At 30.3% G+C, this 72089-nt stretch overlaps 5 protein-coding genes, 1 long non-coding RNA gene and 1 other non-coding gene across 9 annotated transcripts; 3 read left to right on the forward strand and 4 right to left on the reverse strand.

Moving 5' to 3' along the window:
* Positions 1 to 483: 483 nt before the first annotated feature.
* On the forward strand, positions 484 to 1513 carry LOC114391101 (chlorophyll a-b binding protein of LHCII type 1-like). The gene has a single exon (XM_028352087.1). The coding sequence runs from the start codon at positions 617 to 619 to the stop codon at positions 1409 to 1411; it is 795 nt and encodes a 264-aa protein (XP_028207888.1). The 5' UTR covers positions 484 to 616; the 3' UTR covers positions 1412 to 1513.
* A 1477-nt stretch (positions 1514 to 2990) lies between these two features.
* LOC114388958 (cellulose synthase A catalytic subunit 2 [UDP-forming]-like) lies at positions 2991 to 11797 on the reverse strand. Its single transcript, XM_028349513.1, has 14 exons — positions 11278 to 11797; positions 10303 to 10495; positions 9756 to 9949; positions 9552 to 9654; positions 9107 to 9278; positions 7080 to 7346; positions 6653 to 6998; positions 6081 to 6218; positions 5844 to 5969; positions 5530 to 5742; positions 5156 to 5429; positions 4753 to 4949; positions 4323 to 4673; positions 2991 to 4005 (listed from the first exon to the last, which is right to left on the reverse strand). Exons 1-14 carry the CDS (start codon positions 11356 to 11358, stop codon positions 3424 to 3426), a joined length of 3237 nt encoding a protein of 1078 aa, XP_028205314.1. The 5' UTR covers positions 11359 to 11797; the 3' UTR covers positions 2991 to 3423.
* A 13628-nt stretch (positions 11798 to 25425) lies between these two features.
* On the reverse strand, positions 25426 to 25497 carry TRNAH-GUG. Its single transcript has one exon. It is a non-coding gene; the product is annotated as a tRNA-His (tRNA).
* A 3844-nt stretch (positions 25498 to 29341) lies between these two features.
* Positions 29342 to 31973, reverse strand: LOC114390287. Its single transcript, XM_028350992.1, has 4 exons — positions 31646 to 31973; positions 31400 to 31515; positions 30549 to 30932; positions 29342 to 29900 (listed from the first exon to the last, which is right to left on the reverse strand). Exons 1-4 carry the CDS (start codon positions 31776 to 31778, stop codon positions 29838 to 29840), a joined length of 696 nt encoding a protein of 231 aa, XP_028206793.1. The 5' UTR covers positions 31779 to 31973; the 3' UTR covers positions 29342 to 29837.
* A 9646-nt stretch (positions 31974 to 41619) lies between these two features.
* LOC114389978 lies at positions 41620 to 43402 on the reverse strand. Its single transcript, XM_028350670.1, has 2 exons — positions 43274 to 43402; positions 41620 to 43068 (listed from the first exon to the last, which is right to left on the reverse strand). The coding sequence occupies exons 1-2, from the start codon at positions 43400 to 43402 to the stop codon at positions 41620 to 41622; spliced, it is 1578 nt and encodes a 525-aa protein (XP_028206471.1).
* A 2543-nt stretch (positions 43403 to 45945) lies between these two features.
* On the forward strand, positions 45946 to 48325 carry LOC114389979 (UPF0496 protein At1g20180-like). Its single transcript, XM_028350671.1, has 2 exons — positions 45946 to 45982; positions 47271 to 48325. The coding sequence occupies exons 1-2, from the start codon at positions 45946 to 45948 to the stop codon at positions 48323 to 48325; spliced, it is 1092 nt and encodes a 363-aa protein (XP_028206472.1).
* A 15767-nt stretch (positions 48326 to 64092) lies between these two features.
* On the forward strand, positions 64093 to 68855 carry LOC114389258. 3 transcript variants are annotated; one of them, XR_003661731.1, is made up of 4 exons: positions 64093 to 64259; positions 64412 to 64566; positions 64963 to 65018; positions 68616 to 68855. It is a non-coding gene; the product is annotated as an uncharacterized LOC114389258 (long non-coding RNA). The 3 variants fall into 3 exon arrangements; XR_003661733.1 differs by having other exon boundaries at positions 64513 to 64566; XR_003661732.1 differs by lacking the exon at positions 64412 to 64566 and having other exon boundaries at positions 64106 to 64259.
* Positions 68856 to 72089: the final 3234 nt, after the last annotated feature.

Consider the following 72089-nt stretch of genomic DNA (forward strand, 5'->3'; position numbering starts at 1 on the left):
ATCACAACATAATTGCATTTTGCATGGATATTTTTTTAAGTGATCATTTATCTATTTGTAATTACTAAAAACATATTTAACTTATTTATTCCGTACGTCTGACCACATGCCAAATCAATTTGTTTCCCACAGACACCCACCACCACAATTCATGTGGATATGATGTGAAAGCGTGACATTATTATTTTCAATTATGATTACCTATTTAAATCAACTAGCCAAGTGATCAATAATATTGCACTATGGTCCCTCCTCTTGGGTAAGACCTGGTAATCTTACGGAAGTGTCTCACTTCATACATCTATTTATTACACATAGCCTATCCTAAATCATACGTGGCAAGTTCTTACTGGACAGAATAGGTACTTAATGATATTTTTTGAGATATTCGATCTATGTTGGTAAGGGAAGGAAAACAAACAACTCATAAGCGAAATAAAATGGACAAAATGGATGCCCCAAGCCAATAGAAATTCAGATATAGATCTCGTAAAGATAAGTACCCCTCTCTTCTTTAAGCTATATATTGTGCTAAAAAAAAATATATAGGCATCACCAGTAGCCATTCTCTTCAGTTTAAAGTTACATAGTTTTTCATTGTTTTACTTAATCTACAATGGCTGCTTCAACAATGGCTCTCTCTTCATCATCATTGGCTGGCCAAGCTATCAAGCTTGCCCCCTCCACCCCTGAGCTTGGTGTTGGAAGGGTTAGCATGAGGAAAACAGCCTCCAAAACTGTTTCCTCAGGAAGCCCATGGTACGGCCCAGACCGTGTCAAGTACTTGGGCCCATTCTCAGGTGAGCCCCCATCCTATCTCACTGGTGAATTCCCAGGTGACTATGGTTGGGACACTGCTGGGCTTTCTGCTGACCCAGAGACTTTTGCCAAAAACCGTGAACTGGAAGTCATCCACTCCAGATGGGCCATGTTGGGAGCCTTGGGCTGTGTTTTCCCTGAACTCTTGTCCCGCAACGGAGTCAAGTTTGGCGAGGCCGTGTGGTTCAAGGCCGGGTCTCAGATATTCAGTGAGGGTGGGCTTGACTACTTGGGCAACCCAAGCCTGATCCATGCACAAAGCATTCTTGCCATCTGGGCCACCCAAGTTATCTTGATGGGTGCCGTTGAGGGTTACCGTATTGCTGGTGGGCCTCTTGGTGAGGTGACTGACCCAATCTATCCAGGTGGCAGCTTTGACCCATTGGGCCTTGCTGATGACCCAGAGGCTTTTGCTGAGTTGAAGGTGAAAGAGCTCAAGAATGGTAGGTTGGCCATGTTCTCCATGTTTGGTTTCTTTGTTCAGGCAATTGTGACAGGAAAGGGACCCTTGGAAAACCTTGCTGATCACCTTGCTGACCCAGTCAACAACAATGCTTGGGCTTATGCCACAAACTTTGTTCCCGGAAAGTGAAATGACTTGTGAATTTTATGTTATTTAGTTAAATATGTATTGGATCTATCAAGTGAGAATGTGAATTATATTATTATATTTTATATATCTCTTTTTAGTTCATTTGGATGTATCTCCAAGGTTCTAAGTTTATATATATATGCACTTTATTAACCAAACTAATTAAAGCTCAAATGACAAGTCTTAAACATTAGAAGCGAGTTAGGTTCTAAAATTTAAAGCAGTGGGATGAAGAAGGAGAAGTAGAAATCACCAAGACATAAATACAAGTGCTTTAAATTTTGCATTTGATTCTCCTCATGTGGACCACAAATAATTTTCATCATAAGCTTGAGTCGGTTTACTCTTTTTAGGTTGACTTTCAAGACTCTGGACTTTATTCTTCAAACTATATTAGTCAGTAAAATCAATTAAGCTTTACAAACTGCCAACTGATAACTGTAAATTATTATTGTTCTAGTGAAACCAAAATGAAATATTTTATTTTACTCTGTTTCCTTTTTAATTACACTCTTTCAGTAAAAATAAAATATGCCATGTTTTAAACCTTGTATCCTTATTTTAATTTTTATTTATAAAATACGCCAGATATAAAACAGGACGTACATTCTGTCATATTTTAACACCTTCGGGCATATATGAGAAGAGGATTCTGTGTTTTGACTTACACAAGTACAACAAAGGCCATGTTGTTCAGTGACAGTACTGCCTTATTCAGTTATTTACCTTTTCAAAATAAAAAAGTTATTTACTTGGAGAGTTTCCAAACAGTGATCTATTTAATATTCAGCTTTCACGAGATGGGAGATGTACGCTTCTAAAATCAGTTCCCATGATATACTTTGCAGGTGCTTTTCACAGAAGTAAATAAAGTGAAACATTTAATTAGTTAATTTAGCAGGTACAAAAAGTCTTAGAAGTTAGAACTTAGAAGTCTGAATGAGTGAATGGTGATAGTTTCTAAGCTTGTCCCATCAGCACAAACTATGATGTTGACAGTTTAACTACCTAATCAATTTCCTAGTTACCAATTTAGCAATTTGTTTGAGTTGTCATCTTATATATGTTTTTTTTAATGAGTTTTAGTCTTTAATATGAACTAGGATAAACACTCATGCAATACCGTTCTATTTGGTTGCGAGGATATAGATAGAATGAATGAAAATAAGAGATAATCATAAAAAAGAAATATAGTGAAAATAAAATTTAATGTTAGGTTGCTTCATTTAAGAGAAATGAATGATAAATAAAGTGGAAAAAAAAAGTTGTTTGATTTGAATAAAATGAAAGGAGAAAATTAAATAAAACATATAACAATACTATTTCTCTTATTACAATAGGACGAGTCTCATTCATAACAAACCCAACAACATTATAATGGTAAAAACGCCCCTCACTTTTCTCACATGAACATGAACCACAAACAAACAAGGCATGGATTTTTTTTCTTGTGGTACCCACCTTCACACAAATTAATTCCCTCATGAATCAGCTCCACCAAACCACCAACATTATACTTTACGTTATTGCCCAAGTCAATGCACAAATCTTTACTTAGCTTTGCATAATTTCAAGATGCTAAAGGGATTTGAAGATACTATACATTGTAGAAATTTTATTCACTTGGTACAATAGTATCAAAACGAACAATAAATCCCAACTCCTTATAGGGGATTTCAAAAAACACATGGGCACACTTATGATTACAAATATGAGATGCCTTATTCAGACAGAAGTTATAAATAACATCTCACCTGTGATTTCAGGATAATTTAGATAATGCACATGTATAAAAAGAATAATAAAACCTCTCAAAACATATGTTGTATCTACAAACACCCGCCACAAGTAACATTTTTTTTTTTTTTTTGCAGTGGCAGCTAGCTCTCACCAACAGATACTACTCTGCATTCAGGGATCTGTCATGTGCCTCTGACCAAAAATTTATGCATGTTGCAGACCTTATCTGTGTAAAACATCAAAGCATGCCCTTCTTCCATTTTTTGTTACCTTTAGTCACAATTCAATCCACAAATTTCCAGCACCACATCATTTTTGGCCAAGAATGGGTTGATTCTCACCCAAAGTAGTGTCAATATGGAAGCCAGAAGAATAGCCCAAACCAAAATGATGGTAGGAACACCTTCTTGTTTTCCCATGACACCCTTGAGGAAAGGGTAAAGGTGGACAATGACCCAAAGGGCAAAAAATAGCCTCCCAAACAAAGGACCCCATGAATCATAGCCATTGTTTATGGCATCTGAGACACCAACAATGACTCCAATGATGTTTAAGATTAGTAGGGTCAAGGGAGGGATCAACAAGGATGTCCACTTGAAGATGTAGAGTTCAGCAAACTCTCCATCATCTGCTGCTTTGGATGTGACTGTGAAGTTTGTGTTGACTCCTGCCAGAACTTTGAGCAAACCCTGAAAGAGAGCAAAGAGATGTGAGGAGGCACCACCAATGACCCAGAACTGCTCATTCCTCCACCAGTCGTGTATACCGACACCTCCCCACTGCATTTCCAGGATGCCAGTTGCAGCTATAGAGATGAAGAGGGCCATGAAAATGATACTGGCATAGTTACTTATCTGTGAAGGAAAGAAAAAAGCATTAGTTAAAAGCACCATAAAGTGCATCACATTCTGTTTATTGTTTAGAGCAATTCTTGAATTTTGTCTGAGCACAGTACCTACAGCCTACAGGTACTACTAATCGGAAGTTAGAAATAATATAACATTATAACTATAGCTATATTATGATTTTAATGCATCTTTAGCTTTTTGAGTGGTGGTGCCTAGAGGCGCTGTACTTGTGCAAGAATTGCTCCTGTGTTTATGTATTCCTAAGATGTAACTTGTACTCAGTTTGAGGATTGTAATTAAAAGTAAAGAAAAATTAATCCTACCTCGGGGACAATGAACTTCCCAGTGAGCAGACAGACCGCTGGCAATGCGCAGTAGGCGATTAAGGGAATTGAAGTCAGAGGATAAACTACTGAGTTTATGTAAGAGAATCGTTCCAGCGATTTCAAGCCACCACCATAACCATACCATATGGGACAATGCCTACTGAAAAAGATCTCAACAGATCCAAGTGCCCACCGAAGAACTTGATGCAGACGATCTGAGAGATTTATAGGAGCTGAACCCTTAAAAGCAGGCCTTTTTGGCATGCAGTACACAGATCTCCAACCATGACAATGCATCTTGAAACCTGTTAAAATATCTTCTGTAACTGAGCCATATATCCACCCAACCTGAAAGACAAATGTAGCAGAGGTCTAAGTACATGCAGACCAGAGCTTCAAGGCTTTAAATCTGAAAAAAATAGCATACCTCTTTCCCCCATTCTGTCTTATCTTCATAACCACAACTAATTACATGGATGGCCTCTTTCAAGAGTGTTGCGGAACTTGCTGCTTTTGGAACACCCCCATCTTCCAAGAGTGTTGAAGCTATGAAAACAGATGATTGCCCAAACTTCTTCTCAAACTTCGATTGAGACATTAATGATGATTTCTCATTGTCAATTCCTGTGATCGAGGTTTCAAGAGGAATACAAAATGACATTAAAAAACTAAGTTTTGTAAGCATGCAAAGACTGTAAAAGTATGCACTAAGTACATTATAATAGTGGATCAAAGTTCAACCAAATGCATCTCAAAGTACTATCTAGGGTCTTTGAATACATCTGAATGTTTCCAAATGACACACATGACCAATTTGAGGCATTTCGTACCTTCAATTCCCTCTTCAATATTTTCTAGTGCATGCATTTGCTTTAAATCATCCTTATTCTTTATCTTCTTTTTCACACTGGACTTTGCTTTAATCTTTTTCTTCCTAGATCCACAACACAGACAGCAGCACCATTTAGGCCAACAGTTACATGTCTTCCTTGGTGCTTTCTTCGAAGTAGGGGCATCACATCCATAAAATGCCTGCCTCCTGAAGACACACCCAGTTCCCACATATATTGGTCCTTGGATGCCATCTAAACCTTTCATATTGATCTATACATATTGAAACAAATATTAGTTTTTTCCTTCAAAGCAAACTGCAAGGTATATGTATGTATACATGCACAAACAACAATAGCAAGTTCTTACTTACATCAAAGAATACAACATTGCGATTCGAGTATCTATCATGACGATCAATCCCATCAAATCTTTGAGGAAACTGTACATAGCATATTTTTTTCCCTGATGTAGGATCCATCATGAAGCACATGGCTTCACGAAGGGCCTTACTGTTATTTATGTAGTGATCACAATCAACATTCAGTACATAGGGAGCATTGGTGATTATTGCTGAGACTCTCACCTTCACAATCAATCAACAATGCATTAGAAAAATGGTAAGGAAAATGGAGACAGAAGAAAACTGAGAAAATTTTCAATTTTATTGTGAGAAGGACACTCTACCAAAGCATTCATAGCCCCAGCTTTTTTGTGGTGATCATATCCAGGTCTTTTCTCACGAGACACATAGACAAGACGAGGTAATTCATTTCCTTCAATGTCACGAACACCATTCTGACCAAGGAAAACCTGTAGAATAGCATCACAGTTGAACACTTAAACTCGTACAAACATGCCATGTTGACAAAGCATTTTCAATCTACACAGAAGACCAAGATTGCATCATAACATAGTACTCACTTGTATCATTCCGGGATGATCTCTGACATTGTTCCCGGGCCATGGAGTACCATCCTGCATTGTCCAACCATCCTCAGGAACCTTTTGTGCCAAAGCCACCAATGCATTAATCCTCACTTTGAACTCTTCATACTCCCTCTGTCAACACAATTGAGAAACACCAAATGAAACCTCGTATTGGTTGAAACCAAATAAAAAAAATGAAAAATGATAGATACCAGTAAAGGACAGAACTTAGATATAATTCTTTAGGTGTTTTTAATGTTGTTCTTCAATCAGAATTGAAATTTCACCTTAGTATTGATCTTTAATGCAAAACTTTGTTATGTGAATTACAGAGGTGAAACCCTAGTTTTGATTGGAGAACACCACCAAAAACACCCAAGCAACTACATCTAAGTTTCATCCTAAAATAAAACTCGATCATAATTAAAGGGAAGCTGCTGCAATAACTCGACTTTCCTTTGGTATAAACTATGTTTCTCAGTTAGTCATATTTCATGCAAATTCTAAGTTTGAAGTTTATGGCTTTTCCATTTGGTCTGAATGACATGATAGGGACAATTTCAAACCTTAATGGCACGACGTTCTCTTATAAATGTGGCATCCACCTTATCCTTCAAGTAGTCAACCTTCTGAGCAAAATACCATTCAGGAGCTCGTGGTTCAATGCAGAACTTCTTACAGAATGGAACCCATTTCCTTGCAAACTCAGAAGTCTCGGAGAGTGCTTCAAATGTAAGCATGGCAGCACCATCATCTGAAACATAGCATGCAACCTTGTCCACCGGATAATCCACAGCAAGGATAGACAGAACTGTGTTTGCAGTAATGAGTGGAGGTTCCTTCATAGGGTCCACTGTACTAACGAACACGTCTATATCAGATAACTGAGATGGCTTTCCTTCTTTCTCATACCTGTGAAATTGTAAAGTATTAATGAATAATGTTTTATGTCCCACACACACATATAAGGATACGCAGAGAAAGATCAAATACCGAAGAGATAAACGATCAAGGTATGTTTCTCGCAGAATTGGGCTCCATTTTGGAAACTGATCAAAAATCCATGACACAGCAAACCAGATTTCACATATTACTGATGTGAGCCACAATGCATATGCATCATTGACTGGATGGAGGATTCTATAATGAAAAAAGAGGCAAAGAATGGCAATCCGAAGTACTATTATGATTCTGTATGGATTTATCCTGCTTGAACTAATAGGCAACTTTCTCCAAAGTGGCTGTCTGCCTTCATCCATTCTGTTAAGAGGAATTCAGATTACATAATCATAAATTAAACAAAAAAGGAAACAGTAAATAAATATAGATTATAGAAAAATGCCAGATAATGGAGGAATTAAAATTTTGTTGTTATCCACGAAACAGATAAATAAAATTAGTTACTCAGAGTCAGTGGATTAAATAATTATTACATATTTTTACATGGTGGAATGGAAGTTCAAGTTGTGCTCATTTTTTTCACTCTTTCAAGACAATTGACCTAGACACTCATTGTCTCATTTGCAACATAAAATTTTCTCGTTATACTTTTTTAGTCACTTAGAAAAAATTCCTAAACTTATTGCTTACTAAAACCATCTTTTCTCCTTTTTCACCACTTGACAAGCTCAACAAAAGGAGGAATTTGGAACTTCTCTCTCTTGTGAGCAAGACAAGATACATATAAAGGTAGGGAGAGGAGAATTTCAAGCTAAGGACTGTAAACAAAATTTTTTGTGTAAATTTTAATATGAAGATGTTATGCTTGTAAAATCTTATTTGTTTATCATAGATTGATGATTGTTCAGCTGATTATTGGTATGAAAAAGTTACAATTGATGGCTTATTGATGAGTAAAAGAAAGATCACGATTATGGTAAATTTTCGTGCCAAATTCAAGTAGAAAAATTTAAGATATAACCTTACATAGCTCATAGCCAAACCTAGATAGGAGAGAAAAAATTACAACAAAAATATACAAATGCTGGTGGTGAAATGCTTAGTAAGTATATATAAATTTTAAAATAAGTATAAGAAGGAAATTTCATAAAAAAAATGTTATCTGAGGTTTTTAGGGAATACTTATCCCAGAAAATTTGAAAGTAATTTCAATAACAATAAACTATAGATAAAAATTAAGTTTACATAAGAAAGAAAATAATGATGATTCACGGATAAGCTTAAGGTAGAGACTAATCTGTAAATAGTAAAAAATAATATTTAAAAGTAAAAATTGTTAAATGATCTTTAGTAAAAGAAAGATTAACTTAGAGATTAAATTAACCTTTATTAGTTGCAAAATTAATAAAGAAATCTTAATTTAAACCTATTAAACTTAATTGTAACTTTTTGAGAAATTGCAAATATAGGTCTACACACAGGAAGATGATAGAGTAAAATTATATAACAGTCCCTACCTAATTGCTAATAGGCTCCTGGAAAAATCTGAAAAATTGCTCATTAGTTCTTAGTAAATTGCAAACTGATCATTTGTGCGTTGCTAATAAATTCCTGATATAATTATTAACATCACAAATAAACCCTTTTTGTTACATAATACAAACTACAAAGAAAGCCAAAATATTGATAAAATATTATTTTTACAAAATAAAAAATTAAATTTTCATCTTATATAACTAGATTGTCTGAATTTTTGTTGAGAGAATTTGAGTAAGGAATATTGATTTTGTAATATTAATTAAATCACATTTTCTTAATTATATTTATATAAATTTTATTATTAAATTTAGAAAATTAATCAAATGCAAATATTATAAATAATTCTATTTTTCTAATTAGTTTAAAACTATAGTTTTAATGAGTAATCTTGCTATCGTTTTCTGTTTAACATTTAGTTGTTTGTAAGAACCAAAATAAGTTAGACATGCTCTCAGATTGAAGCTGCCAATTTTGGCTTTAAATAAGTTAAAGTTGACAAATGAGAACCAAAAATAAAATCCAGCAAGTTATATGACTAACTTTCAATGAAAAAATGATAAGAATTAGACAATATCACCTACTTTGGCAAGTCAGGATCATCCAGCTCATCACTATCTTTATCCCCTTCATGTCTAACAACCTGAAGTTTTTCACTTTGTTTTTTCTTCCAATCCTCCATCCGTTCCTTCCATGCAACACTTCCATATCCATAAACAGCAATATCCTTTTTAGGATCCATAGGTCTTGGTTGAACTGCATCACCATCATTAATTGTCACATTAAATAAGGACACTGAAACCAGGGCCAACTAGGAGCAGCACAGTCTAAACAATGTGCAAATGCAAACCAAGACAAAAATTGGATAATATCAAGGTGTAGTTAAGTACTTTTTGTGATATTTTCTTAATTAAAATTGGAGTTTCACCTCAGTAACTTGTATAATAAAACTTGACCTTTAAAGTTAGCATTGGATAGAGAGGTGACATTCAAATTTTGATTGAAGAACAGTACAATAAAATTACTTACCAGGTACAGATGAATCAGGAAAAGGCATGGGATAAACCCGTTTCCCTCGAGCCGTGAATGGAGGAAGAATAAGAGCATGTTTATCAGCAGAAATGCCGACATCCTTAATTGACAAAACCATCACCAGTCAAATAGGCCCAAAAATAGCATATTCAAATTCAGAAAAAAGACAAGAACAGACACAAGTGCTGAAAAACAGCTAACCTCTTGACCATATGTTAGGAGAGGGATCTCAGAAGCCACCGAAGCTGCATCAAACTCTGATGGTGCGTGGATCACTGAACCATTCACCTGTGAACCATAGTTAAGGCGAGCAGAGAACACACTCCCAATATCAAACTCACTTTCTAAATCATCAGTATCATCCTCTTCTTCATCACCCTCAACTCTAGGACTACCTGAAATCAGTTGCAGTGTTAGCCAAATCTATCAAGAGATTATGTTAATAGAAAAACAGGAATGCTAACCATTCAATCTCTAATATGCTCTCTACTATTGATTAAAATTTAGTGATAGCTAGACAATCACGAGTGAAACTCATTAAATACGTAGGACCCACAAAATTTTGTGATTTTTAATAATTTTTTGTCAATATTAAAGAGTGATTTAAAAAAATATGTTGTTAGCATTCCTCAATATAACAAAGGGAACTAAGGTGGAAAAGCAACACAAACACACATACGGGTGAAAAAGAAACATAAACACAAACACACAAAGAGATCAAAGTAAAAATTGGTTGAAGCTTCTTCACCTTTGATGCGCTTATATCTGGTTTTACACTGAGGACAAACTTGGTTGCCCTCTCTTCTTTCATACTCATAACAAGGTCTGCACACAGGGAATGCACATTCATTGCAAGCAACAAATGGCTCCCCATTCACAGTAACTTCCAGCTCATCCCCACAGATCTGACAAATTTGACCACTTAATTCTGTGACAGCTACCTGCAAATAACATTGATAATATAAACCTTGATCAGATCATGAAAATTGGATGGTAGTGCACTATGTGAGAAGATGAAAGAAGGTCCACTTCTTTGTGCAAATAAGTGCACATGAGCTTTATTACTTAAAATATGAAGAAACAAAGTTTATAACTTTGATGCAATAAATCCACAAGCTCTGAGATTTATAAATCAGAGCTCTGAATTTTATAAATCAAGGCAAAAAAACAAGAACAAGTAACACACCGAGAACTGCACAAGTACCAAGTTGAATGAACTCAATTTTTCAAAGGTAAATAGGGGGAAAAGTGCTTTTCTTTTCCTGTTATTTCACCAAGAAGCTGGAGAGAAACTGAAAAGAGTTTGGATTCGGAAATTTTCCACAATTAACACAAAAACAAAATAGAGCTCCCCACCCCAAGAGAGAGAAAGAGAACTAGCTCAATTATTTCAGCTTGAAACTCTCATTGTGCTATAAAAAAGGTATTTTCAAAAACCATGAAAAGAAATACACATATAAGGATCTAAGTGCCCTTATGAAAGAAATGAAGTACTCAAAATTCAAGCAAGAGAACCCAATTGGGTCAGTAATTCAGCATGCAAAATCCAAGAAAAAAAAAGACCCCAATGGGGGTATTTTCTTCTTCAAACTCTTGACGTGGCTTGGTGAGATGAGTTGAAGAATAAGGACAAGGTCAGAAAAGAGACACTATTTTTTTGAAAGATACAGAGGTTCAAAATGTTCAGAGGAACTGAGAAATCAGAGAGATAGAGACCACTCACTCTTGCAGTTTCATCAGCATTGATAAGAACAAACTCATTCCTGTTATGAGACCCTGCAACTAGTCTCCCTTTGGTGTCCATTGAAACCTTAACTCACTCTTCAAATACCAAACACCACCCCACTTCACAAGCCCCCCTTATGTGCCTCTTCCATGCACATAGTGAAAGAAAGAAGGAAAAATAGAAAGGTTTTTAAACTAAGAGTGAAATCAAAAAAAGCTGTTTCCTTTGGAGGGTATAGTGAAGGAAATGATTCTTTTCTTGAGCAACCAAGTTTTCACACAGATGGGGTGCCAGGTAGCTGCTACTACCACTCTTTTCTCATTTGTGAAAGACACAAGCTTGCAGCATTATCAGAAAACACATTAATAAAAGGGTAAAGAAATGTGAGTGTGGAAGAAGAAAGAGAATATCTAGGCAAAGCACGGGTTGGAAATTCGACGAAAAAGAGAAGAGAGATGAAACAGAGACAGAGTCAGAGAGAGACAATGTGGGAGAGTGTTGCTATGTACGTGTATGTATATGTGTTTGTGCAATGTGTTGTGTAGTAGAAGTAGTTGTTGGATCCATAATTGTTTTCCCTAATAATACACTCGGGCACTATAGTTTATTAAAAGAATTAATGTTTTTGTTTTACCTTTGAATTATTAAGTAATGTTAGCTGTATCTTGTATGCAATGTGCAAGTCTGCATTTGGTTTTATAATTTAATGAAATAATTTTGATATCGAAGTTGTCTTTTAAATTACTGAACCTAAATAAGATATATGTCTAAATTAATTTAAATTATATATTTATATTAAAATGTGCTTTTTTTGTTAAAAAAAACTCAAAAAAGTTGAGCTTTTAACTTGAAAATATGAGTTTAATATCATCATCATCATCAAAAGTTGAGTAAGATATATTTTAAGTCGTTCATGCTTTTTTTTTAAGTCTTAATTCTTATACTTTAAAAATAAACTTTAATTCTCGTATAATTTATAATTGGTAAAATTCATATCTCACCTTAATGTCTTAAATTTTGTAGAGAGATAAAATTATTCAATTTAAAAAAAATGATAATCAAAATCATCTTTTTTTAAACTATAAGAATAAGAACTAAGACTATTTTTAACTGAAAATTAAATAAACTAAAATACATTTCATCCTAAAAAATTGTAATTAATTAAAAATAAATATAATTTATAAAGTAATTATTATAAAATAAAATAAAATAGATATATAATAAATTAATAATTTATGAGTAAGTTTCCTGATAATAATAACATAAAAATTTAAATTGTAAATATATTCTAACTAATGTTTTAAAACAAAAGAAAATTATGTGACATTCAAATAAGAAACTACAATGAATGACGTAAAAAATAAAAGCCATGCCACTGACTTTTCTTGCAAGCCAAAGCGGAAGAAGAGCGGGGAGTAAAGTCACGTGAGGCAATAGACGAAAAGAAAAGAGTCACGTGAGGTTCGTGCGAGTGGGTATGAGATGTACAAAATCTCGCGATACATTGAATTAAACTATCATACGAATTTTGAAACAGTAGCAGCGTATCATCATCATCGTATAATAATAAGAGTAAATTCTCGTGACTGTTGAAAAAGACAAAGTAATGAAATGTGAAAATAATATCTTTCCTCGAGTTTATTTTTGAAATTTTAAATTTACTTTTGTACTTGTTATTTTATTCATCTTCTTTTGAAGATGCACTGAAAATGGCAAAGCAGAACCTAGTCATGACTCACGAGGGTGCATGAATAACCATGATGATGATTACTCATTATAGTACTTGTTGAGTTACCAAATATTTCAAAACAGCCAAAAAAAGACCATAATATTAGAAAAGTAAATTGTTTTAGAATCTACACGTAATTACTTAATTGCACTAATGACAATGAGTTTCGAAAATCTATAGATTTTGAAAAACAAAACCTGACTATGTCAAAAATAGAATCGAAGACTTTATAATGCCAAAAACCGATCATTATTTTCTTAATACATTATAAATTCCACTTTATCTTCATGGATCATTGTACATATTGAAGTAGAAAGTTGCATTAGAAGTTGAAGTTTTCTTCCTGAAATATAATTAAATTAGCTAGTATTTTTCTGATATGTTGGCAATTCCATCACATCATAGCTAAAGGCATTAGACATTTAGACTAGTAGGAAAACTACCTGATAAAGAGATCCATTAAGTCTTTTCTATTTTGTTCTTTGTTCCTCTCCTGTTAGCCTAAGAAATCCATTTTACCTCAATTATGAAGGAGTTTCATTATTGAGAAAAGAATATAAACCGTATTATTAATTGGTGCTATGTAGGGAAATTTGGAGAAAATAAAATAATTATGTTATAAATTAAATGTAATGATTTTAATCATATATCTTAAGAATAGTTAATAATATAATATACGAAATTATAATCATTTAATAATACTGTTTAAATATTATTTATTTTTTTCTCAATTAATTTCCTTTTATGGTATTATAGTATCTTTTTCTCCTTCCTATTAAAACTAAATTATAATTTTAATCTATTATAAATTTTAAATTCATAATTTTATTTTTCTATTTTTAAATCAAGACATTCACTTTTTTTAAATAAATCATTTTGATCCTTTTATCAGTTTATTATCCAAAGTCAAATAACAACGAGATAATAAATCATTAAAATAATTTTTTATTTATTTAATTTTATAAATACTATTTTATATGTATGATTAAGCTAAGAATTATTAAAAAAAAATTTAGCTACAAAAATTATAAATTAAAAATAATATTTAATATTTTAACTGCCCTTTACATCATTTATATATATATATTTTAAATAACTTACATATTAATTTTTTATTTTACCAATTTACAATTAAATTTCATATATTAATATATAAATTATTTACATAAATTAATTTTAAAATACAAATTATTTTTACTCTAATTATATAAATCTATATAATTACATCAATTAATATATGTAAATTATACAAATCACTTAAATTTATTTCAATATGTAAATCTTTTTTATTCTAATTATATAAATTGAAAAAATTTCAATATTTAATTTTTATGAAACTTACATGTTAATATTTTCGTCCTAATTGTAAAAAATTATTTAGTAAATAAGTTTTTAATACCCATTATGTAAATCAAGAAAATTACATAAATGAATATGTAAATTATTTATAAAATTTATGAAATTTTATTTTTATATATAAATAATAAAAATTTTATTTTAATTACAAAAATTGATAATTTTTATTTTTAGATTATTAAATATTATTTTAAATTTACACAATTTTTATAAATAACATAAAATAATGTTTTTAAATAATATATCTTTTAGTTTATGTATTTTTTTAAAATAATAATAAAAAACAACCAATTTTTATATAAAATAATTTATTAATTTATATTAAAATAAAAATTATATAATAAAAATAAATACATATAAAATTAAATATTAAATATTTTAATTTAATTTATAAATTTTATAATTAAAAAAATTAATAACTCTTAAATAATTATCCATGTAAAATAGTATTTATAATATTAACTTAATTTTTTTCGTAAAATATCTGTAAGAAACATTAAGTTTTTAATAAAAGAAATTATGAGAATAAATAGAAAGGGTTAATTTATGTATGAGAGTTTATCTGTAAGTTTTTCTAATAAAATATTAAGTTTTTAAACAATATTTTATTTATTATTATTTTTTTCTCTTTCTCTTTCCTTCACACTTTGTTCAGTTTAATATAATGTCTCAATAATAGAGAACAGAAATATTCAACTCCTCTCGTATTACGTTGGGAAGTAATCTATAACAACTGCGGAAATTGAACATGAATTTCCCAACCCAAAGATGCCACAAGTACAATTAAGCTAGAATAAATTTGGTACAAAGATTCCATAATAATTCACAGCATTGCTTTTGATTCGGGAATTGCATTCATAAATCGTCACCATAAAAAAGAGAAACTACGGAAAAATAAGGCTTAAAACTTAAAAGACAAACAACTTGTATAATTTCATATAAAAATATAGTAAAACTTAAAAGACAAACAACTTGCATTATAGATCAATGAACTCGCTGTTTATCATTGTTCAATGAGTATTTCTATCCAATTTTTAAGGATTGGATCGTTATAGATATAGCCTATGAAAATGTTTCATGGTATCTCCAAGATTTCAATATATAACTGTGTGCATGATATTTTAAGATGCAATTTATGATGACTGAGTTGTGCCTAATGTAATAAGATACTGATGGTAGACAATCATTAACCTCAAACAAAAAGAACAAAAGGTGCTTGAAGGCTAAGTGTGTAGAAATCAAAATACGATTTAATTCAACCATATACAATATATTCCATAGTTTCAAGCATAAAATACTTAAAGATTGAGTGTGTAGTAATTAGAATACAAATAAATCCAGAAAATTATACAATTCCCTAACCTAAAAAACAAAATGTGTAGAAACTAAGAATGTATGAATCAAAATACAATCCGATCCTAGTTGTTGTGCCCTTTAAATAAATTAATAAAGTCAAGCGCTACCGTATAAAAATATTGTCCACTATTTTGATGCACCTACTGCTGCCGACAGTTTCTTGGGGTCCACATTCACATCTTTAAGCTGTTAGAACAACATTATCTGCAATATTTTGCATTCATTTAAGACTCGTTCCAATAAGATTAGAAAATTAAGCAGGGTTATAATATCCATATTGATCACAAAAATATCTGATTCGTTTAATTCTTTATTTCATGCTAACCCTTTTAAATATAATCTGTACTATTTTGGACAGATTTTCATATTTTTATGACTAGGACATTTATTCAGACCAACTTTAGGATTAATTGCTGTGAATATTCTAATTAATTTATTTTATTGAGTGGGTTGTAAAATTTCAAGGACTGAGAAAATATGTTGTTCGAGGCTGTAAAAAAAAAGAAAAAAAAAAGATGATATATGTAGCATATGCTCATGATATGCATAACTGAATATTATTCAATACTCATCAAGCCGGTTGGTGTAATATAAGGAATTTGGTTGGTTTGAATTTTATGAATTAAAAAAGAATAAGCGTTGACAAAATTTAACTCTTTTAAGTATGTGTTTGCCTGACTTTAAAAAAAAATGTTTACCTGGTAATCTTTTAAAATAAAAGCGTTATCAATATACTTTGATTTCTAATATATTTTTTAGTACAAAATCAGGAGTAAAATTCATTAAATAAATTGCAAGACCTATAAAATTTTACAATTTTTTTTTAAAAAAACTAGTTAATATTAAAAGAATGTGTTAGAATAAATGTATTAGATAGTGTGTTATCAACATTTTTCTCTTTTAAGAAAAAAAAAATCTTCATATCTTCATATTAATTTAAACTTGTTCAGGGCATGTGAAAGGCATTGAGCAACGGATACAAACAACAATATCAATTTTCTATTATCTTTTTTTTTTTATGAAATTGACAAAGTATTCTTTAAAAGTATTTGGTATACGTCTTATTATGGATCCAACTTGTTGGACTCAAAAGGGATCAGCAATGAACCAATTCTAATGATATGCCACTATAACAACAACACCAAAATCAGTTTCGTTATACTAAATAATATACCTTTTTCATTGAAGACATTTAATAACTTCACACCCTCTGCCTATAGACTATAGTACTCACCTCACACTCACACACAAAGATAAGCACTAGTTTACATAGAAGCAGAGAAGGGAACCATTTGCAAAGGGAAGAAGAAGAATCTCAAAGGGGGAACTTCACAGATATTAATTTTCAGGTACATTTGTACCTTAATGCATCACATATTCACATGTTTATGCTTCTTCCTTTGGAGGGTTATTCTCACTTCTAGAAAAGAAAGAGTGGGCCAATTTAGATTCCTCTTTTATGCCTCAGCAAACTGTTACCATCCATTAATTTATTGAATACAAACGAATCAGACATGGTCACAGATATCCTAACAAGAAAAAAAAAAGATTATATAAATCTTTTACACTAATCAAGTCTCATTTGAGCCCTACATTGTTTTCAATAAATTTTATTTTTGATGGTTAGGATGTTAGTTGTTGTATTTATTGTTGCTTATAGTGGACCTTCTACCAGCTAAAATTTGGATTGTATTTAACTACTAATTAACGTGTTTAAAATAATAATATGGGGTTTATTTAGCATTCCATATAAAAAGAATCGTGTTGTCTATTTTCTGCTATTTTATAATTTTGATTAAATTAATCTTATAACCTTTTTCACAACTTTGAAAGTTTTTAATCAATTAAGTATTTTTTTCATGATTATAATAACTTTTTTTCCAATAGCCTGACATAACTTTATTTTTTCTTTTTTGTAATGTAATTGAGCTACACGTTTTAGATTGTGAGGTGAAAATGTTGAAAGGGAAAACATAGGTCAGTAGAAAGAAAGAAAAAAAAAACACAAAACAATGAAAACATAGAGACAGAGAAAAAATTATAGTGTCAGAGGGGGAAACCGGAAAAGTTGAATAAAATGACAATTGTCTTGAAATTACCATTACACGCGACAACAAGCCCTTTCAGGCAGGGGTTTACTATTTCATTGAATAAAATATATAATGATAATGATATATAATAAATTTGTTTTATTTTCAACAATAAAAAAATAATGTATACCAATAGATAAAAAAGATCCTCAATTGGATAACTATTTTTTGTTTTCTATTTTTATTAGACCATTTGACCATTCAAAACTTAAATTCAAAAATAATTTTAATTTTAAAAATAACCCAATAAGTGCAAAAGTATCTTAAACCTGTTTTGTATCTTTGATTCTCCAACTTCACTTAGCTTCTCTCTCTTTCTCTCAAAACACATCAAACCATTCATTCATCCATAGTTTCATTCAACCAATCATATAATATGAAACAAAGAAATGTTACTAACAATCCTTCCATGATTGTTCTTGAGCCACTACACCCACACTGTGTCCCCGCACCAGTGTTGCTCCGCCATGGTGCAAAACAAATTAAAACCCACACCTCATGACTACTTAACCAGTTCTTCAAAAAGTTAGTAATGATAGAACTGCAAACACAAAAATTAGTATTAATAGTTTCAGATCACTCAAACCCTGTGGATAAAAACATCTTTTTTTTAAAAAAATCATTTTGAAAATCGGGGAAATAAAAAAGAGAAACACAAATAAGAATGAATAACAGAATAAGGGTTTTCAAATAACAGTAATTTTTTACGTGGAAGTTATGAGAAGAAGTGGTTAGTAGAAGGTGGGTTCTGTGTGTTTGTAGCACTCTCCTTCCCAGTTAAATAATATATTTTTATGACTATTCCCAGTTAAATAATGCTTTTTTTATGACTATTCCCAGTTAAAAATTAAATAAATTAGTGGGTACATGTTTTCGTGACCACTCCCCCTAAAGTGCAGGTGTTTGCACTCAGAAAATACTATTTCAGTCTTCTCCTTAAAATTAAAAAATGGGCAGTTTTTAAATAATATTATTTTTGAATTTTTTTTTTAAAAAAAAACAATTTTCAAATAACAGTTATTTATTAAAAATAATAATAAGAAAAGAGTAATAAGCTGATATGAAATTTTAAAATTAAAAAAAATGACAGTTTACAAATTATAGTTGGTTTGAATATCCAATTTTATCTGATATAGTTTTCTCTTTTTAAGAAAATAGTATTTTGAATTTTTTTAAAGAAAATAAAAACAGAAAAAAAGGAATATACTTTTATGCTTCTACAATTTATCATCATCTATTTATAAGTTATAACGCCCAAGTTCACATTCCAATTTAATAATTAATTTTTATTAATTTATTTTATTAAGTAGTTCTACTATTATTTAGTTACAATGTATAATAAGAAAAATTATTACAATATATTAAATTTAACACAACAAAAATGTGATAAGGTAATAGAAATGTATTAAATTAGAAAAAATAATTTAACTCAAACTAATATTCATATCCATTAGAATATAAAATATATTAATTTTAGCATAATAAAAATTATATAAAAACGACTATATATGTTTCTGTTGTAGTAATAATGATGATGGTATGATAATTGAGATGACATGTAATAATTATAATAATAATGGTGATAGTGATTATAATAATAGCATAAAGTATAATTTACAAACCAATTAGTTAATGACAAATTCCATAAATATTTTATAGTTTTGTAACATAAAGTAACAAACCGATTAGTTATATTTTAGGTTTAATTTATTAATTTACCACAGTTTTAATGATAACTTTATTTTTCATTTAACCTATTTTTTTTTTAATTTACCATAATATATATAATGACACAAAAAGATTAGTTATAAAAATGTAAAGTATAATTTATTTTTTAAAGGATTTACACAATGTAAACAACTTAATTGACGAGTTTTTGGCACATATGTTAGAACTAAAACAAAATAAAAGTGGGAACTGGATTAGAAAAATGATATATTTCGATTCCATTAATAGGAACCAACAAAATACAACAAAAAGATTATTTTATTTTATTTCATTTTGATCACACACTAAATAGTCTCTTTAAGTAATTATTATAGACCAAAATCAACGACTTCGGTTGAAAATTGAAATAACTAAGTGAAGGGGACCATTTGATCTTCAATATTGAGATAGGTTATCCTCTCTAATATATATGATTTGCCACTCTCTTAACGTGGTATTTGGAGAATAAGCTTTATTGGGCCACGGTTATTAAGATCATCGAAGTTAGGATAGTATTGTCACTTTCAGAGATATGAAAGGTAAGAATTAACAACGTACTAGACTGGTCACTCCTTTTCCTCTTAATTGTTTTTTTCCCTAGACCCTACAAATTTGGAGGACATTTTGTTGGATACTCGTATTGTACATTTTTTTTGGTCTCATTTCATTGCTCATTTAAGGTGATGAAACATACGTCTTAGAAAAATACTGATTATATCAATTTCCTTAATAAAACAATCTTATCAAACTAAAAATATCTTTATTTATTGTGAGTAGACAGTAAAAAAAAAAACTAATTAATGTATTGCATATTGAAATATCAATAAATAAAGATATTATTAAAAAAATAATATTTTCTTAATATTCTAAATTCATGAGATTGATAAATATTTTTAATGGGACAATTAAAGAGTAATGTCTTGCATGCATAGTAATTTGCAAAACAGCAATTGATGTATGAGTTTGAACTTCCAAGTGTCCATCCTGCAAAACCACTAAGCCCAATGGCCTCAGTCAACTAGTCAATGATCCCTTCTTTAATTCACTCGCCTGTCACAAACAAAAAGAAACCATTTATTTGTAGCAAAAAGTTTTTGTTTTTATCACATGCTACAATGCTACATGCATGTGTACCATTATTTGAAAAGTTAACATATAATGAATTGATAATTAAAGAAGCAAAAGACTCAGAGTGGATTAATAATTGTAAAATATGAAAAATATTAGATCACATAGGTGCCTTCAATGCAACTCATGACTAGTTTAACTTGAGCTTTATGCAAGGAAGTTTTGAGTATTAATTATGATGCTGAGTCAAGCTTCCACTGATAGGTAACTATTCCAATAGCCATTATTAGGTGCATTTCCTTGGTGAGTTAGTTGTAATCCTTTGTAATATACCTAGTCAAATGATAGATAAATCTAGATAATCTTTAAAAAAGAGATGTAACTATTAACCTAATGGATTGTTTTAAGTCCACATTAAAGATTATCCTATGATTGACCACTTAAAAAATAGGAACGAACAATGATGTCGTATGGAACTTCTTTATCAATTGTCATGTTACACCGAGTATAAAAAATATTAATATAATCATTTTCACACTCAAAGTTTGTTCTTTTCATGTATGTATAATGAAAATGATGAGAAAGAAATTCAATGTTCTTTATTCTTCTACTTTTTTTATTATTATAAAAGGATAACTGTAAAAGTAGCATAATAAAATTTAAGAGTAAAAAATAAGCACTCATGATAATAAAGTTTTTATTTTTTTTACATTAATCTTTTATACTCTAGCTTCTCATACTTTATTTTATTTTTCTCCATTTTTATCACACTATATATTTATAATATTTCCTTATTTTTTATGAGTGTAATTGTGTAAACATTCTCTAGGAGTAAATGATGATTTTTCCGACTATAAATACCTAGTATCCTTTTGTCATTAACCAATAAAATGTGTAATATTGTATTGTTTAGATTTATATGTATATATATAAAAGTTCTTTTTGGGTAAGTTATTCTATAAGTACATCTAGTAGGAAAAAAATGAGATAATTTTTTTCATAAACTAAAATAAACTTTTTATTAGATAATCATTAATTAATTTGTAAAAAATCTTTCATATAAATTTTCTAAAAAATGAAAAGACATCTATAAATTAGTTAATAGTTACTCAATAAAGATGTCATTTAAACTTATATAAAAACTCATTTTATTTTATCATTCTAGAAATATTTCTAAATAAACTTATTCAAACCAATCCACATAGTTGCTTCGATGCATTGGATGCTCTATGTTCCTACCTAAAAGGTCAAAGCACATAATTGATTACCCCGTCTCAAGCACAAAGATGAATATTAATCATTCCTACAGGTTATTCCAAAGTAATCAATCTTTCTTTCCACAGGGAAAGAACCAAGAGCTTTCCTTCTAAATTTGGCTGACAAACCTCGAATGATGAATGAACTTAATCTGACTATACCTAAGAAAGTTTCTTATGACACGAGTACCCAATCTATAAGCTCAATGAATAATATCAAATTGGATTCTGTTTGCAGTCCAACTTGTCCAACACAATAAAATGAAATAAGAATACGAAAGCAAAAAAAAAAAGAGAGGCAAAAATCATGGAAAAATTAAAGAGAGACACAAGAGATGGAGAGAGTGGGGAAAATATGCACAGGAAAAAGGATCCACATTCTAATATTTTTTATCTCTTTTTTTAATCAAATTTTTATCAGTTTTTTTATGAATTTAAATCTAATTTAATTTCAAAAATTAGCTATAAACGTGAGAGTTGTTCACTTGTTTATATACATTGTTTTGTTATATGTTGAAGATACACTTCTTATACTTATAAAAAATGAAGTTTATAAAATTGAACCACTTTAAAAATATTTTAACGACTTAATGTACTAATTATTAAAATAAACTCTAATATGATTCATTAGAACTAATATCAAAATCATCTTCTCATATCAAATAAAATAAATAAATTGCATTATATTAGAATTTTGAGTTAAACTCTAACTCAATTCCAAAAATTTAATTGTATTTAAACTTTATAAAATCTATTCAAGGATTTATGTTCTCCAATATGATATTTATTAAGAAATTAGAATAAAAATGACATGCAATGTGCTCCTTAAAAATTTACAAAGTACTCAATATTTTAATGTATTTTTTAGCAAATCATTATTGTTGTGAAACAGCAACATAAAATTCAGGACCCACATTACCCTAGGCAGCCTATGTGGTCCCCACTATATTTTATCTTGAGGACCCACGTTAACCTATCTATGCTTAAACAGTGAATACGTCATGGCCAATATATTAATTACCGTATGATTATTGGCAGTGAAAAATAGTAGGTACTAGTGACTAGTGACTAGTGAGTACTTCCCAGATAATAAAATATAAATGATTAATGATTCGTCAACAACAACAATGAGTCACTTTTCCACGTGTGCTAAAGACAGACACGTAAGCCCATGGGTCCCCCTCTCTTACGAAGTAAACTGAAAAGACTAGACACGTATGCTTGTGGGCCCCATCTTCAATTATGAAGGAAAGCAGAAAGTTTATATAAGCATGGCCCACATTAGTGGGTTACATCTTGGGGAGAGAGACCAGTATTTTCGTCGGTCGAAAGCGAAATATCTCATAAATATGACTAGTGCACGAACAAAATATATTTATAAATTTTCTTTTCAATATATTAATATTAATTAAATAAAACTTATTTGAAATTATTTAACTACTTTTTTAATTTTACACCAAGTTTTAGATTTTTCTCATAGCAACAAATATTACAACATTACCAATAAATTATTAATTTGAGTGATTTAAGATTATAAATAAATAAATAAAATTAAAAAATCTCACGAAAAATAATTTAAGATCTCACATAAAACTTAATCACGAAAAATGCAATGAATACTAAAACACTAATTCCTTATTATAAAAACAAAATGAAAAGATTTCAAATGGTGGTGGTGAAAGAGACACGTGTGAAATTGTTGACACGCGAGGAGCAGTCCCTGTTCGATGTCGTTTTGGGGACAGCAAAAGCGCGACATTCGTTTTATATAGCGTGGTTGAAACTGCGTGTTTTGCATTATCTCGTCCTATGTAGTTTGCATTGTCGGTAGGGGTCGTGTTGTAGTTTCGTACTTCTCGTGTGCCGCGCGAGTTTCTCGTGCGTCATCAATAAAGCGCACGAAGATACGGCGCCAAGTTAAAATTACCGAACAGCGCTCTAAATTTTTAACTCCTGGGCTTGGCTCCCTTTTGCCGCAAGCCTAATTACAAGCCAAGGTACTTTTTTTTATAAAAAAAATTTATATCATATGTCCTTTTATTTTGCTATAAAATTTACAATTTAACTTATGAATTTGGAAAGAGATGAGAATTGTCTGCAATGTTAGGCTACATTTAATTTCTTTCTCACTTTTTTAATTTTATAAATTATTTTTCAGAATAGTTTCATGTATTTAATAATCAATTTTGCATCTAAAATCTAATATTTTTTACTTAAAATTAAAAATATGAATTCTTTTTATTCTATTTTTATTTTTAATAAGTTTTGTATAGTAAAGAGTAAAAAATAATAATAATATGAGGTTCATGGAAAAATTGAAAGTCTGAATTACTGCTGTAATTAAACTAATTAATTGCTTTGAAAATCTATTAAAAGCAAATTTATCCATTTTTGTACAGTATCATATTTAAATTTAAATATTAATGATAGCATAACGAAAAATTATTTAATTATAATCTAATTAATATATATATATATATAAATTGATTCTATGGAATGATCTCACATGATAATTTTATGTGTATTTCCTCCAAAATCATTAAATAGAATTATTTAATTTAATCAATTCATTTTAATGATTCTTATTTCATTAATTGATCATGATAGTGAGACATTTTTTCTATTTAAAAATAATTATAATTTTAATGATGTATGAGATTAAAAAACTAATAACAAAAAATAATTCAAGATTAAATTGATTCTAAAATTTGTATATTATATGACATTCAATTTATTTAATATATTATAATTATGGTAATTTTTTTCATGGGATCCAAGCTAACAGAACCTCATCATGTAATTATTTAATGGATTAAGATGAACTACAAATATCAAAAGCAAAATTTTGAAGATGTCATGTAGTAAAAAAAAAAAAGGTTATAAACTACAAAAATGGATATATTAGAGATATGAAAAATATATTTAAGTTAAAAATAAATTGACATGTACATTTATTCATGAAGGAACTTAACCAAGTTTGTTTCCTAAAACATACAAGATTTGATTTGCTAAACGAGCTATGAAGAACTTCAGGGTATGTGTTGTAGAAATGTTGCTGGATGTTTTCTGAGAGCCATGTTAATTAGCTTGGGAAGACCCCTGCTTATCTGTGTTTGGAAGCTGAAGCGTTAGGACTATTGAAGGCAATCAATTTGGCTTACTCATCAAGGAGTTGCTAAGGTGGTTAATTGAGATTGATGGCAAAATTATTATAGATATGATTCAGTCTGGGAATCAGAATTTTTCAAGCTTTGGCTCCATGATTCGAGAGTGTAATTATAAACTCTCCCACAATTCAAACTATATTGTAAAGTTTATCAAAAAACAAATAAATTTTGTTGTTCATTTTGTAACTAGGGTGGTGTGGTCATGCAAATCTTAGAATTTTTAAGCATATTCCTTTTTGTATTTACAATTGCATTATCAATGATATGAGTTAAGTTTTTTCCTGTAAAAAAAACATTAAAGGATTCCAATGAAGAAAGAATGCCAAAAGATGATATAAAAAAAAAATTAAGAATGCCAAAAGATTTTGGAAAGAAAAAAGGGCCAAAGCCCAAAAGCTAATCAAAACACAATAAAATGTGGCTGCTGGGATTCGAGCCCAGGTCTCCACGGCCACAACGTGGAATTCTTACCACTAAACTACAGCCACTTTGTTGTTTGCATGTTGGCAAAAGATTGTAATGATCTATTAAACTAACGTAGCAATCTTTTTTATTAACTGAAAATGTGAGAGAAAAAATATTGCCACATTATATAAACTGCATGACTGAAAACTGAATTTGGATTAATATTTATTACTACTTAGATGAGAAATTGAAGAACAAGCGTGGTGACGATACTTATGTTTATCATTCACCGGTGGAGTTAGATATTCTATGTCTCTTTTATTTATTTTAACTAAAAATAAAACAAAAAAATAGAAGTTTAAAAAAATTAATAACATAAGAGCAGTGCGTAATTATCTTATTAAGAGAGAAGTAAGAAAAATTTAAAAATTATCAAAGAATAAAATAGTCTAATGAAATATATACACCAAATAAGAGTATTTCTTCTATTATTAGTATAGGTTAATCATGATTCTTCCATATATCTCGTGTTGCAAAAGTATTAAAACTTACAAGAACATTTATAATGGAGCAACTATCCAAAGTTGCATCACCCGCTTCTACATATCACTCAAAAAATTGCAATGTACCCCTATTTATATACAATGGTAAAAAAAATATAATTGCTAAGAATTTTAACGGTTAAATTTCAACGACTATTCTTTCTTTCTCATCCAACCAACGACTATTTCTTAAAAAATAATATTGATTTGTTTTTTTTTTTAATTAGTTGAAACAACTTTGCTTCATCAAGCAACCCATGCTTGCTGAATAAATCCCTAAGTTGCTTGCTTCTCAAGCATATTGCTTCCAAGGTTCCAATTGTTTCACAAGTTAACGATGTGGATGCTTTAAGCCTTTGTATAAAGGAGGTCTATTAGTTTTTTTGGTGAAAATTAATTTTCAACAAAATTGGTGGATATTTCATAATGATAAAAAAAAAACAAAATTGCAGCCTAGAAATCCCTAGGGAAGCAAATAAAAGCAGCACCTACAAAATTGGTGGTCTATTAGTTCCAATTGGTGTTTTTTTTATGAATGACTTTATTATACCACCCTAGAAATCCCTAGGGAAGCAAATAAAAGCAGCATCTGCACAATGAAGGACTTTTATTTCTCTTTTTATGATTAGGACTGTAGGATAAGGAGTCTCAAATGTTTGTAAATCTCTCTTTTGAACTTTGTATTTGAATTTGGGCCGGGTTAAGATTATCCTTATATCCAGGCCTTTTTATTTGCTAATGAATAAAACACTAATCGTTACAATAATTGAGGTGGACAATATGAGATGAATGAATTTTCAATTACTTCATTCAACCTAAGAAATAATGATGCTTCTTTTCATGAGTCTCCTCATGTTCTTTCTTCTCATGATGCTCAGGATCTTTATGGGCCTTGTGCCTCTCATGCTGTAGGCATAGATGATTAAACAAAATTTGCCATGTTATTTAATATTTGTTACTTTAAAAAATGATAACAATTCACCAAACTTAAATGAAAAAAAATCCCTTGTTCATGAAGTTTCTTGAAATTGCACATAATCTCTGGTTTTTTAACGGGTATAATAAGCTTGTAGGGATTTATGATTAATATTTTTCAAATAATTAAGAGATGTTACAATATTTTTAAACGATTAGTATATAAATAAAAATGAAAGTATCCTAAGAAATTTGACGAAAGCCCAAGAAGTGTCATCATAATATACTCAAACAATTAAACAAACTTGATATGGATGGACTAGAGCGTAAAAATGTGGAAATTAATGGAAGCAATACAAAATAGCTTTACAATAAAAAATAGATTCTCCAAAAAACAAAAATAGCTTTACAATAAGTATGAAGGGATATAGGGAATTTTTTATAAAAAAAAGTCACTTATGTCGGGTAATAATTTAAGAGTCTAAAGAAATGTTTAACCAACTATATATAATAAGATTAGAAAATCAGTAACAAGAGTTTGGTTTGAGTGATATTAGACATAAAAAATATAATTAGGAGGAGAAATTCACGAAAGATGATCAGACTGATTTTTTTTTTCTACAAAAACTGATGAATATTCTATATCAATGTTGTGAGTAAAAAAGAAAAAAAGAAGAAAAAAGGTTATAAATATAAAATGATAAGCAAAATTGAACTTTTTTCTCATTAATTATTTATATCAATTAGTCTCAATGAATTAATAGCAGCTTTTTGGATTATGTATGTCAAAAAATTATAAGAGGAACAAGTCTTTAATCGAATCAAAATGAAAAGAAAACTCCGACCCCAAATTAACAATTATTTAAAACTTCCTAAAAATGCAATTTTAACACTATAAAAAACAACTTTTATTATGAATTATCTAAGTTACTTATCCAAGGTGAGATGCTTGTGGTGCTTTTCTTCTTTTTTGTGGTCAACCTCGTATCCTGCAGCATCAAATGTACGTAGTCTCAGAGTAGAATGCAGTGTCAACTGCAGGCTGTTTTTCATCCTTGTGATGGTGAAAGAGGTGGGGGTGGTGCTTTTCTTCAACCATGATTGAATGCAAAAGTGATCTTTAATTAAAGTGGAGAGAAAATATGGTGGTAACTATATTAACTGCTTTTATGTTGATGACTTGATGTGGTTTGTGTGTGGAGTTAAACTATTTATAGAATGCATTGATTATTGTCAATTGTCGTGGTTGGAAAAGTCTTTTAATTGGAAATTCACACAAGCTAAGAATGATTAATTCAATGCCCAAGCTCAAAGAATATAAATAAAAAAAGTGGAGAGAAATATTTGGATTCTGTCATGCTATTAAAAGAAAAGAAAAAAAATTAATAAACTCTACATAAACAATGGTCTTCTTACCATAAAATATTTTTATGTCTTTCTGCTTGGATAATATGTCTCTCATATTAAGAAATAACAATTGATGATAATAATGATAAAAAAATAAAAAATAACACATCCTGAAAATGATGGGTATTCGTTTTGTTTTTGCACTAAATATATTTGTTTACTATAACAGAAAAAGGTTATGACAATTATCACATAGCTTTTAGGTAAGCATATACTAACTAACACTAACTAGTTGATAATCCACCTGAATAATTACAATTCTTCACCTCGGATCTTCAATGCAAATTACGTAGTTAGATATGCCATCTGTCTCAGAAAGAGACTCACTTGTCACATGTTCCAACATTTACCAAATTCAGGCAATGAGTAAATTTGGGGTCCTAATCAGTCGATTGAAAAATGACTAACTCCCATAACTTATCCTTTTTTACCTCTTCAATTGTGACAAATAATATCTCTTTAATTGTTAATTTAATGCTTAAATAATTTTTTTTATTGTAAATATGTCACTTTGTTTAATTTTTGTAATTTTTTTTTGTTTAGTTCTTAAAATGTCCTTGATTTTTTTAATTCTTGCAATTATGTCATTTTGTTTTATTTTAATTTATAATGGTATAACACTTTAGTATTTATTAACGATGATATCGTTATTTAATGATTTGATATTTCATGACATCATTGTGACATTATTATTGTTAGCCACACTACTTAATGGAATACTAAAGATAGAGACATTTTCTTAAAAAATTAATAGGGGTCAAAATAAAAAAAAATTAAGGATCAAAATTAAAATGTAAAAAATTATTTAAGCCAAGAAAATTTGTTAACTAACTTATTTAGGTGACGTTAATAAAAATAATATTAAATAAAAAAATATATTTTACTATTAAAAGTTGAAATTATATCATTCATTAGTAAATTATAACTGCCGAGTGTGTATTCATTCTTGTGTGAAAATTTTAAATAAGAGATACACAAAGAAGTTAAAACACTCAATTGCTCTATGTGTGTATATCTCTCCTATTGGAGATTTTCAAGACGGGAGAGGATACACAACTAGCTCTAATAGAAATTACTAAATATTCTCACTAATAATAGTCTTAGATATATAAAACACTCTTAGTAAACTATATAGATTGGAGCAACAATTAATTTCTGTCAGAGACCTAGTGGTGCAGTAGAAACTCTGCAACCTCTAGCTCATAGCTCCCCCACCACCATGTGGCTTTGTTGCAGCATGCATTGGTCAACTAGGCTAAGCTGGATGGACACATGATGAATTAATAGGTGTTGGGGACCCCAAAATGTACCATGAACACAGAAAGTGACATATGGTGAGTGAGGAAATTGAGGTATTAAAACAAATGTGGTAATCAATTATGCTCCAAATCCAAAGAACAAAAAGTGGCAGCAACAATCTGAAAGAAAATGTAAGAGCATCAAGGTATAATCATGTCTTAAAGTTTCTTAATACAAGGTATAATAATGTCTTAAAAGCTACTTTAGACTTAATCAGAATCTCTGGTCCCACACCCTATTCACTCCCTATCTCGCACATCTTATAGCAGCAGTAAAGTAATGGTGTGCACAACTATCAGAAGTCCAAAAGATCCAATCATCACCTGCAGCCACCCACAATAGAATATGACACCCCAATCAGTAATCCACCAAAATATGAAGACAGATAGACAATGGTCAATGGGGATCAAAAGTGAATGCCATTGTAACTATAATACTTATAGTTTTGATAATAATTAACACATTTATCATGCACAAAGAACATTAATGTGCAAGTATACTAACATAAACAGAAAACCAACAAATATTCTATAATATTGTCCAGTTTCTATAATCAAGTTAGAGAACTGTACACTGACAAATATATATAAATAGAGTGAGATGATAAATACTGATAATCATATTTGTTTTACTATTATTTATTTTTTCATTCAAAAATCATTTTAAATTATGGTCGTACTTGACATTTTATCATGATCTTTATGAAAAATTATGAATAAATATGATTGATGCTACCTCAATTATGTTCTTAAATACTCCAAAAACCTTCAGGTTGCTATCATAATTATAGTTGCAAATTATTGATTAAAACTTTTTTGATAGAACTCATGTTAATTCTACTAACAGATTGGAGTCCTATATTTTCTTCTATTCATTTATTATTTAGATGGAAACATGAATTTTATTAAATAAATGGAGGAGAGAATAAGAAAAGAATGTATTAAAAAAATGAGAGAGAGAGAGAGAAAGACCTGTAGTTCATGACCACTAGAGGTGGGAAGAGGGTGTATAGAAGAAGCAGAGTCAACTTCATCAGTGGGAAGAGGAACTGCAGGGTTACTGCTAATAAAGGGCATGCTGCTACTTTTATATGGCACCATTGGAGCTGTCACACTTGCTGAAGGTGAAGGACCAGGTGAAGCTGCATGCAGAGGATTATTGTAATGCCATGGATATAAAGGAGATGGTGACACTTCACCAGAAAATGGAGCTGGAGGCATTGCTGAAGCATGTGGTGTGGCTGCCGCTGCTACTGAAGTGATGACCTTAATTGCTAGCTTCTGAGAAGCTTGACATGCTTTGAGAGACCCATCATTGAAGCTAAAGTAGAAGAAACCAGGCCGTGATGGATGCCACTGACAACATTAACATATAATTGGTATAAGAAAACAATGACACAAAATGTTTAATTTTTCAAGAATTTTCTTATTTAATTTATCTTATATTTTAAGATGTTAGATATATTGATTTTTTTTGTTTATTATTTTCTTTATAAAGTATTACAAGATAAGATTAATACGATTAAGCCAATTTATTTGTAGTTATTTTTATTTTGGTGGTTTCTATTTTTTAATCTTGATAGCTCTCATGATAAAAGTTTAAAACTTTATATCAAAGATCAACATATAGGTTATCCAAATGAAACTTCAATTCTGATAAGAGAATAGTATACAAAATATTTAAGGAACTACATACGAGTTTTATTCATAGAATTATGACAGGTGGATATAACAATTTCATATTTTTAATTTTTTTTTTTCAAAATCAATGGTTTTGGAAGAACTTACAAAGCACCCAGATGAAAAGTTTTGAAGGGCCTTACCATGTAGGAAGCAGTGTTGGGGTTGGTGAGAAGAGTTGCTTGTGTGAAATTGCAGAGGTCAAAGGCTTTCTGGTTCTTGAAAATGTAGATGTTGTGGTGTTGCTTGTGATTGAAAACTGAAACAGAGGCAAAGCAGAGAGTAATGTTAGTTGCTAGTGTTAAAGAATACTTATTACAAAGATTCCAATTGCTTTTTTTTTTTTTTTTTCATTTCTGGGCTACTATTAGTAGTAATGTAGTACTCACTGATGGAATCTCCAATGTGAACTGTGGGGTTCTTCCACTCTGAAGACCCATCAACTAGAATGGTGGTGCAATGAGAATAGTGGAATAGTAAAGGTAGAAGAGTGAAGAAGAAAATGGGAAAGGACATTATCATTAATATGCTTTTTTCTCAGAAGGAAAATTTGGAAGAGAAATGGTTATGGAAGCTTTGCAGCTTTTTATGTTATATATCTCTCTGATGGTCCAGTTTACTGTCTCTCTCCCTTGGGAAATTAAGGAATAGAAAAACAAAAAGTAAAATGGATGTATGAAAAAATTTTGGGTGGTGAAAGCATGGTAGAATGTTAGTGGGGAGGCAGACTTTTAAATTTTCAGAAGGAAAAATTGGAAAATCAAACTCAAACTCTATTCAACACTTAAGGAGGGAAATGAAAAGCAGAAAAAGAGATATTTGTGTATAGCAGGAGTTATAGTTGTATAGGAAAAGATATATAAAAAATAATAATAAGTGTTATTGAAATCTACAATATAAATTTGTTAAGTAACATAAATTAAATTTATTATCCTTAAATAAAGTCTTAGATTCTGTTTTGTTGAAGGCATAAACATGTTTGAAAAGAAGACTCTTGTGAAAATAGTTGATCAAGTTTTCTGATAAAAAATATTTAATTGACAAAACAAATAAATACTTCTAATAATATAATGAAAAGAATATAAAAAGTCTTTGATAAATTATTATTCTTGTCAGAAATGTTTGGGTTTGGTTGGTGAAGAATTTGAATAGGTGTTTGATATTATTTTATAAACTAGAAGGATATTTTTCTCTCTCTCAAAGAGTGATGGATAATTTTTTATTTAAGATTATACGTAATTTTTCATCAAAAGTGATTTTATTTAATTTAAAAACATTATTCTCCTTATTTACGATATGATGGAGCAGTTTTTTTACCTGGATGTTTTTTACACAAAAGTCCATCTCGAAATTTAGATAAATATTAAATACATATAACTTAAATCAATATTTCAAAATTTGATTTTATTTCTGAAAAATCTGTCATAAAAAAATTAAGTAAAGAAAATGATAAAAAAAAAAAGCAGAAGCAGCATGATGAGGACTGAGGAGAATTGGGTCCAACGGAAATACGATGATGAGGATTATTACTCTAAAAGACTTTTTTCTTGGGTGTTACAGTCTATCTCCAAATTCACTTGGTTGATAAAAATTGTAAAAGGGGATTCAGATATGGAGCTCCATGTACAAAAATTGAGAAGTGTTTATCGCAAAATATTGTCCAACATACTGGAGAAAAAAATAATCAAGACGTACAAAAATAAATTTAGAGACGGAAAAAATTAGTTAGAAACAGCTTCTAATTCCGTCTCTGATTAGTCCATTTAATTTCCTTTCAATATATGTATTTAGACCAACAAAGGTGGATTCAGCAAGAAGGGGTTAATCGTTTACAATTTGATAAACCAAGGTTTGAATCTCGTTGGGAGAGCTGCATTGCATTTAGTACCCGAATATGGCTTAAAAACAAAAAGAAATATATGTATTTAGAGACGGAAATTTCTGTGACTGAAGAGCCCCTTTAAATTCCTAAATCATTTTCTGACGTATAGGCACACTAAGCCCTTTCTGAACAAACCCTTCGCTTTGCTATTTGCTTATCTGAGCGAGGTTAAACCCTGTAGAAGTAACTTCTACACCATTACATTTACAGTATCTTCTACACAATATGTATAGTCCCTAGCTGCCTTTTTTGTATAATAGTGTGAAAAATGTGGAGAGCCTACTTAACTCTTGTTTTGCACAAAAATGTTAGAATAAATGGTTATGGTGACTCTTCCATGAGCACCAACCGTTAGAACTTAGAAGGTGTAAAGGGGTTGTTGTTATGAAAAAAACTCTGGTTTTTCCAAAGATTAAGGGAAAAAAGCTGTATTGGATAGGGGATTAACATTTTAAAGTTGTACTCTAATTTTTTTTATCAAATATTTATTAATTTTATCGATGATTAATCTTCGTTAGATAATTTTTTTGACCACCTTCCATAGAAGTGTGACTCTATATATAGATGATATTAATTCCTGACTTGTAACGGTATGGTTTTTAATCCTTTTGGGTGGTTTCAATAGACACATTGCAATGCATAATTGTTGACATCACTTGCTTAATAATACAGCAAGGGATTTTCGTTTGAGGACTATGGAATATGAAGTGCTACTTTTATTACCATTCTTAATAATACATTCTTTATATTTGTGATTGTGATGCCACGTTTCAATTCCTTCTACTGTTAGGAGATTACTTTTTCCTTTCCAAAACATACATTTGTGATTTGAGTCCCTATATGCATTTTTCTTTGTGTGCAACATGTTCTACTGGCATTATTAATAACACATTATTCATGACTCTATCTACCTCCCCAGTCTACCCACCATTGTCCCCTTTCATTTTTATTGAGTACAATAATTTATGTCAATTAAAGGTAAAAACAATGAATCAACATGTGTAGCCACTTGGCAATTCTTATTTTGAACCTGCTCTTCTGAAGCTCTTTTTTTTCAGTCTTAAGATGATTTACTGCTCTATTGTGTTGTCTTTCTTTTTGTACCATAATAAGTTAGTAAAGATTAATTGAAGACTTAACTGAAATCTGAAGGCAGTGTTAATTGTTTAAATAGTTTAATAAATTTGCTAGATGTGTAGTAATGGAGTTCAGCCAAAGGATGAGGCTAATTAGCACAATTGATGCTAATCATATGCTATCTTGTTCAAGTCTAACATTTTTTGCCCCAACTTTTAGGCTCATTTTCTATAATCACGTTTCCCTGTCTTATATCATTGAGTGCTCTTTGTATATCAACATTATATCAATGATTAAACCCCAAAAAGTAACTTTTAATTTTGGGTGGATCTTGGTAATTTAAATTTGGTCCAAATAAAATTAATGTTACAAATGTTTTTTTTTTTTTCTTCTTCGTAAGATTTTGATGCAGGGAATTAATTAGAAATACCCGTATTCCTTTTCTTGTTGCAACTATACTTCACCTCAAAATATAATGGGTAATCAAGCGATTAAATATTATTAATACATTAAAGTTAAGATTAAATTATTTGAATATTATTTAAATTTAATTTTAAAAACAATTTTAAAACTAGATTCATTTACCTTTATATTAGTTAAAATTAACGGGAGGATTAAAAAAAAAAAGGTAGAACACCGCTGCAAGAGATATACACCATCAAGTTGGTAACAAATCTCATAAGTCATCTACTGAGGCTGGAATCATTGTGTAAAATGATGGTGGTCACTAGTTAGATCTATTGGCATGGTTACCCTCATCTACTCATCTACACTATGATAATTAGTGGAGGTACAGAGAGAAAAAGGTGATTTAAGTAGCAACGACGATAAAAATTATATATCATGATAAAAAAATTACTTTTATTATTATATGTATTATATATTATTTACGATGAGTTGTTTATTATAATTATTAAATCTTAATAAAAATGATGAGATGAGAAATAATTCTACAAGAATTATTATTTGAGTAATTTGATCTTTCTTCATCTATGATTATTAATTATATAATTATTTTTATACTTAATTGGCGCCAAAACAAAGTAAATCACGGCAGTTATACACTCATGCTGACATGGAACTGAGAGTTCTGCGCCGAAATTGCTGACCTAGTTGGTTGACTTTTTGGCAAAAGGGTTTAATTAAAACGACAAGATCACGCATGCACGTGCAGTAAAGAACAATTTTTACTGTTGAAATCTGAGCGATGACAACGATTTGTTTGGATTAAAAGCATTTCCAACCCAAATTTTTTATATGGGTTTTTTAATATCTTTTTATGATCCGCATTATTTTTCATGATTCCTAAGTGTTATGTCATTTACAAAAAAATTTACATAAAATTTTAATTTAATATAAGAAATGATAAGAAACCATAAAAAATATAAACATTTAGATTTTTTATATAAGAAATTATTCTCAAGAATCCACTCTGTCATGTCAGCTTGTTTCAATGCAAAAAAAAAATATTAAGGAACGGTTTCTTAATTTCCATTAAGCACTTGGAAAGAAACCTGCATTGGAGGTGGAGATGCTGTAAGGAGTCACTCTTAGGTAAAGCTTTGTGTGAACAATTTGTGCACCGCAAAAATTATAAAGGTGGTGGAGGAGTGTGTGCGTTCACGCGCATGGTTGAAGCTAGAGCATACAGCACAGAGCATGGGACATACCATATATACATATATTATAGTTTAGTTTGCACTTTTTTAATGGTGGCTGGCTACCTTAATTCCACATGCTAAAATTTTGCACCCCTTTATTATATAACCGTTTCATTCTCTATAGCATCTCAAAGGGTGTCCAAAGAAGGAATCACACAACAGAAATTTTGGGTGGATCTTGGTAATTTAAATTTGGTCCAAAAATAGTAAGAAAAAAAAACCATAGTTCATATAATTCTACAAGAATTATTATTTGGGTAATTTGATCTTTCTTCATCTATAATTATTAACTATATAATTATTTTTATACTTTATTTCCTATAATTATAAAAATATAAATGAATTATTATTTTTAAGTGACTACATAAAATAAAAAACACACACAAATGGAACAATAAACTAAAAGAAAAAACTTCATCACGCGCGCCATTCACTTCTCCGATTTTGCATCGTATCGAGCACGTACAACATCGGGTTATTATTAACTAATTAAAAAATTTAAAATTATACATTCCCATCCATTGTCATGTCTTTTGTTTTCGTTTTCTTCATTCAGATTTATTTAAGAAGTGAGAAGGATGCAAAAAACTTCCCCCACAACACATTAAAGGTATAGGCACCATCCTTATTCTTATTCAGAGTTCACTATAGCCTAATGAGCAATCCCTCCCACGTTGGAAAAAGTATTGGTTACAGCAACATAAGAAAAGATGATGCTAGCCCTAAACCACCCAAGAATAATCATACAAAAAAAGCTTCGAATTCAGTCCTCCATTTTCTTTCCTACACTTCCCCTCCTCCAAAGAAAAAATGAACTACCCTTCCTTCCATCTTCTTCCTCTGCGCGCATTTGTTTGCACCACCACGATGGCATGGCCTTCTTCCACCCACAAACTTCTCTCTTCTGGAGAAAAACTAGTACTTTATTTATCTTTTATTTCAATTGCTTTTATTATTATTGGTGTGTCATGTGTGTTGAATGAATTAATATATAGTTGTGGATTTTGTTTAACAGATACAAGGTGGCGCGATATGCTGTCTTTGGCGACACTCAAGAACCAGATAAATTAAGGTGCTGTTTTTTTTTTTACGCTTTCTGAAACTCGATTGATTTTGTATTCTTTTAAGAAAGTTCTTTTCACTCAAATTCGCCCACCCCTTGTGAAAAGATCTGAGTCTTTCGGGAGAAAAAAGGATGATAATTAATGTCAAAATTTTGATTTTCTTCTAAAATAAGAAACAATGAATTCGTCTTCTTCTTCTTCTACTACTACTACTTTTACCTCTACTACCATCACCAGAAACTTTTACTAATAATGAATTCTTCTACTACCACTCCTGTAACTGTTGGGTTTTTTGTGCTCTCAGCCCATTTTCCCCATCAACAACTTCTACCACCACCACCAGACACCATCACTTACGTATATCATCATGTGTTGCACGTATGACTTTCAAACCTCATTTACGTTTTTGAAACTAATTAGGGCCATTTTTGTGCATGATCAATGTAGGGGGTCTGGGTTATGGTCCAAGGTTGGTTGTGAGGAGTATCATCAAGAAAATCAAAGTCGCTGTAGCCTATACTGATCTCTTACAGCCTAAGCTACATGCTTCAAATTATTATTATGACTTTATTTTTCATGCACTGTGTATTACAAAATCGACAAAGATGAAAATGTGGTATTGCCATTTGCCAATATATTTGTTTTTGATATAGATTATACATTATATGCTATTAATACGAGTTGGCCCTTGTGTTGTTGATTTAAAAGCTTTGGTGAGCATTCCTATTATTTTAGTTAAGTGATGTAATCTTTAATCGCCATTTGATCGATGATGGTGGCATGTAACGAAATATGATGCAATTGTGAAGTATGGAGTTTTAGCACTCAAAGGATGAAGGTTTTTGTTCAGTGACAAATCCAAGATCTGAGTGAATACAAATTATAAAAAATAAAATTAATGGATTTAATTATATAAATATAAATAAAATAAAATATAAAAATATAAGATTTTATTTATAAATTTAATAAATTTTAAAAAATAAAAATACAAGTACACACCCTTGTACCAATATAGGTGCTCCACTCTTTGTGTTGAAAGAAGTTTGTGTCGATTCTGTTACCTGCCGAGAACACGCTCCTTGTACTTACGCTCAAAGCTCAATATAGTACAAGATGTTTTTGCGTCTGTCGTTTTAAGATTTTATTTTTAAAATGGTTAAGATATTTATAAAATTACCACCGATACACAAAAAGGTTTTTAGACCACCGTCTTTAAATAGTATCGTAAAACACACCTTTTTTAGTAGTGTATTGGGCACTGTCACCCATAATAGAAGCTTCAAATCTTGATGGATTAATGGAACAACTAGCCAATTTTTTTTTTCTGTCTGTGTTAATGCCAATGTCATCAATTCAAATTTGCACAATATGTGTCTCTCTTTTTTTTTTAGAATCTTTTTCAATCAAATTCGCCAACCCCTTGTGAAAAGTTCGAAGCCTTTTGGTAGAAAAAAGGATGATAATTCATGTCACAAATGTTTTTTTTTCTCACATGTAAAATTTTGATGGGGAATTGATTAGAAAAAACCTTATTCATTTTTTTGTTGCAACTATGCTTCACCTCAAAATATAACGTATAATAAAGTGATTAAAAAAAGTGATTAAATATAAGTAGTTAATAAGTTAAAGTTAAAATTGAATTGTTGAGTACTTAAATTTAATTTTTGATAAAATTAATTTATAAATAAAATTTACTTATCTTCTGATTAAATTTTGAATTAGTTAATTTTTTTATTAATGAATTAGAGGGTTAAAATTAAAAAAAAAAATCATATACAGTCACACATTACGTCACAGTAGTCGAATATGGACCCGCCGCCTTGACTTGCTGAATTTATTGGTTTTGTCGTCTACTATATACACGGGATGAGTACACGTACCACGTACGGCCTAATTTATTTATTCAATTTTTTAAATAGTATTTTAAACAGTAAAAAAATTAAGATTGTAAAATAAAAAAATATATATGTTTTATACGAACTAAAATGATTTTTTTTATAAAGATAAAATTAAAAATAAAATTTAAAAAGCAAAAAAAATATATTTAAGCACTTAATAAAATGTCTGTCCCTCCACTCCCTCGTATGAACTCATTGTTTTGGTATATCATATAGGAAAATTCAACTATTAACAAATTTATAATAAATATTTTAAACATGTAAATAATGTTATTTACAATAAATAATCTATATTGTGATATTATATTATTTTTAGCTATTAACAAATTATTATAAAAATTATTGAAATTATTAAAATTCAACTTAAAAGTAAACATAAAAAATTCAAATTAAAACAGTTAAACAATTAAAAAAATAAGTATACAGATAAAAGTAAAAGGAAAATAGTTTCACAATTATTTTTTAAAATCAAATTAAATTTCTCAACAACCTTGACGACGACCCCGAGCCCGACGCCTCCACCGGCGCTGCGACTGGCGGTGGCGGCGGCACCACCACCAGACGCACATGCAAGCAATCTTTCATGCTGTGAGGGTCACATGCAAGTAGTAGTAGTAGAATCGCTGTGAGGGTGATAGCTGTGGCTGCATCTTTGTGAGGGTCACTCAATAACCATATAAAGGTGCTTCTTTTGTTTTTTACACTTTCTGAAATTTGATTGATTTTTCTATCCTTTTAGCCCCACTTTTTGGAGTTATATTAGTATTTGCTGACAAGTTATTATAATAATCATTTCGTGGAATCTGGAATTATGCTCTTTTTTTTTTCCTTCATAGAATATAGGATTAGTAGCCTAAGAATTGTTGTCACGATTACGAAGAAAACAGAGAAGTAACCAAAAGGGCCACAATGAAATTTGATATTAATTTATTGCAGTTAGTCCAGCCTTTTGGCAACTACTTTGTCAAGATGACTTGATTTACTTAATGTTTTGTTTTCTATGCTTTAGAATATCCTTAAGCTAGCTTATAATCTAGAATTTTCTAGCAGATGGTCCTTAGTTCCTGGACAATTTTTATATAACTAAGGAATTTAGACATGCACACGTAGCATTGTCCTCAATTCTTTTTTTTTTTTTTTTTGCATTTTCTCTCTCTCTTTGCATTTTGTAATTGTTTTTATTAAAATAAAAGCTACTTTTTCACCGATTGTGCAAAGCACAGATCAGTGTTCTAGTTACTATAATTATTGAACTATTTCTAACGTCATTGCTAATTTAATGATCAGGAAATTTATGGCCAGTTGTGCTTCAATACATCGGGTTCATATATAGTAGTATGGTGGATAGAAGACCCATTTGATGATCGATGTGCTTTCTTTCTATTGGTGTGCCTCATTCTGTTTCCCTAAATTAATGCAACATTTCAGTTATGTATGTGACTATGTGAGAAAGACAAAGACCATTCTAATTTTTAGTTGAGTCCATCATAATAAAATGGTCTAGAGTGCTTTTGATACGAACAAGTTAATTTGAAGAATGATTTGTTGTTTGATTAAAGAATATAACATTGTCACATTGTCTACAATTGGGAAAAAGTTTCGCATAATTTAGTAATGTACCACGACATCACGAGCATTGATTGTTTAGTTATGTAACTTTATAATATAGACACACGCACCAACATTTTCTTTTTTAATAAGCACCAACAATGTGATGCTCCAAACAAAAGTAGGTTATGTTCCTTTAAAGGTTTCAGATTCAAGCTTTAATAAGCTTATTTAGTCCCTAATTATTTTTTAAAATATTCAAATTAATCCGTTGCATCATCTTTTTTAATGCGTTCAAATTATATAAAAAAATTTAAAGGAATTCTTTAAATTTTTTCAAATTTTCAAAATAGTTCATTTTCTGCTAACGACACTACGACAGTAACAATTAATTTGAACCGTTTTCAAAACAAAAAGAACCAACATGAATGTGAGAATGAAAAAAATAAATAACTATAAAGCTTATATATGGCTGATGTAAGGTGCATCCAGCATTACTGCTGGTGCACCCAACATTTTTTAAAAATTCCATAAATGCCCATTGGTGTATCTTCATCTTTAAAAAGGTTGGTGCACAGTGGTTGCTGTTGCAAAACCATTTCTTTTACGTGTTTTGGTCTTTGGTGTGAGTTTTTGTTGCGATACCTTAGCTTCGATGAAAGTGAAGAGGATGGTATGCGGGAGGGGGTGGTTCGTAAATGTTACAGATGAAGTTAATCCATAAAAACGATATGAATCAACTTGATTTGTATGTTGACATTATACTTATACGGATCAAATTGATTTGTGTAAGCCTTCCAGATCAAGTTGATCCATAATATTTATACGGATCAACTTGCTTGCATAGCCCAAAATGTCTAGTATCTATAATAGATAATAAATGATTGTATTAGTATTTAATAATAAAAAGTTGTCACAAGAAAATAAGAAAAGGGAGGAGTGATCTGATACTAGTAAATTAGCATGCGGTTATTAAATATTATCAAGATATTAAAAATTATAGTATTATATATAAATATCTATATTCTCATCAAGAAAAAGAAAAATAATTATAAGTAATGAGAGAAAAATAAAAAACAAAATTCAGAAATAGTAAAAAAATAGTTGATTTGAACATTATTTTACTGGCAATTTCCAAGCAAGAGTATCTTCATTATATTTCTTAGGCTGGGTAAGATATGGAGATGAGAAGCAAGGAAGAGATAGAAATAGGAAGAGACATAACACCAACACTCACTCCTCTCTCTTCATTATATTTCCAAGCAAGAGTATCTTCATTATATTTCCAGTTGTAAAGAATTCATTAACCGCTGCAAAGATATCGTCACCAATGATATTCCAAGTCTTCTTGAAGAATAAAACATTGAAACCATCTGGCCCAGGAGCTTTATTGTTATCCATCACAGAAATAACGTTCCAAACCTCTTGCTTAAAAGTAGGACAAAGTAAGATCGCAAAGCAATTGATGGAAACCTTAGGACCCTTGTTGCAGATCGAAATGGAAGGAATTTGGGTCAGCTCATGAGCACTAAACAAATTCCTAAAGTGATTCACAAAAGCAAGGGCAATTTCATCTTGGGAGGAAGTGTTATGCCCATCCTCTAGCCTTATGGCAGCAATAAACCGGCTGTGTCTGTTGCGCTTGATTAAAGCATGAAAGAATTTGGAGCATTTATCAGCTTGCAGGAGATATTTGTTTTTGATGAGCTGAGCAAATTTCATAGACTCCATTTTTCTAAGCATAATGGTCTGCCCTCTAGTGCGGTTTGCCAGAGCAAGAAGGGAAGGATCCTGAGGATTTTGCTTTAGAGAATTAAGCACACTGTTATATTCAGCCTTAGCTACCTCCACTCGGTTGGAGATGTTGCTGAACTCCTGCTTAAAAAGATTCTTCAAGGGAGCTTTAAGAGCTTTCAATTTCTTACAGACCTTGAACATGCTACAGCCATGAATATTTTGCTTCCAGCCATCTGCAACAATTCTTAAAAAATTTGGATGATCCACAATATCATTGTTGAATTTAAATGGAGAATTACCTCTAGGCACTACCAACTCAGTGGTGACGACTAGAGGAGTATGGTCTGAAATAGAAATAAACTCCATAACTTCACAAGCAGAATTTTCAAAGGAATTGAACCAGGCCTGGTTACATAAAGCTCTGTCCAGTTTGCTCCACACCCTGCCATTAGTCCATGTGTACAAGGGGCCATGAGTGTTGATGCTCCCCAACCCCAGGTCAGAATAGCAATCAACAAAATCTTGCAACTCATAAGCATTGAGCTCAGCTCCATTGAAACGGTCGGTGGGAGACATAATGGAGTTGAAGTCACTAATGAGGAGCCAGGGACAATTCATATTAGCATTGATACTATTCAGATTTATCCAAAGAGATCTTCTTGCCATAATGGAGTGAAGACCATAGATGAATGAAACATGAAAGCGCTTGGTAGTGGTTTTACAATCAATAACACAGTGAATCAATTGGGCATTTGACTCCAAATCAGAAAGATGAATCTTATCCTGCTTCCAAAGGATAAGAATTCTGCCAGCATTATGAGAAGCGAAGTTATGGGTGAAGTGCCAGTCACCAAACTTTCTTCTCATGATTTCCTCAACTGAAGCCTTATTCAACTTAGTTTCCAACACAGTCATGACGTTAATTTCCTTGCAGTGAAGGAAGCTCTGCATCGCATGATGCTTCAGAGGCAAATTAAAGCCTCTGATGTTCCAAGAGGCAATGATCATGGATTCGGACGGGAGGAAGCCTCCTCGACCCTAGTTACAGCTTTATGATTTCTTCCTCTTTGGACATCAACTTGCATATCCTCAATACAGGTTGTCTTTATAAGTTGCACTTTTTTACCTTTTTTTGGTGTTTTGTTTTCACCTGAACAAACCCCTCTTCTATAAGATCATCCAACTCAGTGTTCCCTGTTTCTTTGAGGTCAGAAGAATTCTGAAGGACAGGAACATGATTTGCAACCAGAACATGTTTTCTGTGAGGAGGGACAGACATATTAGTGTGAACATTCTTTGGATTATCAGAGGGGCCTGCTGTTTGGTATGTGGGGGCATTGCTGAATCACCCACTTGTGACTAATCCAAGGTGGGGCAGGCTGTGATGTGAACAGGCTTATTTGTAGTGACAGTTTTACAATTAGTGAGGCGGTGCCCAATCATCTTGCAGTGAGTGCAAAAAGAATGTCTATTTTCATACTCAATCTTTTGCACAAAAGTCTTCCCTATAGGAAGTCTAAATTGCACTTCATCGATGAGCTCCAAAGAAGCATCAACCTCAGCTAAAGCTCTAGCAAAAGAAATAGACCCCTTAGAAGCAGTAAGATGGTCAGATCGAATGGGCGAACCAATCTTGGACAGGATTTTCCCTAAGGCTTGAGGATTCCAAAGCTCCAGAGGTAGATTTCTGAGTTTAACCCAGATATGGATCTTGCTGAGCTCCTCATTGCCAAAGTCAAAGAATGCTGGCATAACCTTCAGCAGTAGGGGTCTTTGAAATATGAAGTAAGGGTATGCAGAGAGGACTTGGTTCAGATCGTCCTCAGACTCAAATTTAAACACCAGCCAACCACTTTTATGAGCTGAGTATGAAAACTTGACTTCCCATTTTTGGCAACAATCCAGCAGAGCTTTCTTTCCTGGGAATCGACCAGCCACATAGCCAATAAGGCTATGTCCCCAAGCCTCTTCCAGGGGTTGCAAATCAGTTTTTTCCAACAACACTTCATCATCAGAGGGTGGAGGGAAGAACTTCATTTCAAAACCTTTGGAAGGGCTTCTGTTATCTTTGAAAAGATTGACCCAAGGAGTGGGAGCCTTATTGTCGTCTAGCTGCGGTGATGACTTAGAGCCACAGGAGTGAGATGAATCATCATCAATGGTTGAATCATTGTCCCCTAAGGTGCAAGAAACCTCTGGGGAAGATTCAGATTCAGCACTGCATTGGACAAATTATCAAACACTTGGTGTGCGACATCATCAGTTTTTGCAGAACTTGTTCCTGCCTTTTTTACGAGCACCTTGCCTACAAGATTATCCTGTGAAGCAGTATAAGCATTCTGATTTGTTTGAACAACATCCAAGCATCCAGCCAGACCAGAAGTAGCAGATGTTTGGGATTTACGTGAACCTGAGGTAGTACCCTTCACCATAATTTGCTTTGCAACTAAGTGCAATTGACGACCCTTGTTCTTCCCCATCAAGAGAAGTTTCAACTGACAACTATTTCATAACCCAAGATGAGAAAAAGTGATATGGCACGCGATTGGAAAAAACAAGGAAAAACTTTAGAGACCGAGACAATTAGAACTCCCTAGGATCGAAGAAGGAATCTCAGCGTTTGTAGAGAGCAAAGATCCACTCCGTCGGTGGCCAAGCCACTGGGCAACATCCAAGGACGGAAGGAACTTAGGTTATGCTTTCTTTTCCGCAGAGAAAAGTTTTTTAGATTTGCGTGACAAAATCTTTGATTAGCAGGTCTATAGTATATGCCCGAAATAAAGACAACGATGGTGAGATGATTAATTGATTGATTTAAGAGACAAATTATGGAAATTCAAGCTGAAAAGAAATTAATCATTGATTGAGAGTAGCTGATCTTATTATATAGGTCACTGATGACTGAGCTATCAAGTTAGGACTTCCCATTGTTCTCTCGAAGCTTTGTATACGTTATGGGGCCAACACATAATTGTATGATAATAATTAAGACAACTAACAACAGATCGTTAATACGAGAGTAAAACACCTGTACAGATATTTAATTTAGGAAGGTATTCAATAGATAGAGATGGACCATGCAACAATCAACAGGACAACACAATATATGATTTTTACACAAAATATATATCCTGTTAAAATTAAGTCTCTATTGAAAAATTTGATTAATCACTTAGTGTAATATTCTTTTTTAATAAATATATATTTTTTAATTTACAATAACTCAATATTTTACTTTAAAAATTAGACCACAATTATACTCATACCAATGTAATTCTGGTATTCTATTTGTATTGATTTTATTAGCTTCATATTTAGAAAATATTAGGGCAAGTTAACTCAAATATTTTATATTACGTACCTGCTTCTTCTTTAAGATGTATCACGCATACACCTGTAGGTTGGTAGTGGTCTATGCTTGCAAATTTATGTAACCAGAATAAGGACAATGCATAAGAATTAAAATAAATAAAATTTAAATATAAGAAAAAGATCTCAGGAGAAAATGAATCACCAGTTTTTTCAGCATCAATGCTTGCAAACAACTTGGAAAAGTAATCATTATATCCGTCTCTCTCAAGAAGAGATTAATTAGAATGATTATATATATCTGAAAGAAACCTTAAACATGAATTATTGTAACAAACTGGAGAGGCTTTATAAAAGCAAACTTGCATCAACTTCAACAGAATATATACCAAGAAAGTTTATAGGCACTAGCTAAGTGATTGAGAAACGAGTTTTATTGTTCATATAATCATATATAGCTTCCTTTTCAGGCTTAAATTTCAACATCAAGTTAATTCGAAAGATCAACCTAGTATGCTATCAAAATTAAGAGCTTGTAAGGCTTGCCAAGGTATGTTCTCATTGCTTCAGCTTTTCATTTGACAATCCACCGAACAATAAAACTATTATTCCTTGCAACATGTCAGGATAAGGCTATCATTTTTCAAGAACAATCTTTTGCTTAATTATATTCAGGAAATGCTTTGTGTAGCTTAACTTATTTATGTCTCTATTCATTCAATACAAAGGAGAAAAATATGAAAAAGCTTTGAAAAGAGTAACTCTTGCTCTTTTCCTGGTTTACGTAAGGAAAATGTTATGGTCTAATTAATTCTAGACAACCTGTAAATTCCTTGCTCTAAGAAAATTAGCTATATACGTTTTTAGGATCAAATTAAATTATTTTGTTTTCTTAATCAATACGCTCTTTGAAACCGTGATGAGTGAAATTTAAAAATTAAATAATAGAACACAGTTTGAGAGGCTAAAAAGAAAAGCTTAGCACATGTTTCTTAACGACTGATAGTTTTTTCTCCCCCTATTCCTAAATTAATGAATGTAAAAACTGCACATTTTCTTAATTTGTCAAGCTTCGAGAGTTTCTTTCTGCGTACCATTCAGGCCTTAGACTTCAAGAGCTTTGTAATTTTTGTAACTTATTAATTTGCCTATCCAAAAAAAAACTTAATTATTTATTTTGTTTGAGCTGACTTCTTGTGCACTGCATTATTTATTTAGATCTCAATTAGTACACATTTAAGTAAATAACTTAATTAATTATCCAAAAAAATAACTTAATTAATTAGAATATATTTAATTTATCGTTCGAGAATTATTTACAAGCTTAACTCATAAGCTTAAAGTTTATTTTGATAAGCTTTTATATGTGAAACATAGGGTATATATAGGAATTACCCGGGAAAAAATAGGGAAAATTTAGAAGAGATTATATAGAGCTTATTTGATTTTATGATTCTTCAATGTTTTCGTCGAGTTAATTATTTCAATAAGCTTCTTGATATAACTTACTAAAACAAACTCCTTTTTAACTTATTCCAATATATTTTAGGATCAAATTTATGGTATAATCCCTCATGTAAAGCTTATTAAATAAGTTGTTTATTTAAACATAACCCTAAAATAAGTTTTAAAAAAACTTATAGAAAAGTTATAAATTAAACCACCTTCATAAGGGATTTTAGCCCCCCTTATTCACCTGAAAGAAAAACCCTACCTTTATAAGCTCCAAAAATCTCTTCCAAACCCTTACCTATACCATATTTTTCATAAATAAGCTTCTATGATACTATCTATTTGACATTTGAATTTGATTGATGAATATATATTTATTGTTTCAGATTGGAAGCCACCTAGAGATGCCCCAAAAAGTGTAAACTTCCATGAGGAGTACCACAAGGCTCTAAGGACAAAATCCTACGTTGATTTCTTTGACAAAGCTCAATTACTTGCAAACCAGCCTTCTATTTATTCCAATCACAATAAATTCTCAGAAATCCTCCTTGAACCAGGCCAAGAAACTATACATTCCGTTATTGATCATATTTCAAAGACACCAGAACTAAACAATCTCATGCTCAGTTACTTTGACATCAGTGCTGAGGCTTCTTTCATTTGCAGCCATCTTCTCCAAAGCATCAACCAAGTCCAGTGCAATTACCAATTCATTGAAAGAGCTCTAGGTATCATGGATGATGATGATTCTCTTGAAAAATTCAAACTAATCAGTTTTGAGCTAAACTCATTCATCTTCTCAAAAAACCCACTTTCAAACCTTAACATTAATCATGACTTATTCAAGCTCATTAGTGATGAGAACTCATCAGTGTTGTTGCATCGTTTGAAATCAATGAGAAAGAAGTTGGGAAGGAAAGTTAAGCTAATGACATATTTGAAGAAAACATCAGAAATTTGTGTTGCAATGTATGACTTAGTGGCTATCACTGCCAATGTTACAGAAGCACATACTTTAAGCACACTAATCATGGGGCCAACAATTCTCAACTTTCCATGCAAGAGTCTTAATAAGAGAGAGCTTCCACACTTGAGGTTTTCAAGAAGAATGTTTCTTAGTAATGTTTGTGATCAGCTTGATATAGCAGCCAAGGGAACTTATATATTGAATAAAGACTTTGATACAATGACTAGAGTTGTGGCTCGGCTTTATGATGAAATTGAACATAAAAGGACAATGGTGCAATTCTTTTTGGACAAGAAGGATGATAAATTCTCTTTGCAAATGGTGAAGGAGCTTAAGAAAAGTGGTGATGGGTTTAGGAAACAAGTGGAAGAACTTAAAGAGCATGTGTACTTGTGCCTTGTGACAATTAACCGAGCAAGATGTTTGGTTACTGAGGAAATGACAAAAATGTGTACAGAAGGCATTGGAGTGTAGACATGTAAATTATTATAAACGTATGGATCTTGTATAGTGTGGTTAAGATTTGTTTTGTTATATTTAAATTATTTATTACATTAATTAGTGGAGGTACAGAGAGAAAAAGGTGAAAGTAGCCATGACAATAAAAATTATCATGAGTTTCACTCTGTTCAGACTTAGATTGTTGGGATCAATTTTCTTCAACATTAGAAACCGGACCGGGGTCTGGTGTGTAAGTAACTCCTTGCCCCAATATATATATAGATATATATTATACTTTTATTATGATATGTATTATATATTATTTACGATGACTTATTTATTATAATTATTAAATCTTAAAAAAAAATATAAATGATGAGATGAGAAATAATTCTACAAGAATTATTATTTGAATAATTTGTTCTTTCTTCATCTATGATTATTAACTATATAATTATTTTTATACTTTATTTCCTATAATTATAAAAATATAAATGAATTATTATTTTTAAGTGACTACATAAAATAAAAAACACACACAAATGGAACAATAAACAAAAAGAAAAAACTTCATCACGCGCGCCATTCGATCACTTCTCCGATTTTAGATCGTGCCATTTCACTTACGAGCACAACAGCAACAGGGATCAGCATCTGTGTTAAGTATTTTACAGTAAAATTAAAATTAATATTAATGTTATTATTATTAAGTAATTAATTATTTAAATAATTTAAAAAAATTAAAATTATACATTTAATTAAAAATATAATTTATTTTAAAAAAAATTTAAGTTCTTTATTATAAGTTAAATATTATATATTGTTTCAATTAAAATGTAATTAATAAAGTAAGCTATGATATATTTAAAATATACAAATAAATAAATTTTAAAAAGTGTGAGGTGGATTCTCTCAAATTTTTTCGGAACAATAAAATTTGATGGAGATGAAGGATTTAATTTTTTGATTCCCATCTTTTAAAAAATTTAACCTTGAACCTATTGGTTACAGCAACATAAGAAAAGATTATGCTAGCCCGAAGCCACCCTAAAAAAGCTTCAATCCAATCTTCTCTTTCCTACACTTCTAGCATCCCTCCTCCAAAGAAAATATGAACTACCCTTCCTTTGCTTCCATCTTCTTCCTCTTCATTCTCCATCTCCATTTTCTTTCTGAAACTTGATTGATTTTCTATTCTTTTAAGAAAGATCTTTTCACTCAAATTCGCCGACCCCTTGTGAAAAGATTTGAGTCTTTCGGGAGAAAAAAAATGATAATTAATGTCACAATTTGTTTTTTCTTCTCAAAAAAGAAACAATGAATTCTTCTTCTTCTACTACTACTACTTTTACCTCTAACTGTTGGGTTTTTTGGGCTCTCAGCCCATTTTTCCCATCAACAACTTCTACCACCACCACCAGACATCATCACTTACGTATATCATCATGTGTTGCACGTATGACTTTCAAACCTCATTTACGTTTTTGAAACTAATTAGGGCCATTTTGTGCATGAGAATGTAGGGGGCCTGGGTTATGGTCTAAGGTTGGTTGTGAGGAGTATCATCAAGAAAATCAATAAGGGAGAAGAAGTCGCTGTAGCCTATACGGATCTCTTACAGCCTAAGCTACATGCTTCAAATTATTATTATGACTTTATTTTTCATGCACTGTGTATTACAGAATCGACAAAGATGAAAATTTGGTATTGCCATTTGCCAATATAATTGTTTTTGATATAGATTATATACATTATATACTATTAATACGAGTTGGCCCTTGTGTTGTTATTTTAAAAGCTTTGGTGAGCATTCCTATTATTTTAGTTAAGTGATGTAATCTTTAATCACCATGACATTTAACGAAATATGATGCACTTGTGAAGTATGGAGTTTCAACACTCAAATTTAAAGAGGAATGAAGGGTTGTGTTGGATTTGGGCACTACTGTCAGTCTGTCACGCACAATAGAAACTTCAAATCTTGATGGATTAATTGAACAGCTAGCTAATTTTTTTCTGTTTAAGAATCTTTTTCAATCAAATTCGCCAACCCCTTGTGAAAAGTTCAAAGTCTTATGGTCGAAAAAAGGATGATAATTCATGTCACAAATTAATGTTTTTTTTTCTTTCTCACATATCCTTTTTATGGCAAAATTTTGATGGGAAATTAATTGGAAATAACCTTATTCATTTTCTTGTTGCAACTATACTTCAAGAAGTGATTGAATATAAGTACTTGATAGCTAAAGTTAAAATTAAATTATTTAAATATTATTCAAGTTTAATTTTTGATAAAAATAATTTTAAAATAAAATTTACTTATTTTTTGATTAAATTTTGAATTAATTAATTTTTTTATTAATAAATTGGAGGGTTAAAATTACTTATCTTTTGCTTGACGTGTTGGACCCACCGCCTGTGTAGAATGATGAAGGTGGCTTGCTGAATTTATTGGTGATGTCGTCTAAAAAATATTATTTAAAGTACTTCAATAATGTAAAATAAAAAATATATGTTTTATAAGGATTAAAATAAATTTTTTTACAAAGATAAAATTAAAAATTAAATTTAAAAAACAAAAAAATATATGTAAGCACTTAATAAAATGTCTGTCCCTCCACTCCCTCGTATGAACTCATTGTTTTGGCATATCATATAGGAAAATGTTCTACGTGCCCTCTATGTTCTACGCACTTAATTTTTCTAGTCAAATTGTTCAAACTATACGGAACATTTTTCTCATTAAATTTGTTGTTTTAATTTGTTCGTCATTTCCTTGTTGATGAGTAACTAAGTTTTTGAAACTTACGTATATCATCATGTGTTACACGTATGACTTTCAAACCTCATTTAAAATAACTAAGTTTTTGAAGCTTTAATATGTCTAATCTATTACTTTGATTACGTACTTTGAAATTATGGATAATGATATCAATTATTTGAATGAATTTTTAGTTGTTTACTTTTGCCATTTTCGCAGTTCATTTTGTAATATTTTGTCTTGAAAATTCCAAAACATTGTTATGAAAATTCGAAAAGAGTAATTTTTTATGAGTTTAATGATCTTATACTCTCCCACTATAAAACAATTTTATAAGATTATTCAATTATAAATTATGATTATGACTTTAATGGTATATAGTTATTATAAAAATTAATAAAGTTATCATATGATAAATTAATTATATTAGATAATTATATAAAATTATTTTATCCTATCAATTTTTTATTTTTTTAACTATAAAATGTTCGGGTATTAATGGGAGTTTTCCGGGTCCAAAGCACAAGTAAGACGTTTTGGAAAGTTGAACAATGGGATAATGCACTTAACAAGGTTGGAATTACATCTATATTTATTTTTAATTTAATGCATAGACTACATTCAACATGACGCCTCCTGAACCTATGTGCCAAAAACACTTCATGCCATGTAAATTATTTTCATATTATACTATTTAGGTAAATATTTTCAATTTTCCCAGTTGGCTCAAATAGTGAATTTCCTCTATTGTATTTATTAATTTGATATTTAATATATTTGATAGAAATAGTAACGTAACTGCACAATGCACATGGAACTGAAGTAATAATAGTAGGGGTTAACTGTTGATGTAGCTAGGTTTGATTTTTTAATTATTCAATTTTTATTTCTATGCTTTTAAAATTATACATGCACTTTTTAATAAATGAAATAAAACTGGAAAATTAAATATATAAAAATCAAATTAAACAATTAAAATTAAGAAACTAAATCACTTAAACACTATAAAAATCACTTAATCAGATATGTGTGTGTGTGTACGGTAAGCTGTACCAAAAGGTCAGCGATGCAAATCTGATTATATCTGTGGTACAATAAGAATAATCAAGAAAGGAAGTAAAACATAAACATATCAACTTATCATTTTATATTTTTATTTTTCAAGCTATTTTTAGTTTCTCTTTTTATTTTTATTTACTCTATTTTTTTTTATCTATATGAAATATGGCCTTAATTGTAGTGCACCTATGCATTTCTTTATTTATTTTTTAAACTCTATCTTTTTTATATTTTTCATTTTTATTTGTTTCATAAACTAATCGTCAATAGATATATTAAAACTGTTGAAAAGAAGACTAGCTATGAGCCTTTTCCACTATATCTATGGTACTTTTTATTTTTGCTTGTTGTATTATATCTGATTGTTTATTTCAGTAATTTTATCCTCGCCATGCAGAGCATACACACACTTTAATTTCAAGTTTATTATGATTTTTTTTCACCCAACAAATCCTCCTAAACAACAAAGACATTTATTAAATTAATATTTATTTAATTTTTAAAAAAAATTCCAGCATTGATATTAACATTCACTCAGCATTAATATCCATTGATACATAAATATATTATAAGATTTTCCTTTAAAGTGTATCTTGAAACAAACCAACAATTCCTTGTATATCTTTAACAATCATTGATGTCGCCTTATCCTAGACTGTGATCGATCTACTCATTGAAAATCGAAAATTAAACACCCAGAAATTAAGTGTTCATCGGTATGATAAAAAATATCAAGCACGAATAAAGCACAACACCAAATCAAACATCTTCATGTTCAAACTCAGAAGTCGATCGATTGAAAATGCATGCAGAAATTTAATTTCTTGGATTTCAGGGGGGAAATGACATGAAATATAATAGAGAAAGTACTCAACATTAGGGTAGACATGAAATGACTATATTTATTTAGCTATTGTCAAGAGTTACATCGTTATATAGGGCTATTTTTATTTGTGTATAAAATGAAAAATGTGCAACTTATATTAAAAACACACTTGATAAGAATATGTTTAATAAATTACTTCTATTTTCTATAACGTGTTGTATATTTCATTATTTTTTTTCAATTATGACTTCATTAAGAAAAAATCTCAATTCAATTTATTTATGTTAAGAAAATGAATATTATCTGTAAAATATAAATTGATATAAAAAAAAAATTTCTTCACATATTTTTTAGGAATTTAAATAATATTTTATATTCAATTAAACTAGTGAAATATCATGCATATTGTGAAAGATTCTTTTGTTTTTTCATCTCCAAATAAGAGTTTTACATAATTGTAAACACTGTTAGTGAGAAATCCAAAGTTAGAAGATATAGGGATTAGTTAGAAAACCTAGATTAATTTAGATTTTTAAATCTTTCATAAAATAATTTATTATGGCATACCAATTAAGAAACGTGCACCTAACCAACCAATCACACAAGGTTAACATGATCATTAATTAGCTAGGAAGCGGGAACTTCAATAAACTAAAAGATATTAAATTCTAATTTATTGAAAACAGACTAAGTAATAAATAAGAAAAATTAAAATAATTATTGTATAAATTCGGTACAAAAATTAAGTATACACGATAATTATCACTAACAACTACCTGGGATGGTTGCATCTTACTCTATAGATCCCAAAGTATAAAGTATACTAATTAGAAATCAGAGGTATCAGAGTATTACCTTTTGATATGACAGATTCCTTATATAAGTGTTACCTTTTCGGCTTCTGCTTCCCTTAATTTCCGCATGAGCTGAAAAGTGTCGTTTCTCCAAACAAAAAGTGTACTTTTCTCCAATCAGAGATATTGGCACTAGCGCATCTTCCTCGCATTTTACACCCCACTAGCGCATCTTTCATATGCATCCACTATTGCCGCATATATCTTTCATATGTCTTAAAAAAAAAAAAACAAAAAGGTATCCATGCAGCCAAATTCTTATTAATTTGACACGACACATCAAAGGTATAGCACCACGACTTATTCTTATTCTTATAATTCTGAATTAGAATATACTAATTGTAAAAAAAGTCATTGCTAATTTAATGATCAGGAAATTTATGGCCAGTTGTGCTTCAATACATCGGGTTCATATGGTGGATAGAAGACCCATTGATGATCGATGTGCTTTCTTTCTATGGATGTGCATCTTTCTGTTTCCCTAATTAATGCAACATTTCAGTTATGAATGTGACTATGTGAGAAAGACAAAGATCTTTCTACTTTTTAGTTGAGTTCATCATAATAAAATGGTCTAGCGTGCTTTTGATACGAACAAGTTAATTTGAAGAATGATTTGTTGTTTGATTAAAGAATATAACATTGTCACATTGTCTACAATTGGGCAAATTAAAGTTTCGCATAATATATAGTAATGTACCACGGCTTTTTTCCCTGTTATACCACGACATCACGAGCATTTATTGTTTAGTTATGTAACTTTATAATATAGACACACGCACCAACATTTTCTTGTTGAATAGGCACCAACAATATGATGCTCCAAACAAAAGTAGGTTATGTTCCTTTAAGGTTTGAGATTCAAGCTTTAATAAGTTTATTTAGTCTCTAATTGTTTTTTAAAATATTCAAATTAATCCGTGGCGTCATCTTTTTTAATGCGTTCAAATTATATAAAAACATTCAAAGCGATCTTTAAATTTTTACAAATGTTCAAAATAATCCATTTTCTGTTAACGACACTACGACAGTAAGAAAAATTGAACCGTTTTCAAAACAAAAAGAACAACCAACATGAATGTGAGAATGAAAAAAAAAAAAAAAACTATAAAGCTCAATGTTAGCTTGGTCATCTTTTCTACTGGAGAAGATGGGTTCGAGAGCATAAGCTTTAATATGTCTAATCTATTACTTTGATTACTCGTACATTTAAATTAATAATAATGATACGAATTACTTGAGAGTATGTTTCGATGGATAAATTTAATAGAGTAATTCAATTTTTTAAAGGATTTTAATTACTTTTTAATTAAATAAGATGCTTGGATAAAAATTTGAAAAGAAATTGAAATTTGAGTATTTGAATCAGGGATTTTAATTAACTTAAATATTAGCATTTCGAATTCTTTCATTTTATGAAAGAATTTGAAATTCTCTTATGCCGTAGGATTAACAGCTTCTCCAGAAAAATTCCTTTATTCTCTCATTATTTTCTCTCTTGTAACAATTTCATCGCTGCGATGAACTAGTATTCTCTCTCTTATAACAACTTCATCGCTGCGATGAACTCCTTCGTTTTTGACTTATCGGCGAACTCCGCCGCGAAGTCCTCCACCACGACAGCACTGGCGGCGGCGCTGACAACAACGGTGGAGATGGTGAGGCGCTTCTCCTTGCAGTTGATCTTGATGGACCAGTCGCGGGGCTTTGGGCCAAAGATGACGCCTCCGCCGGGGCGGGCGCGGCCGGGTTTTTTTTTTGCAGGAAGGGCTTCCAGCCGCCGCCTCAGACCTCGTCGCGAGTGAGGGTGGAGGCGGTGCCGCGGTGCTTGTTTTGGAGGTCAGTGCCGCGGCGCTTGAGAACATTTTCTTGTTATGCCAAGGAGAATTATTGTGTGTGTGGAATTGGTGTGAAGAGAAGAAGATGGAGGATGATATGAAGGAAAAAGAGGTTGGTGTTGTTTGTGTGGAGAGAGAGAGGGAAAGTGAAGCCATTGTTGTTTCAAGTTCTCGGAGTTTTGCTCTTTTTTTAGGTCTTTTCTTTTCCTGTAAATTAAATGAAAATAATAATATGATTACTGTGTAGGAAAAAAATATTCATTAAAAATAGCACCATCCAAAGGGTTCATGGAAGCCAAATAGCCTCCGTCCAGTCCTTTGTTTGAATTACATCCAAAGGGTGATTGAAGTCATTAATAAAATGAAAGAATTCTAAAAATGAAGAAATCTAATTTTTTATCCAAACATAAAATTTTAGAAATGAAGGAATTTAAATTAAAGTATTTAAAATTCTTTGGAATTTTAAATTTTCTCATCCAAACACACTCTACACTCAATTTTTAGTTATTTACTTTTGCCATTTTCGCAATTCATTTTGTAACCGTTTGTCTTGAAAATTTCAAAACATTGTTATAAAAATTTTAAAATAGTAATTTTTATGAGTTTAATAGTCATATACTCATAATATAAAAGAATTTTATAAGATCAATCAATTATAAATTATAAATTATTATTATTATTATTATTATTATTATTATTATTATTATTATTATATGACTTTAATGGTATATAATTGTTATAAAAATTAATAAAACCATCATTATGATAAATTATAATTAAATAATTATATAAAATTATTTTATATCATCACATATGAGTTGTTAATTATCTATTCTCCAAAAATCCTATATGCATAAACTCCATTTTCCCTATATGCAACAAAATGAAATTTAGAAACAAAATATATCATCCAAAAATCTTTACATGGATCTCCTGTGCGTTAATATCCAGCATTAATTCTTCCACACAATTATGATAAAACTCCCGTCTTTAAATAGAAAGAGAATAAAAAAGATAATATTTTCACTATAGGTTTTATTAATTAACACTTACCGTTAATGTAACATGAAAAATGTAGACTCAGATAATTACTATGAAGAAGAGTGTACTTGATTCCAATTTCCAATACAAGAACGCGGAAAATGGAAATGAACTCGCAAGAACGAGGAAAATGGAAATGAACTCGCAAGAACGCGTGCACTACTGCCGCATCTCTCATATGGGTCCACAACTGTCTTAAGAAAAACAAAAAGGTATCCCATGCATTCCACTCCTTTACAATTCATTTTTATTGATAATTTTATTAATTTTTATAATAATTATATACCATTAAAGTCATATAATAATAATAATAATAATAATAATTTATAATTGATTAATCTTATAAAAAAATTTATATTATGAGTATATCACTATTAAACTCATAAAAATTACTCTTTTAAAATTTTTATAACAATGTTTTGAAAATTTTCAAGACAAAATGTTACAAAATGAATTGCGAAAATGGCAAAAGTAAATAACTAAAAAATCATTCAAGTAATTCATATCATTATTCATAATTTTAGTACGTAATCAAAGTGATAGATTAGAGATATCAAAGCTTCTGCTGTTAAACCCACCATCCTCTGCAATAGAAAAGATGACCAAGCTAACATTGAGATTTACAGCTATTTATTTTTTTCATTCTCACATCCATGCTGGTTCTTTTGGTTTTGAAAACGGTTCAAATTGATTCTTACTTGTCAAGTGTAATGGACTATATTTTGAACATTTGTAAAAATTTAAAGGATTCCTTTAAATTTTTTTATATAATTTGAACGCGGATTAATTTGAATATTTTTTAAAAAAATTAGGGACTAAATAAACTTATTAAAGCTTGAAACTGAAACCTTAAAGGATGATAACCTACTTTTGTTTGGAGCATCACATTGTTGGTGCTTATTCAAAAAAAAAATGGTCCTAATTAGTAACTAGTTCTCTATTATTCGGAAACTAAGCATATATAAAAACAAACATTGAATTAACAAAAATGAACACCTTTTGCAAATTCACTACTGCTAATACCCACCCTCCTACTATTCATCTGCAAAACACGATTCTCGTCTCAACAATTAACAAAAAAAAAAAAGAAAGGCAGAAAATCTCAAAAAGAAGTCGGAGAAGAAAGAGTACTTCAGTTGTATGTGTGCAGCAATTCCAAGTTTGGCTTCCTAATATATCCATCATGCAGAAGCATCCAACTATACACCACCTCCTCAGCAAACGCTATAGATTCCGCGGAGTCTATCGAATCTGCGGTGGCACCACCACCGCAACCAGTCTTCTTCACCGGAAGCTTCAAGGTGCGGCCTAGATCGGCGCGGTTCACATTGATCCTAACCCCGTTGACGTAGCTGCACCGATTGGTGGGGACGTAGCTCGTGATGAGCTGAGCGAGGAGATCGCCGCGGAGCGCCGAATCAAACTCGACGTGGACGAAGTACCAGAGCCCCAGCCGCCGCAAGAGACTCTGGTGCCTCTCGAAATCGAGGGTTTTTGCTGGTGTGAAAGGAATGGGATTTAGGGTTGTGACGATTACCTGGAGCTTCTTGCGAGACCTTCTCTCTAGCGCGGTTCTCTTCGGGCCTTTCTTCCGCTTCGTCGTGCGTCTGGTGGTGGTGCCGCCGCCGCAAGTCGCAGCGCCGGTGGAGGAGTCGGGCTCGGGGTCGTCGTCGATGACAGTGAGGATGGTGGGGATCGGGGCTTGCATGGTAGAATCTTGGTCTTGGTTAGGATCGGGGATGGCGTTGGGGCTAAGGGTTTCGTCGGGGATTTCAGTCTCAGAGATTGGGTTGGCCATGGTGAGAAATGAGAGGGAAGAGTTATTCGTAAGGGTGGGAGTGAGGTGACAGGGAGAACGAAGGCACCACGCTGAGGGCAATCGTGGCTTAATTCCTCCAAAATGACGTCGTCGTTGGGGACGCCGCACTGCTTCGCGATCGCTTCTGCCATGGCGCCGGCACCGACGCTGATTCTCTCCGAAACGTCGTCGTCGACAGCGAGGGAGGTGAGGATGTCGCGATTGGAGAGGAGGCCGGCGAGGCGGGACGGGGAGGAGGAGGAGGCGGAGGGAGGGAGGTGACGCTCCAAGGTAGCAGCGAAGGTGTCTGGTGGTGGTGGTGGTAGACGCTGTTGATGGGTAAAATGTGGTGATGGTGATAGTAGTGGTAGAAGAAGAAGAATTATTTTTTCTTTTTTGAATACGAAAGAGGAGAAAGGGTGATAGCATTCTTCCTATCAATTGGTCTTGAGGGTTTTTTCTTTTCAAAGTCGCTGTACCCTAGATATTTTCCAATTTTAAGATAGCTGTGTTCTTTCACTCTGCCGCCACCGTGGGAGGAGGAGGAGGAGGAGGAGGAGGAGGAGGAGGAGGAGGAGGAGGAGGAGGAGGAGGAGGAGGAGGAGGAGGAGGAGGAGGAGGAGGAGGAGGAGGAGGAGGAGGAGGAGGAGGAGGAGTACCCTAGACTACTTGCTATGTTGGAATTGCTCATTTTGAGGTTCATGCGAATAAAACGGGTTAAAACTATGAGATAATAACTTGGTAATAAAACGGGTTAAAAAAGTTAAGAAAACATATTAATGAATACAATAATATGGCTACAGAGGAAATTTATATTGAATATCTATTAAAGTACACGTTTTTTAAAAAGTCTAGAAGGTATACTCATTTTATTAGAGTACGCTGAGAGACCAAGAGTATTTCAATAAATTTTAACAATACATTTTTTAAACAAATTAGTAATACATTTTTTTAATACAATATTATTTGATATATATTTCATAGGTTTAATTATTATTTTAGTTCCTAAATTTAAAAATATACATTTTTTAGAACCTGAAATATGACTATTTTTAACACTCAGAATATTTTAATACTTGGTAGTAATTTTAAATGAAAATTCAAAAAACTACAAAATAAAAAAATTAATTTATAACTACTAAAAATCACTACAAATATCAATTTATCATGTCTAGAACTAAAAATAATAATTTATCAAAATTCAAAAATATCAAGGTGGCTGGATATAAAATTCAAAAAATAATTTATCAAAATTCAAAATTCAATATTTTTGCTTCTATTATATCTGATTGTTTATTTCAGTAATTTTATCCTCGCCATGCAGAGCATACACACACTTTAATTTCAAGTTTATTATGATTTTTTTCCACTCCCACACTCACCCAACAAATCCTCCTAAACAACGAAGACATTTATTAAATTAATATTTATTTAATTTTAAAAAAAATTCCAGCATTGATATTAACATTCACTCAGCATCTTTCCACTACTGCAGCATATATCCTTCATATGTCTAAAAAAAAAAACAAAAAGGTATCCTTATGCAGCCAAATTCTTATTAATTTGACACGACAATTAGTATATCCTTCATATGACTTTTTTTTTGGCACCACGACTTATTCTTATTCTTATAATTCTGAATTAGAATATACTAATTGTAAAAAAAGTCATTGCTAATTTAATGATCAGGAAATTTATGGCCAGTTGTGCTTCAATACATCGGGTTCATATGGTGGATAGAAGACCCATTTGATGATCGATGTGCTTTCTTTCTATTTTATATCATCACATATAAGTTGTTAATTAACTAGAATGGTGGTGAAATGAGAATAGTGGAATAGTAAAGGTAGAAGAGTGAATCATTAATTTCTTGTTAATTAGAAATAATCATTTCTTGTTGTAACTATGTGTAATCAAGCCATTCAGTATTATTAATTAATATATTAAGTTAAAATTAAATTATTTGAATATTAATCAAATTTAATTTTTGATAGAAATAATTTTTAAATTAGATTTAGTTATCTCTCTACCAAATTTTATATTAGTTAGAATTAACGGAAGGATTAAAATAAAATAAAAAACAATAGGTAGAACACCGCTGGCAGCTGAGATATTGGACCTTATTGGTTACCGTCATCTACACTACTATATATATGACAAACCAATTGATAATGAGCCACATAAATATAATTTTTAGTTAAATTATCATAAAAAACTAATAATATAAAACAATTTATAATTAAATCAAATGTAAAAAATCTAAATTTGAATTAGAATATACTAATTGTAAAAAAGTTATATCATTGTCTAACGATATACTACTGTTATCTTTTTTATACGTAGGATGAGTGACACCACCTTGATAATTTGTTCTCATAAACATTAATAAAAAAAGTTAAATATATTTTTCTTTCATGCAATTTAGTATTTTTTTTATTTTGGTAATTTTTATACTTACAATTTTTTCTTAAAGCACTTAAAAAAAATACTATCAAAAGTGTTTTAAAAATATAAAACAAAATGAATATATTTTATAATAATTAAAATTAATTTTTTACAAGGATGAAAGTAAAAAATAAAAACTAAATTTAAAAAGCAAAAAAATATTGAAACACTTAATTAAATGTCTGTCACCCCACTCCATCGTATGACCTCACTGTTTTGGTATATCATATAGGAAAATGTTCTACATACAATCTATATATGTTTGTGTGGTGTATAAGTGGGATGAAAAAAAAATAGAAAAAGAAAAAGGAAAAAATATATAGACATGATAGATAACTGTGATGATTTTTTTTTTATATATAAAAATAGTTTAGCGTATGAACATATGTAAATCCAAATATGATATTCTCTTTTATTCTGTTTACTACTGATTATTTTTTTATTCTTTCTTTCATTATCCTATTATTTATTATATCTCTTATTTTTCTTTTTCTCTTTTAATTTTTTTTCTTCTTCAATGGAATACATACACCTAAAAAAGAATGCGAAGCATTTTTTTTTCATTTTACTAATCTGTTCAAACTATATGGAATATTTTTCTCATTAATTTTGTTCTCTTTTAAGCTTAAGTGTATCATCAATTCATCATGTGCTCACGTTTGACTTTCAGCCCTTTTTTTTGTCCTCATATATACTCATATATACGTACTTTTTCATTTGACAGTTGCCATCCACAATCAAATTTGATATTAATTTATTATTGCCGTTAGTCCAGCCTTTTGGTAATTACTCTGTGAAAATGACTTGATCGATGTACTTAATTTTTGTTGTCTATGCTTTAGAATATCCTCATAATTTTCTAGCAGATGGTCCTTAATTAGTTCCTGGACAATTTTTATATAACTAAGGAATTTAGACATGCACACGTGTTGGCTCAGTCAATTCTTTTTTTATTTTGCATTTTCTCTCTTTGCTTTTTGTAATTGTTTTTATTAAAATAAAAAATTACTTTTTCACTGATTGTCCAAAGCACAGGTCAGTGTTCTAGTTGCTATAATTATTGAACTATTTCTAACGCCATTGCTAATTTAATGATCAGAAAATTTATGCTCAGTTGTGCTTCATCGGGTTCATGTTCCCAGTAAAATTCTCACAATAATATGCATGCCAAACTTCATACCACCTATGCATGGTTCATAATTTTATCCTATTTTCGTTCAATGTTTTAAAATAATTATCTTTTAAAAAAATTGCATATTCCTTTTGTTTTACAATGAAATATCACTTTAAGAATATTTAATGATTTTCTTAATTCTTAAAAAAAACTTAAATGATAATTATTATAAAATGGAAGGAATAAGATGTTTTTAAAAACTCCCCTCGCTGTCAAAATATATAACCATAGATTTTAGGTACAGATCAACCCAATACACACTCTTATTAACTTTTTTTTCTGTCAAAAAAATGATTACCTTTTTAATCAAAATTAAATAAATGATGAGATAAATGGCAGAGAAAAGAGGTATCAAGGGATGGTGGAGCATCCAACTATGTTGCCACCCACCAGCCAACCCTATCCCACACCACTGACCCACCAAAATTCATTTGATAATAAAAAGGAACTTACAAGAGGCTTGGGGGACAAAACCAAAACCAAGCTAATGAGAGATGAATCTATACTCAGACATATATGTCAATAAAATTACGGCCAAATTGCTGAGCGCAAAAAATGAGGGTAACATCCCATCAAAAAGAGTTCCTATTAATTATAGCAAAATTAGCAAGTAAATCTGCACATTGATTACCTTCTCTGTATATGTAAGTGACCTTGAAATTAAACTTTCTAAGAATAGAGAGACAATTTTTACAAAGCATATAAAACAAAATGAATATATTTTAAAAATACTATCCAAAGTGTTTTAAAAATATAAAACAAAATGAATATATTTTATAATAATTAAAATTAATTTTTTACAAGGATGAAAGTAAAAAATAAAAACTAAATTTAAAAAGCAAAAAAATATTGAAGCACTTAATTAAATGTCTGTCACCCCACTCCATCGTATGACCTCACTGTTTTGGTATATCATATAGGAAAATGTTCTACATACAATCTATATATGTTTGTGTGGTGTATAAGTGGGATGAAAAAATAAATAGAAAAAGAAAAAGGAAAAAATATGTAGACATGATAGATAACTGTGATGATTTTTTTTTTATATATAAAAATAGTTTAGCGTATGAACATATGTAAATCCAAATATGATATTCTCTTTTATTATGAACTTACGAGGAGGATATTTAAATTAATTATATCTTTCGTGTACAAATGATCAACATGGAAAGAATCTGATGGTGGATGACGAGAAGTGGAGACCCAGTAAATGTGTTGACCTTATTTAACCGCCTTATAAAAAGTTTTATATATTTCGACCAAAAAAGTGTCAAATAAGTATGCACCAACACATAAAATAAAAGTGTACAATAAATATTCCTCCTCTTTGAAAAAAAAAAATAATTGTTCCACCATTTTGAAGAATTCAAAATCAATTTACAAGTATGGGTCCTGTTTGATTGTTCTTGTTGATGATGATGACCACAAAACCAAACTCAAGTTTAGTTGTCTTCTGCATGTATAGAGCCGTGTTTTGACCATACAATGAGATTCATTCATTCAATTTTTTTTACCACCTTTGGAAAAAGAAAACATATAGCCAATATATATTCTTATAGCCCATTGATAATATTCTGAAATAAATTTCAATTTGTCGCATTCTATCTTTCTTGTAATGTGGTGTATGGATAAATACCTAAATTTATTTATAAATATCAATCAATATTTAATAGACAAATATGCAAGTTGCATTTAAATACTGTACCAGTTTACACCTCTCGACTTATGGCCTCAAATTGGTTACAGCCTATGCCTTTATCTTGTACAGATATTGGCTAGTCCAGAAAAATTAAGGGTATAAGTGGCTATACGTGATTCATAAAGTCCAACGGACTTAAATCAATTTAAATTTAAATAGTTTGGATTTATTAAGTTTGGTGTAATCAAATCTCCAATATTTCATTTATTTTTGCATTTAACTCACCTTTAATAAAGTCCAACGGACTAAAATGCTTAATTATTATGAATATCTTCCCACGTCCCAGTCACAGCTGACAGCTCCTGTTACATTGCCCTTCCTTTCCATGAAAGAATTCGGTGCATCCTGAGCATAGAATTGACCGCTAAATTAATTTGTAATCATTTTAATTTTTCTGGTTAATTAGTTGGACTAGGAACTGATGCTCATTCAGTTGACATGCATTTACGATCACGAGACATATCATAAGCAGGTAATGCGGACTAAACAATTGAGACTAAGTAAGAAATTAATTTGTAATCATTTTAATTTTTCTGGTTAATTTTTGCATTTCAACTCCTTATTCATTTTTATTGCATCACATTCACAATTTCACATGCATATTTATCATTTTCTCTCCACCAGCGTTTTTCACCTATCTCTCCACCACAAAACCCAAAGGGTCGAGTTACGAGTTCTTGCACCTCACGCTACCCCGCTCTTTTGTTTTCGTTTTCTTCATTCAGATTTATTTAAGAAGTGAGAAGGATGCAAAAAACTTCCCCCACAACACATTAAAGGTATAGGCACCATCCTTATTCTTATTCAGAGTTCACTATAGCCTAATGAGCAATCCCTCCCACGTTGGAAAAAGTATTGGTTACAGCAACATCAGAAAAGATGATGCTAGGCCTAAGCCACCCAAGAATAATCATACAAAAAAAGCTTCGAATTCAGTCCTCCATTCTCTTTCCTACACTTCCCCTCCTCCAAAGAAAAAATGAACTACCCTTCCTTCCATCTTCTTCCTCTGCGCTCATTTGTTTGCACCACCACAATGGCATGGCCTTCCTCCACCCACAAACTTCTCTCTTCTGGGGAAAAACTAGTACTTTATTTATCTTTTATTTCAATTGCTTTTATTATTATTGGTGTGTTGAATGAACTAATATATAATTGTGGATTTTGTTCAACAGATACAAGGTGGCGGGATATGCTGTCTGTGGCGGCACTCGTCAAGAACCAGATAAAGGTGCTGTTTTTTTTTTTACACTTTCTGAAACATGATTTATTTTCTATTCTTTTAAGAAAGATCTTTTCAGTCAAATTCGCCGACCCCTTGTGAAAAGATCTGAGTCTTTCGGGAGAAAAAAGGATGATAATTAATGTCACAATTTTTATTTTTTCTTCTAAAAAAAGAAACAATTAATTCTTCTTCTCCATCACCGGAAACGTTTACTAGTAATGAATTCTTCTACCACCACAACTACTACCACTCCTGTAACTGTTGTTGGGTTTTTTGGGCTCTCAGCCCATTTTCCCCTTCAACAACTTCTACCACCACCACCAGACACCATCACTGCTACCTCCGAGCGTCACCTCCCTCCCTCCGCCTCCTCCTCTTTCCTGCGGGTTCAATCAAATATAATATAATCTAATTAGGATATTCTGTTATCTTTTCTTATTTATATTATATTTACTTTTATTTTAATTTTGTTGTTATCTATTTTATGATTACTTTTATTTATTTTACTTTTTTCGATTTGATATTCTGTTGGTATGAGAGCTGGTAATTAGTCCTGGATAGACACAGAAGAACCTAATAATACTAACGGTTCTCTTAGTAAATATTCTACAAAAGTTCTCTTGAATACTTCCTCAACATTAACATTAGGAAAGTCTTATAAAAACATAAAATTTTGTTTTTAATAAAATACAAAATTTGGAAAACAAGATCATTCAAAAAAGGATGCCATTAATGTCACAAATGTTTTTTTTTCTTCTTCTCTCATGCCCTTTTATGGTAAAATTTTGATGTATGGAATTAATTAGAAATAGCCTTATTCCTTTTCTTGGTGCAACTATACTTCACCTCAAAATATAATGGGTAATCAAGCGATCGAATATTATTAATATATTAAAATTAAGATTAAATTATTTGAATATTATTTAAATTTAATTTTAGAAACAATTTTTAAACTAGATTCATTTACTTTTTAGACTCATAAGTCAAAAGTGATGATGTCTGGAATTAGTGTGTAAAATGATGGTGACTAGTTAGTTATTGGTCACCGTCATCTACTAATCTACACTATGGCAAACCCGCCAATTGATAATGACTAATCTAAATATAATTTTTAATTAAATTATTATATAAAAACTAATAATCTAAAACAATTTATAATTAAATCACAATGTAAAAAATCTAAATTTTAATTAGAATATACTAATTGTAAAAAAAGTTATATCATTGTCTAATGATATATTATTGTTATCTTTTTTATACATTGGATGAGTGACACCACCTTGATAATTTGTTCTCATAAACATTAATAAAATATAAAATTTGGAAAACAAGATCATTCAAAAAAGGATGACCATTAATGTCACAAATGTTTTTTTTTCTTCTTCTCTCATGCCCTTTTATGGTAAAATTTTGATGTATGGAATTAATTAGAAATAGCCTTATTCCTTTTCTTGTTGCAACTATACTTCACCTCAAAATATAATGGGTAATCAAGCGATGGAATATTATTAATATATTAAAGTTAAGATTAAATTATTTGAATATTATTTAAATTTAATTTTAGAAACAATTTTTAAACTAGATTCATTTTTAAACAATTTTTAAACTAGATTCATTTACTTTTTAGACTCACAAGTCAAAAGTGCTGATGTCTGGAATCAGTGTGTAAAATGATGGTGACTAGTTAGTTATTGGTCACCGTCATCTACTAATCTACACTATGGCAAACCGGCCAATTGATAATGACTAATCTAAATATAATTTTTAATTAAATTATTATATAAAAACTAATAATCTAAAACAATTTATAATTAAATCACAATGTAAAAAATCTAAATTTTAATTAGAATATACTAATTGTAAAAAAAGTTATATCATTGTCTAATGATATACTATTGTTATCTTTTTTATACATTGGATGAGTGACACCACCTTGATAATTTGTTCTCATAAACATTAATAAAAAAATTAAATATATTTTTCTTTCATACAATTTAGTATTTTTTATTTTGGTAATTTTCGATACTTACAATTTTTTCTTAAAACACTTTAAACGATAAAAATACTATCTAAAGTGTTTTAAGAATATAAAACAAAATAAATATATTTTATAATAATTAAAATTAATTTTTTATAAGGATGAAAGTAAAAAAATAAAAACTAAATTTTAAAAATAAAAAAAATATTGAAGCACTTAATAAAATGTCTGTCACCCCACTCCATCGTATGAACTCACTGTTTTGGTATATCATATAGGAAAATGTTCTACATACAATCTATGTTTGTGGTGTATAAGTGGGATGAAAAAATAAATAGAAAAAGAAAAAGGCAAAAATATATAGACATGATAAATAACTGTGATGATTTTTTTATATAAGAAAAAAGAGTTTAGCGTATGAGCATATGTAAATCCAAATATGATATTCTCTTATATTCTGTTTACTATTGATTAAGTTTTTATACTAATACTGTAAAAAAAGTGTTTTTACATTGGCCATTAAAATCTACAAATTACATTAAAAATAATATTTCATGAATTAACAGTATAATTTTTTTTTATTGATAGAGTATATATATTAAATTTAAAAGAAAACTGTGCAATATTTTAGCCCTTTCTGATTGGTGCTGGTTAAGATGTCATGGGATTCCTGTTTGTTTTGGAATATGGGAGCGTATGATTTTACAAAGAAACAATGGAATGTAAAAGATTTTGTCGGTTGTCTCCTCGTGGAGGACCACCTTGACCAAGGTTTGGATCCAAACTCTTTTACACTGAATATTCGTGCAATCTTTCATGCTAAAATTGATGAAAAGATTCATGAACTAATAATGAAAACTTAAAAAATTTTAAAGACTAAAAAAAATAGTTTTTTTAACCAACCAAATTTTCGATGTTGAATAAAAAAAAATTAAACAAATAAACCTCGTGGGCGGTTCCAAGTTTTTCCTCCTTCAATAGTAAAAGCAAGAACTTATCATTCTTTGTTGAAGCTTTATCTGAAATGGTGCATATCCAATAGCAATATTGCCATGTTGGCAATGTTAGCGTTATAAGTTGACTATAATTGTTGCTTGACCCTTTTACTTCAAATATTTGTTTTTTTAAGGTAATAGAAAATTTGTTAATCACTTCTATAGTTATATAATTTATTTTGCCTGTCCGTTGTCAATCAATGCTATGACAATTCTTTTCCCTATGAAAATAAATAACTGTCAAATAAAATAGATCTAGAGAAATATTATTTTTATATATAAAATATTATCCTTAAAACAATTTATACACAAAAGAAAGAAAATAGTAAAATGAGAAAAAAAAAGAGAGATACAAAGTATAAAGAGGAGTGAAAGAAATACATTCTTCTTTATTAGTTCTTCTGTTAGTTGAAATTATTTAAAAATTATATAATATATGGGTTTCATATCCTATTTAATAAATTATTTATTAATGATTTTATAATTTTTAATAAATTTTAATAAATAAAAATTTAATTTAAAAAAAAAATGCATCGTTAGTACTTCTCATGCCTTCTATAAATTGTACTAATTAATATCTTTGCAGTCTCTTTCAAATGTCAATTGCGTGACAAAATCTTTGATTAGCAGGTCTATAGTATATGCCCGAAATAACGACAACGATCGTGAGATGATTAATTGATTGATTTAAGAGACAAGTTAGGGAAATTCAAGCTCAAAAGAAATAAATCATTGTTTGAGAGTAGCTGATCTGATTATATAGGTCACTGATGACCGAGCTATCAAGTTAGGACTTCCCATTGTTCTCTCGAAGCTTTGTGATTATAGCAGAAAAAGAGATATTTGTGATTATAGCAGGAGTTATAGTTGGATAGGAAAAGATATATAGAAAAAATAATAAGTGTTATTGAAATGTACAATATAAATTTGTTAAGTAACATAAATTAAATTCATTATCCTTAAATAAAGTCTTAGATTCTTTTTGTTGAAGGCATAAACATGTTTGAAAAGAGGACTCTTGTGAAAATAGTTGATCAAGTTTTTTGATAAAAAATATTTAATTGACAAAACAAATAAATACTTCTAATAATAGAATGAAAAGAATATAAAAAGTCTTTGTTAAATTATTATTCTTGTCAGAAATGTTTGGGTTTGGTTGGTGAAGAATTTGAATAGGTGTTTGATATTATTTTATAAACTAGAAGGATATTTTTTTCTCTCTCAAAGAGTGACGGATAAATTTTTATTTAAGATTATAAGTAATTTTTAATCAAAAGTGATTTTATTTAATTAATTTAAAAACATTATTCTCCTTATTTTTTTTACCTGGATGTTCTTTACACAAAACTCCATCTCGAAATTTATATAAATATTACAGTAATTGTCAAATATATAAATCGACGCATACGCATATAATTTATTGATTTTATTCTCTCTATTTCTCTAATTATTCTTTTGGTATGTGTGTTTAATTACCTCCCTCAAGAAGTCTATTTAAGGAATCACATCTGCACATGACTGGGTTGAGTATCTTGTGTCCATATAAGGGGATGCTTCAATGCTGGAGGGCCCACCTTGACTGTGCTTGTACGAGGCTTCTTTCTATTTTGAGCAACGTTAATTAAAGACACATTATTTAAAAAATTACAAAATTTAGCTCGTGTCGTGTCCTCATCTGCGTGCATTTTTCGTGTGACTCCTCATCCCAACCCAAACGAGAAGAAGAATAGGATTAAACCAAACGTGGATGATCCTAACCTTGTAGACAAACAAATGGGAGGAAATTTTTTGTTTTTTGGCGCACGCATGAGCAGAAAGATGGTGACTAGAAAGTTATTGGTCACCCTCATCTACTCATCTACATTATGGCAAACTGGTCAATTGATAATGACTAATCTAAATATAATTTTTAATTAAATTATTATATAAAAACTAATAATCTAAAACAATTTATAATTAAATCATAATGTAAAAAATCTAAATTTTAATTAGAATATACTAATTGTAAAAAAAGTTATATCATTATCTAATGATATACTACTGTTATCTTTTTTATACTTTGGACGAATGACACCACCTTGATAATTTGTTCTCATCAACATTAATAAAAAATGTTAAATATATTTTTCTTTCATACAATTTAGTATTTTTAATTTTGGTAATTTTTTTATACTTACAATTTTTCTTAAAACAATTCAAAAAATAAAAAATATTATCTAAAGTGTTTTAATAACATAAAAAATAAATATATTTTATAATAATTAAAATTATTTTTTTACAAGGATGAAAGTAAAAAATAAAAACTAAATTTAAAAAACAAAATAATATTGAAGCACTTAATCAAATGTCTGTCACCCCACTCCATCGTATGAACTCACTGTTTTGGTATATCATATAGGAAAATGTTCTACATACAATCTATGTTTGTGGTGTATAAGTGGGATGAAAAAATAAATAGAAAAAAAAGGCAAAAATATATAGACATGATAGATAACTGTGATGATTTTTTTATATAAAAAAAAGAGTTTAGCGTATGAACATATGTAAATCCAAGTATGATATTCTCTTATATTCTGTTTACTACTGATTATTTTTTTATTCTTTCTTTCATTATCCTATTATTTATTATATCTCTCATTTTTATTTTTCTCTTTTAATCTTTTTTCTTCTTCAATGGAATACATACATCTAAAAAAGAGTGCGAAACATTTTTTTTTTTTCATTTTACTAATCTGTTCAAACTATATGGAACATTTTTCTCATTAAATTTTTTCTCTTTTAAGCTTAAGTGTATCATCATGTGCTCACGTTTGACTTTCAGACCTCATTTATATACTTTTTTTTTTCTTGTCCTCATATATACGTACGTTTTCATTTGACAGTTGCCACAATGAAATTTGATATTAATTTAATTTATTGCAGTTAGTTCAGCCTTTAGGAAACTTTGTCAAAATGACTTGATTTACTTAATGTGTTGTTTTCTATGCTTTAATTAGAATATCCTTAAGCTAGCTTATAATCCATAATTTTCTAGCAGATGGACAATTTTTATATAACTAAGGAATTAGACATGCACCCGTGGCTCTATCAATTTTTATTTTTTTTTTGTAGTTTTTCTCTCTTTGCTTTTTGTAATTGTTTTTATTAAAATAAAAGCTACTTTTTCACCGATTGTGCAAAGCACAGATCACAGATCAGTGTTCTAGTTGCTATGATTATTGAACTATTTCTAACGTCATTGCTAATTTAATGATCAGGAAATTTATGGCCAGTTGTGCTTCAATGCATCGGGTTCATATGGTGGATAGAAGACCCATTTGATGATCGATGTGCTTTCTTTCTATTGATGTCCATCTTTCTGTTTCCCTAATTGATGCAACTTTTCAGTTATGTATGTGACTATGTGAGAAAGGCAAAGATCTTTCTACTTTTTAGTTGAGTTCATCGTAATAAAATGGTCTAGCGTGCTTTTGATACGAACAAGTTAATTTGAAGAATGATTTGTTGTTTGATTAAAGAATATAACATTGTCACATTGTCTACAATTGGGAAAAAGTTTCGCATAATTTAGTAATGTACCACGACATCACGAGCATTGATTGTTTAGTTATGTAACTTTATAATATAGACACACGCACCAACATTTTCTTTTTTAATAAGCACCAACAATGTGATCGATGCTCCAAACAAAAGTAGGTTATGTTCCTTAAGGATTCAGATTCAAGCTTTAATAAGTTTATTTAGTCCCTAATTGTTTTTTTAAATATTCAAATTAATCCGTCGCGTCATCTTTTTTAATGCGTTCAAATTATACAAAAAGATTTAAAGCCATTCTTTAAATTTTTACAAATGTTCAAAATAGTCTATTTTCTGATAACGACACTACGACATTGAGAATCAATTTGAACCGTACGTTTTCAAAACAAAAAGAACCAACATGAATGTGAGAATGAAAAAAAAAAAAACTATAAAGCTCAATGTTAGTTTGGTCATCTTTTCTACTGCAGAATTGAGAGCAGAAGCTTTAATATGTCTAATCTATTACTTTGATTACGTACTAAAATTATGAATAATGATATGAATTACTTGAATGAATTTTTAGTT

This window comes from Glycine soja, chromosome 16 (genome assembly GCF_004193775.1).
Source record: "Glycine soja cultivar W05 chromosome 16, ASM419377v2, whole genome shotgun sequence".
In the NCBI taxonomy this organism is placed as follows: domain Eukaryota; kingdom Viridiplantae; phylum Streptophyta; class Magnoliopsida; order Fabales; family Fabaceae; genus Glycine; species Glycine soja.

Bases quoted from the DNA above. Each gene is read 5' to 3' on its own strand.
- LOC114391101 (XM_028352087.1), top strand. From the start codon at position 617: ATGGCTGCTTCAACAATGGCTCTCTCTTCATCATCATTGGCTGGCCAA.
- LOC114388958 (XM_028349513.1), bottom strand. From the start codon at position 11,358: ATGGACACCAAAGGGAGACTAGTTGCAGGGTCTCATAACAGGAATGAG. The intron at 7,347-9,106 runs GTAGGTGATATT...TCCTCTTAACAG, and splicing joins GATGATCCTGACTTGCCAAA to AATGGATGAAGGCAGACAGC. The intron at 5,430-5,529 runs GTAAGTAAGAAC...CAATATGTATAG, and splicing joins GCAATGTTGTATTCTTTGAT to ATCAATATGAAAGGTTTAGA.
- LOC114390287 (XM_028350992.1), bottom strand. From the start codon at position 31,778: ATGATAATGTCCTTTCCCATTTTCTTCTTCACTCTTCTACCTTTACTA. The intron at 31,516-31,645 runs GTGAGTACTACA...CCTCTGTTTCAG, and splicing joins TCACATTGGAGATTCCATCA to TTTTCAATCACAAGCAACAC. The intron at 29,901-30,548 runs GTCTTTCTCTCT...GGGTGGCTGCAG, and splicing joins CTAGTGGTCATGAACTACAG to GTGATGATTGGATCTTTTGG.
- LOC114389978 (XM_028350670.1), bottom strand. From the start codon at position 43,402: ATGTCTGTCCCTCCTCACAGAAAACATGTTCTGGTTGCAAATCATGTT. The intron at 43,069-43,273 runs GTGAAAACAAAA...CATGCGATGCAG, and splicing joins TAGAAGAGGGGTTTGTTCAG to AGCTTCCTTCACTGCAAGGA.
- LOC114389979 (XM_028350671.1), top strand. From the start codon at position 45,946: ATGCTATCAAAATTAAGAGCTTGTAAGGCTTGCCAAG. The intron at 45,983-47,270 runs GTATGTTCTCAT...TTATTGTTTCAG, and splicing joins AGCTTGTAAGGCTTGCCAAG to ATTGGAAGCCACCTAGAGAT.